Source organism: Oncorhynchus clarkii, chromosome 18, assembly GCF_045791955.1.
Source record: "Oncorhynchus clarkii lewisi isolate Uvic-CL-2024 chromosome 18, UVic_Ocla_1.0, whole genome shotgun sequence".
In the NCBI taxonomy this organism is placed as follows: Eukaryota; Metazoa; Chordata; class Actinopteri; order Salmoniformes; family Salmonidae; genus Oncorhynchus; species Oncorhynchus clarkii.
Genome location: NC_092164.1, coordinates 43721550 through 43793638, shown reverse-complemented (window position 1 = coordinate 43793638; position 72089 = coordinate 43721550). Strand labels below are relative to the sequence as shown.

Below are 72089 nucleotides of genomic sequence, written 5' to 3'. Positions count from 1 at the left end.
TTCATTAATTATGGGAAATAGTGTTTAAACCCTTTACAATGAAGATCTGGGTAGTTATTTAGATTAACAAATTATGTTTCAAAGACAGGGTCCTGAAAAAAAGGACATTTATTTTTTTGCTGAGTCTATATATAAAACTTCCGAACTTTGAAACACATCTCTTTGGATGAGGTCACCATCTTATTGCCCTTCTTAATTGTTGGGATTAGTAGACTGTCTTCCAAGTAGCCTGCCTGTCTTTTCACCTCTCTTATTAAAAGCCTAAACAGTGCATATTCTGCCTTTTTGTTATACATTTCATGCAACTGAAATTTCAGTTTGCAGGCAGTTTGAAATGTGCTGTCTTTGAAATGTCTTGTCAAATCACTTTCCAAGACACATCTTGGTTTCTAATCTTTTTTGCTACTTCAACCCCCTCCCTCTTTTTGGATGCATGTGCTATAATTTTCCCTCTAAGTCTAATATATGCTTTAGAGTTTTCCCATGCTGTGGAAATCTTTTCAGTTGAGCCTGTTGATCTAAAAAAAAAGATCTAAGTATCATGACACAAGGCGAAACCCAGATGCAGACACAGGAGGCAGATGGTTGGAGTTCAAGATGTTTAATCAATCCAAAGGGAGTAGGCAAGAGAACGGTTGTGGACAGGCAAAAGGTCAAAACCAGTTCAGAGTTCAGGAGGTACCGAAGGGCAGGCAGGCGGAATGGTCAGGTAGGTGGGCTTGGAGTCCAGAAAACAAGCAAGATTCAGAACCGGGAGGACTAGCAAAAGCAGGAAACCGGGGAAACCGCTGGTAGGCTTGGACACCTAAGACAAACTGGCACAGAGAGACAGGAAACACAGGGATAAATACACTGGGGAAAACAAGCGACACCTGGAGGGGGTGGAGACAATAACCAGGACAGGTGTAACAGATCAGGGTGTGACACTAAGATCATCTGCTAGTGATTAGCTATATATCTCATGTATATCAAGAATACATATTTTATGGAGTGTGTCTTATGACAGTGAGAGAATATAATTTTTTCTCCATCATTAGGATGGACTAATCTCCATATGTCTGAACGGCCCATATCTTCTGCTAGCATATGTATTGCAAGTCTGTCCTTTGGCATGGAGTTACCTGTAAATGTACTTCTATCAATCATATTGTCCATCACTTGGTTAAAGTCTCCAGCAAGGACGATCTGCCCCTCCATATTTCCCAGTATAACGTTGACCTCTTGAAATGTTGCATAACACTACCTTAATCCCATTTATAAGAGAATGTAGATAATCCTGCCAAACTCATCAGTGTTGCTTCAACATTACAGAATTAAGCATTTTGCTTATCAGAATATTCACCCTATTTTGTTTGGAATTAAATGAAGTACGATAAACTTCTGCAACCCAGCCTTCTCTAAATTTCAGTGCCCTCGGTATCTGTTAAATGTGATTCCTGTATGAACACAATATATTTTTTAAATTAAACCTTTATTTAACAATATCCTCCTGCTTTGATTTTAAATATGCCAAAATCTTTTTCCTCTTCACTTGGTTACCACATGTTCCAAGAGATTGTGTTTACATAACCATTAGCCATATTTGCTCTGAGTAGTTATAGCCTGTGAACGTTAAGTGTCATTTTTAACACGTGACAACTCCAATGAACATCATTATATAAAATGTCACAATATATGCTCCTGCTGTACAATAAAACAGTGTAAATAAATGTAGAAAACCAATCCCAAAACAAAACAAAGCAACTAGGAACGTAACGTTGCTTCGCGATGAATCAATCATCAAGGAACTGTCTTTGATGCTGCAGAAGATGACCTGCCGTCTCAATTTAACATTTGTTATGGTACGTGAGCGCTTGAAAGGCTAAATTAGCAGCAGTCCCCAGAGTCCTGCAAACACATTAGCTACCGTAATTTCTATTGTAAACGGCATACAATTCAACTTGTATTTTACCTTGTCCCGTCTTCTTTAGATAGGCTAAATACCTTGCTCTCGCAAGAATCTCTCTGCCTCCAAGTTGTCCTTGAAAATAAATGTCTTTCCCTTCCAAGTAAAGAAGAGGGATGCTGGGAATGCCAGTCTGTGCCTGACGTTCTTCTCGTGTAGTCGTTTCTTCACCTTTGCAAACTTCTTCCTCTTCATTCCTTGGACAGGTCCAGGAAAAACAACAGCCGGCGGTCTTTTGCCACTTTACATACCTTGTACCAGGCTGTAGATCGTAGGAAGCGGATGAGAACCGTTCTCGGGGTCCATTCTTGTCAGGTATGTCTAAGCTGCGATGGTTTCATGTGCTTGTCGTCAAATCCGAATCCTTCTGCGATGATTTTCTGCAGACAAGAGATTAGTCTACCGCCAGCACTCCGCTCTTTCAGATGAACCAATCTAACCGTATTTATCCTACGTCTGTTCCCAAGTTCTTCGACACGATTCCACAATATGTCCAGATTTTTCTTGTGATTCTCATCACCCTTTTCCAGATGGGAGACTGTATTCTCCACTGTCGAAATCCATCGCTCAGCTCCTTCCATATCTTCTTGTTTCGCATCAGCTTTTTCCTTTAGCTTGGTAGTCGTTGTTGATTTCATCATGGAGACATCGGATGCAACACCCAATAAAGTTGTATCCATCTTTCCCATTGGCTCCAATAGATCCTTCAGATTTACAGATTTCTATGGGCTAATGTGTTTATCCATGTCTTGGTGGAGGGATTCAGGAGGACTTGCTGTTTGTTTGGTAGTTGATGTGGCCTTCTGTGAATACCATGTGTTAGATTTGAAGATGTTTTTAGTGTGTGTCGACATTCCAATAACGCACTTTAGAGAGATGTTTCAAATTGTAAATGATCTTTATATTAAACTGTACTTCAAGTCAATATATTAAGACAAAAATGAAAGTGCATGCTGTTGAATTTCAATATTTACATAACATTTTTTTACCCCTTTTTCTCCCCAATTGGTAGTTACAGTCTTCTCCTATTGCTGCACCTCCTGAGAGGCAAAGGTTGAGAGCCATGTGTCCTCCGAAACACAACCCTGCCAAGCCACCCTGCTTGCTTAACCCAGAAGTCTACCACACTAAAGTATCGGAGGAAACACTGTACAACTGGCGACCCCCACAGCGCGATGGGACAGGGATATCCCTGGGCCAATATGCTGGGCCAATTGTGCGTCACCTCCCAGTTGTGGCTGGCTGTGACACAGCCCGGGATCGAACCTGGATCTAATGTGAATCCTCAAGCACTGCAGTGCCTTATACCGCTGCACCACTCAGGAGGCCCCACTTAACCCTAACCCTAACCATTAGTCTAGCTAACGTTAGCCGGCTAAATAATGTTAGCCATCTAGCTAACATTAGAATTAACCACCTAGCTAACGTTAGCAACAACAAAATGGAATTCGTAACATATAATACGTTTGCAAATTCGGAACATATTGTACATTTTTCAAATTCCTAACATATTGTACAATTTGAAAATTCGTAACATATCATACAAATTGTAATTCGTACAAAATGGATGATGGATATCCACAAATGAATACATACCATACGAATTGTGACGTATCATACTAAACGGGGTGTTTCTGATTACGTACAGAATAATATGAAATGTTCTGAGACCAGGTTGGAACAATTGACATTGTGTTATACAGAAGATAAAATGTTTGCAAAGATAATTTCCAGGCATCATGAAAACCAATGACAGATTATATATGCTTGTACATTCTACCTATTGATTACATACATTACTTACATACAGAAACTCGGCAAAAAAATAAACTTCCCTTTTTCAGGACCCTGTCTTTCAAATATAATTTGTAAAAATCCAAAAAACTTCACAGATCTTCATTATAAAGGGTTTAAACACTGTTTCCCAGGCTTGTTCAATGAACCATAAACAATTCATGAACATGCACCTGTGGAACGGTCGTTAAGACACTAACAGCTTACAGACGATAGGCAATTAAGGTCACAGTCATGAAAACTTAGGACACTAAAGAGGCCTTTCTACTGACTCTGAAAAACCCAGGGTCCCTGCTCATCTGCGTGAACATGCCTTATGCATACTGCAAGGAGGCATGAGGACTACAGATGTAGCCAGGGCAATAAATTGCAATGTCCGTACTGTGAGACGCCCAAGACAGCGCTACAGGGAGACAGGAAGGACAGCTGATCGTCTTCGCAGTGGCACCTGCACAGGATCGGTATATCCGAACATTACACCTGCGGGACAGGTACAGGATGGCAACAACAACTTCTTGAGTTACACCAGGAACGAACAATCCCTCCATCAGTGCTCAGACTGTCCACAATAGGTTGAAAGAGGCTGGACTGAGTGCTTGTAGGCCTGTTGTAAGGCAGGTCCTCACCAGACATCACCAGCAACAGCGTTGCCTATAGGCACAAACCCACTGTTGCGGGACCAGACAGGACTGGCAAAAAGTGCTCTTCACTGACAAGTCGCGGTTTTGTCTCACCACAGGTGAAGGTCGGATTCGCGTTTATCATCGAAGCAGCAGGATCGATTTACAGGTGGAGTGTCCGTCATGGTCTGGGGCGGTGTGTCACAGCATCATCGGACTGAGCTTGTTGTCAATGCAGGTAATCTTAACACTGTGCGTTACAGGGAAGACATCCTCCTCTCTCATGTGTACCCTTCCTGCAGGCTCATCCTGACATGACCCACCAGCATGACAATGCCACCAGCCATACTGATCGTTATGTGCGTGATTTCCTGCAAGACAGGAATGTCAGTGTTCTGCCATGGCCAGTGAAGAGCCCAGATCTCAATCCCATTGAGCACATCTGGTACCTGCTGGATCGGAGGGTGAGGACTAGGGCCATTTCTCCCAGAATGTCCGGGAACTTGCAGATGCCTTGGTAGAAGAGCGGGGTAACATCTCACAGAAAGAACTGGAAAATCTGGTGTAGTCCATGAGGAGGAGATGCACTACAGTACTTAATGCAGCTGGTGGCCCCACCAGATACTAACTGTTACTTTTGATTTTGACCCCCCGTTTGTTCATGGACACATTATTCAATTTCTGTTAGTCACATGTCTGTGGAACTTGTTCAGTTTATGTCTCAGTTGTTGAATCTTGTTATGTTCACATACATATTTACACATGTTAAGTTTGCTGAAAATAAACGCAGTTGACAGTGAGAGGACGTTTCTTTTTGTTCTGAGTTTATATATTTTATATCATCCATTGTGGGTGTGTGAATTTGTGTGATATCCCACGTGTCTGTTTGAGAACTTATGTACGGCAACTTCTTTCCATTGTTGGTGTAAATTACATTTTTTCTAAATCAGCTTTATAGTTCAAATACAATTTGACAAATCATTCACATTTGCACTGTTATATCTATCCTATATAAAGCACGTGGAGGATACACAGATCATTTTCTGTGAGTATGAGGGGTTCAAATCCACTGTTACATTGTTGCTTGCCTGTAAGCGTTTATTGTCAGTAAACATTGAAGCTTATGTCTGACAGGAACAGGTCCGGCAGGACCTTGATAAGAATTATGAAGAAACACATTGAAACTGTCATAAATCCAGATTGATGAGGAGTTCATTTGACAAGGGCAAGGAGATATGGCAACCTGTTTGTGTCAATTACTAGAACAGACAAGGGACTTTTTCTTGCAACCTAGCAACCAGATTCTTGTCAATGTCACATAAATCTCCTTCAGCAAAAGAGGTTCTTCAAAAAATGGCTTCTACATAGCACCTTAATGTTGCTACTTAGAAACCTCTTATAAAGGTAGAATAATTTGTGGATGATTCTATATTGAACCATTAAAATAAATCCTCCAAAGGGTCCTCTACAGGGACAAACAAATACCCCTTCTTAGCACTACATTGTGTTGGTTTTGTAAGTATGGTCCCTTCTCCTGCACAGGATCGAATCCCACCCTCACTGGTCATTTCAACTCTGTATTCTCTCTTTTTATTATGGCCAAACACAACCAGATACATAACATAAGTGAAGTGCACCTGTACTGCCAGTTTATTTCAAGCATTTCACTTGTCCTTCTGAAGCCTTCTAATTGAGTGTCATATGCTGTTGATTGCTGCTTCAGTTGACTGCTTCTAGTGTAGCGTGCTGAAAGCAATGCAGTGTAGTTTAACAGTAAAGAAAAAAGAAAATGACCGCATTGAGAAATTGGCAAAATTGTCCACATAGACACTTTTTTCAGGGATGCTAGTGGTTCTCTGTGGGAACCACGAGCCCCCGAAAAGTATAAAATGGCCTTATCTCATAGTATGTGCTCAAAGCAGAGCTCTAATTACCATTTTATGCCACTGAGTTTCACCCTTCTCCCTTCCAGGTCTCGTGTTGGCAGGAAATTGACAAATAAATTAGATTAAGGGTTGGGTTGATTAACCCTAGCGTCTAAGGGCCCGTGGCTGGGTTCCTACTAAGCTAAAATATGGAATTGTTTTAGGATGATCATATTTGAGCTATTTGAGTTAGAATTTTAAGATCCCTGTAGGTATTAAACAAATAAAATAAACAAACATTTAATTTGGCCTTAATGCTATCAGCCCATAGATAAAGCATTGAATAACATATTCCTACATGGTAAAACAGATAGTTAAAAAAAATACATGTTTTGGAGTGTCTGTCCTATATCTGAGAGATACTGTATAAGAAATCTCCGGAAGTTATATAATTATTTTGTTACCCATATTTTACCATTTTTATAGGCACTAAAGTACTTCTATACCTCCTTTCCTTTTTGAAACTGGTACTGGTTTACCTTCAGATGAGTCTTGTGAGGCTTGTTGGCGTTGTAGAGCAAAAAATCAAGCATGTACCGTATGTATCGCAATTCAACGGCTCAGACACAAGACGTATGTGGCAGGGTCTACAGGCAATTACGGACTACAAAAAGAAAACCAGCCACGTCACGGACACCGACGTCTTTCTTCCAGACAAACTAAAACAACTTTGTTGACCCCTTTGAGGATAATACAGTGCCACTGACTCGGCCCGCTACCAAGGACTGTGCCCCCCCCCTTTCTCCTTGGCCAACGTGAGTAAGACATTTAAACGTGTTAACCTTCGCAAGGCTGCCGGCCCAGAAGGCATCCCTAGCCGGGACCTCAGACCATGCGCAGACCATCTGGCTGGTGTGTTTACGGACATATTCAATCTCTCCCTATCCCAGTATGCTGTCCCCACATGCTTCAAGATGACCACCATTGTTCCTGTACCCAAGAAGGCAAAGTGCTTTGAGAGGCTAGTTAAGGATCATATCAACTCTACGGTTACTTGACAACTGAGACCCACTTCAATTTACATTCCGCCCCAATAGATCCACAGACGATGCAATCGCCATCGCACTGCACAATCCCATCTGGACAAGAGGAATACCTATGTAAGAATGCTGTTCATTGACTATAGCTCAGCCTTCAACACCACGGTGCCCTCCAAGCTCATCATTAAGCTTGGGGACCCTGGGTCTGAACACCACTCTGTGCAACTGGGTCCTAGACTTCCTGACGGGCCGACCCCCAGGTGGTGAAGGTAGGAAACAACACCTCCACTTTGCTGATCCTCAAAGCAGGGGCCCCAAAAGGGTGCGTGCTCAGCCCCCTCCTGTACACCCTGTTCACCCATGACTGCATGGCCAAGCAAGCCTCCAACTCAATCATCAAGTTTGCAGACGACACAACAGTAGTAGGCCTGACTACCAGCAATAATGAGACAGCTTTCTGGGAGGAGGTGAGGGCCCTGGTGGAGTGGTGCCAGGAAAATACGTCAACAAAACAAAGGAGCTAATCATGGACTTCAGGAAACAGCAGAAGAAGCACAACCCTATCCACATCGACAGGACCGCAGTAGAGAAGGTGAAATGCTTCAAGATCCTCACAGTAAACAACACTGACAATCTGAAATGATCCACCCACACAGACAGTGTGGTGAAGAAGGCGCAACATTTCATATTTTTTATTTAACCTTTATTTAACTAGGCAAGCCAGTTTAAGAACAAATTATTATTTAAAATGACAGCCTACCCGAAGGCAGAAAGCCTCCTGTGGGGACGGGGGCTGGGATTAAAATTTTTAAATTAAATAAAAATATAGGGCAAAACACACTTCACAACAAGAGAGACACCATTACACAACATAACGAGAGACCTAAAACAACAACATAGTATGGCAGCAACACATGACAATACAGCATGGTAGCATTACAACATGACAACAACATGGTATCAACACGACTTGGCATCAGTACAACATGGTAGCAGCACAAAACATGGTACAAACATTACTGGGCACAGACAACAGCACAAAGGGCAAGAAGGTAGAGACATCACGTGAAGCAGCCACAACTGTCAGTAAGAGTGTCCATGATTGAGTCTTAGAATGAAAAGATGGAGATAAAACTGTCCAGTTTCAGTGTTTTTTGCAACTAGTTCCATTCGCTAGCTGCAGCGAACTGAAAAGAGGAGCGACCCAGGTATATGTGTGCTTTGGAGACCTTTATCAGAATGTGACTGGCAGAACAGTGTTGTATGTGGAGGATGAGGGCTGCAGTAGGTATCTCAGATAGGGGGGAGTGAGGCCTAAGATCGTTTCATAAATAAGCATCAACCAGTGGTTCTTGCGATGTGTAAACAGAGATAACCAATTCGCAGAGGAGTATATAGTGCAGTGATGTGTCCGATAAGGAGCATTGGTGGCAAATCTGATGGTCGAATGGTAAAGTACATCTAGCCACTCGAGAGCACCCTTACCTGCCAATCTATAAATTACGTCTCGGTAATCTAGCATGGGTAGGATGGTCATCTGAATCAGGGTTAGTTTGGCAGCTGTGGTGAAAGAGGAGTGATTACGGTAGAGGAAACCAAGTCTACGTTTAACCTTAGCCTGAAGCTTTGATTTGTGCTGACAGAAGGACAGGGTACCATCTAGCCATACTCCCAAGTACTTGTATGAGGTGACTACCTCAAGCTCTAAACCCTCAGAGGTAGTAATCACACCGGTGGGGAGAGGGGCATTCTTCTTACCAAACCACATGACCTTTGTTTTGGAGGTGTTCAAAACAAGGATAAGGGCAGAGAGAACTTATTGGACACTAAGAAAGCTTTGTTGTAGAGTGTTTAACTCAAAATCCTGGGAGGGGCCAGCTGACTATAAGACGGTATAATCTGCAATTTGAGGAGGGCATATGAGGTATGCGGTCAGCTGTAGGGCTGGCCCAGGGAAGAGGACGCCCCTGCCTTGCATAGTCCCGTAGGAAATCTTAATTGGGCATGGGACACAAGCTAAGGCTTGATCACCCTTTAGCTTGCCACCTTTGATGAGGGTGTTTAGTGATTAAAGGCCGAAACACCCACTGATTCGAAGGCACACTACTGAGGATGTGTCCCAAAATTGACATCTTAACCCAGTCTAAGAAATAAACCTCCCATGCCACTCTGTCAACATCACGGCAAATCTCATGTGAGTGCATACCATCTATTGGCACAATTGACCGTTTTTAACATATCGTCCCGTGTTTTATGATTCTGCATATAAATGGATGAGAGAGCTTCCTACTGCTTGAGCTATGTTGTTGATGTAAATTGAGAAGAGTGTGGGGCCTAGGATCGAGCCTTGAGGTACTCCCTTGGTGACAGGCAGTGGCTGAGACAGCATATTTTCTGACTTTATACACTGCACTCTTTGAGAAAGGTAGTTAGCAAACCAGGCCAAAGACCCCTCAGAGACACTAATACTCCTTAGCCGGCCCACAATAATGGAATGGTCTACCGTATCAAAAGCTTTGGCCAAGACAATAACAATAGCTGCACAACATAGATTAAAATCAAGGGCAATGGTGGCATCATTTATTGTGGGTTGGCGGCCCCCCTTGTGTTGGCGCCCCACCTTGGGTTGTGCCGTGGCGGAGATCTTTGTGGGCTATACTCGGCCTTGTCTCAGGATGGTAAGTTGGTGGTTGAAGATATCCCTCTAGTGGTGTGGGGGCTGTGCTTTGGCAAAGTGGGTGGGGTTATATCCTTCCTGTTTGGCCCTGTCCGGGGGTGTCATCGGATGGGGCCACAGTGTCTCCTGACACCTCATGTCTCAGCCTCCAGTATTTATGCTGCAGTAGTTTATGTGTCGGGGTCTAGGGTCAGTTGTTATATCTGGAGTACTTCTTCTGTCCTATCCGGTGTCCTGTGTGAATTTAAGTATGCTCTCTCTAATTCTCTCTTTCTCTCTTTCTTTCTCTCTCTCGGAGGACCTGAGCCCTAGGACCATGCCTCAGGACTACCTGACATGATGACTCCTTGCTGTCCCCAGTCCACCTGGCCGTGCTGCTGCTCCAGTTTCAACTGTTCTGCCTGTGAATATTATTATTTGACCATGCTGGTCATTTATGAACATTTGAACATCTTGGCCATGTTCTGTTATAATCTCCACCCGGCACAGCCAGAAGAGGACTGGCCACCCCACATAGCCTGGTTCCTCTCTAGGTTTCTTCCTAGGTTTTGGCCTTTCTAGGGAGTTTTTCCAGCCACCGTGCTTCTACACCTGCATTGCTTGCTGTTTGAGATATCAGCTGATGTACGAAGGGCTATATAAATAAATTTGATTTGGTCAAGTTTTTCCAACACTTTTGATAAACAGGGCAAAATAGAAATGGGCCTTTAACAGTTAGGATCAGCTTTATCTCTCCCTTTTTTTTTTTTTTTTTTTTTTATTTTACCTTTATTTAGCCAGGCAAGTCAGTTAAGAACAAATTCTTATTTTCAATGACGGCCTGGGAACAGTGGGTTAACTGCCTGTTCAGGGGCAGAACGACAGATTTGTACCTTGCCAGCTCGGGGGTTTGAACTCGCAACCTTCCGGTTACTAGTCCAACGCTCTAACCACTAGGCTACCCTGCCGCCCCTCCCTTTAAATAAAGAATGCACCATGGCTGCCTTAAAAGCAATGGAAACCTCCCAAGAGAAGAGAGACAGGTTAAAAAAGTCAGAGATAGGCTTGGCGATGGTAGGGACAGCAATCTTAAAGAAGAAAGGGTCTAATTTATAAAACAGACTTACGATCAATTTTGAACTTAAGTATGACTTCCGCAGAAAACCTCATATAAGTAGTTATTCATAAAACCTTACTTTGACTTGGAAATGAGCTTATCTCTACGCAAAGTCTAGACTTGACGTAAGTGATTTTCCTGCTGGTTATGTAGGGGTTTTGCCGTTTGGGACCCATACGCGTCCACCCTGTGGTGAACATTACATTATCTTTATGAACAAGTTGTTAGTAATTATCCATTAAAGGTGTGAGGAATTAATTGCCACACGCAAGGTGTTTTGAATTAAAAACAGGATGCAATGTTCTATAAATAGAAAAGGTAGCCATGTGTCAAATTAGAAAAGGTAGCCATGGCTGTTCTTGAGTTATTGGAAGACATTGAAAACCGTGCTTTTTGAAGGGAGAGAGTTTTCAGAGACCGGAATTACTTTTTTTTGCGCATGATGATCCATGGCTTTTAAGTCGCTATGGTCTCACAAGAAGTGGTCTGTCAGATATTTACACGGATTTAGCCCCTAATCTGAAAAGGAAGACATGCTGTATTCATGCCATACCTGTATCTGTCCAAGTGCTGTCCACTCTGGGATTCCTCACTACTGGTACATTCCAGAGGGAAATTTACAGAGGCCAGATCATGAAGGAAGGCTTGCTCATGAAAGTTTTTTAGCAAGCGTCTATGGCAAGTCAGGAAAGTTTTTTTCACTGAGCAGCCATTTCGAACACAGGCTGTAAAACAGTGATTACAATTTTTTCATCTTCATTTAACTAGGCAAGTCAGTTAAGAACAAATTCTTATTTTCAATGACGGCCTAGGAACAGTGGGTTAACTGCCTTGTTCAGGGGCAGAACGACTGATTTTTACCTTGTCAGCTCGGTGATTCAAAACAGTGATCACTAAGGTCATTACAGAAAACACCAGACTGATTGCCACTCCCCCACCTTTGGAAGATCTGTCTTGCCGAAAAAGGTTATAACCAGAAAGGTAAACATCAGTGTTCCAAACACTCTTTCTTAACCACATCTCAGTAATGACCAACACATCTGGATTGGAATTGTTAACCCACACTTTCAATTTATACATTTTAGGTAATAAGCTCTAGTGTTAATGTACAGAAAACCTAGGTTTTTACCAGAGCAGAAATCAGTGAAGCAGATAACAGAGCACAAATCAGAATTGGGGCTAGCAACAGTAGATATGCCATGATGTACATGCACATCTCCAGATATAATCAGCAGTAATAACATCAGGGCATGGCAGAGGACAGGGAGAGCGCTGCAGTGTTAATTTATAACAGTTGCATGTGCATTAGATGGCAACAAGATCATATTGTACATCAATTTCTGTATGTATTGTTGTGAATTGTTATATACTAATGCACTGTTGGGGCTAGGAACCCAAGCATTTCACTACACCCACAAATAAATATGTGTATGTGACCAATACAATTTGATTGATTTGAATGAAGGGGGTTATTGAGGAGAGAAGCATACTCCTCTGTTTGCCTATTAACAAATTGATACTCTCCTACGTATCAAATCAAATTGTATTTGTCACATGCGCCAAATACAACAGGTGTGGACCTGAAATGATTACTTACAAGTCCTTAACCAACAAAGTTCAAGAATGTCACTTATCGGTTTCCGGGTCACGGAGGACAGAGGAGTCAAGGAGAGGACAGACTTTATTCCCAATTGAGTATCTCCCTTAGGATTAAGTCACTTGTGCTGCTCGCACATTGAAATCCACAGGTTTTAAAGCTTTGTTAACATTGGCAGTTTGAAGTGACTCAAATCACCTTCATAGGTGTTTTAAAGTCAGATACAAATCTAATTCCTGGCCATGCGGCACAATCAAATCTGATATATTTGCTATATCTGATATATTTGGAATATATTGTTGCTTGCTAGCTACTCTGTTGACAGTTTTACAAGAACATGTGGTAGCTTGTTAATTATTTACAAGCACATGAGTGAATGTGCTAGAAAGCTAATCAGCTACCTAGCTTGCTAGGTGACTGATGTGGCTAGACAAAAATTAGTCATTTTTAAAGATCATCTTATGCTTTCAGGCTTTAAAAGTGTTCTTACACTATGATTTTGAACATTCAAAGCAACTGGGAAACATCAATGACAGTCATTGTTTCTACCTTAGCTTGCTTCATAACTTCTGAGTGATAGGAAGCATGAGCACCACCACCAATAAACCTACCCCACAGCACACACACACCCGTAGTTCCTATGACAACTAGCATAGCCATGTCAGCAAATGACGGCTGTCTGACCACACACAAATCCAATTTGGTCACTTGTAACTTGCTGTTTGGACAGTCAGTATTCCAAAACGGATTGATTTGAGCTTTAAGGTCTGCGGTATGAACAATGCTTAAGTGTTATGCTAGAAATGGTGATGGACTGAGCAATCAGCCAACGAAAATCAAGTGGGGGTCTTCCCGTGCCTGCCATACTGGGCATGTTATCTTATGTCTTGGGAATGTCCTTGGTTTGTTGGGAAGACACTTGTCTTCAACTGTAGGCATGATGTGAATATCGACAAGATGTCATTTTTGGGCTGCCTAAATCTTTTTTTTGCAGAAACCTTAAGTTTCACATCAGTAAAATCAGTGCCAACTTTAAATAAAAGTTCCAATCCAAAGAATAGAATATCATGTTTAATGACAGAAAAAATCTTTACAGATGAAAGACTACCTTGAGAAAGCACACACAGTACGTTCAATTAACAAATATGCAAAATGTAACAATCTTTATCAGATGTAACAATAGCGTTTCACCCAAAAACTGACAACCATCATCAATTATGCTTTATTTAAGTTATAATGCTCGAGAAGCCGGAATTTGGAGGATATATTCGCCTGGGTGTTCTTCGAGGGCATGCAAACCGTGCCAATATATCCTCCAAACATCGACTTCGAGGGCATTATTGCTTTTATTCAACGGGATACCATCATATTCAAATAATGATTAACATATTTGATGAATTTATTCATACTATTTCATCCTTCCGCAAGATGTAGTCCCGACAGATATATAGGGTTGCTAGCCAAGCTGGCTGGTCGTCTATTCTATGGGTTTGGTTGCCAGAAACGCGACACATTCGTTCAGTCTTTTTGTTCTGTATATACGGACGCGACCCAGTCGTTCGTTCTAAATGTACCATTGCCATACTGTCTGGCAATGTTCTTATACCTTGCTTGCTAGCTAGCCAACTGCGGCTAATTTACAGTCACAGTCAACAGTGCAGCCAGAATAACAACAGAGTAGCTGTATTTGCATTTGTTTAAGCTGTTTTCTAGTGACATTTATTTGGTGCGTCCATAACAATGAACTAATCATGTGCAATTCCACCTGGCTTGAAATATGTGCTCTCTCATCAAGACACTGTTGTTCGACAGCTAGCCAACAACACAGCTAACACTAACACAATTTAAAACTGAAGCTGGAAAGACTGCAAAATAGCTACAGTTCATTTTGTTTTACCTGTTTTCTATTGATAGTTCTTTGTATATATCCATAAAAATTATGCATATTCATGATTTCAACTGGCTGAGAAAAGTTGCCTGCCTGTCTGTCTCATCCCGACACATTCATTACTATGGGACAGCTGGAGATATTGAATATTGAAACAATTTTGCAAATGACGGAACAGACAGACAGCAAGGTTATTACAATTTAGTTTAAAACTAAATGTTAGTTTAAAAGAAATGTGAGATAATGTCTAAATGCTATCCCCACTATGCTTTGTTTAGTGGGGATAAAGTTTATACATTGGCTGGCTGGGCTGATGAGACAGTGGATTGTGCAGTCAGGTGGAAAAGAGTAAATAGGCATTTTAACGTCATAGATTTAGCGTGGTAACTTGTGGAATAGACACCAGCTGGAATGCAGTTTTAACCAATAAGCATTCAGGATAAGACCCACCCGTTGTATAATTATTAACAACTACTTGAAATGTGAGAAGATATCCGAATACAATGACATTAAACTTGCTAAAGCAAAACAATCATTTGAAGCTCACTGGTCACACACTGGTTGAATCAATGTTGTTTCCACGTAATTTCAATGATATTACATTGAACCAACGTGGAATAGACGTTGAATTGACGTCTGCACCCGGTGGGTTGCATAGCTTTCACAACCAAAACATAAGTTACATTTCTTCTATTAGGAATAGCAAACTGACAACACAGGCATTTGTACAACATAATGATATATTGCATCTGTAACTTGGAGACATGCCACTGGTTAATTCAGCTCATCTGAAGTGGTTCATTGAGTACATTCTGTTGTACAACTGGTTCCCAACAGTTTAATCTGTAAATTGTATCTCAATCATCTTTGAGTATATTTGAAATATGTCACTAAAACAGTTTCTTGCCAACAATGTTTGTCCCCGTTATTTAGTTTTACCTCTTGTGGAGACCACCAGATGCAGGATAATTTTAATACACTTGTCCATGATGAGGACATACACATTAGGATGATTAGAAATAATGCTAGAGGGCAATGCCACGGTAACGGAATTACGCTTAAAAATATACGCCAAACAAAAACCATTGATTTTAAAGTTGAACAAACCATAAAACTCTATGCAGAAGGTCTCCTTTGAACAATTTACACAGAACATTTCACGAAAACACATTTACATGTACTTATGCGACCACGTTTTCCAGAAACTTTGTTAAATATCTGCACCAAATTAAGATTCAAAGATGCGGATTAGGCCCTAATCTATCTCTTATTTCAACTCATGAAACATGGGACCAACACATGCATCTCCACATGTTGCATTTATATTTTTGTTCAGTATATAAATGCATAATTATGGAGATGAATATCATTCTTTTCATGATGATGTATCCTGAATAGGTACACGAAGGTAGAAATATGCATATTCTTATTTTGCATATATGGGTATTGTTCTACACACTGGCTATTATTGTAATGAGCTCTGCCCCCAAACAAGACCACATTTGGTTTGTCCGGACCAGACCAAATCGGAAGCAATCAAAGAAGTCTGTTTCACAAATTTGGGCATCACAGTACAGCACAGTAGAGCATAGTAGAGTACAATACAGTACATTATACTGTACTCTACTCTGGTGTGCTGTACTGTACTGCAGTAAACTCTACTCTATTCTACTCTAATTTTATTTACTGTACTGGGCTCTACTATGTTCTACTGTACTGCACTGTGATGTCCAAACTTGTGAAACATAGATGCCTATGATTGGTTAAGATTTGGTCCGACTGATCAAATTTCAACTTGCTTTCAACTTCCATGGACATCCGGTGTCGGTCGGTGCTCATTGGGTGAGGATGCTTCTTACAGTAAGTGGAAAGAGGATAGGTGGTAGGTGTCATGGTAGGTGTCAATAAGAGCTGAGAGTATCAAGGCACAAGGCGAGACCCAGATGCAGACACAGGAGGCAGATGGTTGGAGTCTTACAATGTTTATTAATCCAAAGGGGTAGGCAAGAGAATGGTCGTGGACAGGCAAAAAGGTCAAAACCAGATCAGAGTGCAATAGGTACCGAAGGGCAGGCAGAATCAAGGTCAGGGCAGGCAGGATGAACAGGCAGGCAGGAAAGTAGTCCAGACTCAAGCAGGGGTCAGAACCGGGAGGACTATAAAAAGAGAATAGAAAAGGAGTACGGGAAAAACACACTGGTTGACTTGACTAAACATACCAGGCGATCTGGCACAGAGACAGGAACCACAGGGATAAATACACTGGGGAAAATAAGCGACACCTGGAGGGGGTGGAGACAATCACAGGAACAGTTGAAACAGATCAGGGCGTGACAGGGAGAGTTGACATTAAGTGTAGAAAGAGATAGAAGAGAAAGAGAGAGTGGAAGAGAGATAGAGAGGGAGAGGGAGGGGTTGCCCAGACTGTTTTCACAGTCTTGCATTGACCATCAGACAACAGAAAGAGAAAAAACAGTTATGAGCTGAACATAAAATTATGCCAGTGGAAGGGTGGACAGTAGCAGGTGACCCAACTGTGGTTTGTGAGTACTATACTATGCCCATTGTAGGCAATTCAATTGCAGTAATTCCATTACTGATTTTTCTGTAATTCTGTTATTGATTTGGTGACTGAACTACGAATTTGAATCACTTAATAATTCATAAACAAACTTGATATCAGTAAAAACAGTATAACAAATTGGTAGGTCTACCTTTACTTGTTACCTCAGTGAACTTTCATTATCCTCCCTCCTCATGAGGGAGATAAATTAGAAAATATCTTAAAGAGATGTGGGATTTTGGTAAAGGAATTACAAGGCAATGTTTCTTAAACTTACAGAAGGTAAATCATTTCTCCAAAACAAAATATAAGTGTTAATACTAGTTGGCAGGGGTTTTGACTTCAACATTGTGTTTCTTGTCCCACTTTTCTTGTAAATGTAGTCTATGGCCTTTTTCCCATCTTTTTAAACCCCAAAAAGTATTTGCTTATTCCTAAAGAGCAATCGACTGTTGACTCAAAATGCCAGTCATATAGATCTAGCAAAGAAGTCTTAAAAATGCAATAAAAAATGGTGCCCCAACAATATCAATATACAGCATTAAAGGAAGTGGCCCACACTGGGGTTTAACTGCCAACCCCTCGAGTGCCTGACCATACTCCTCTAACAGGACAAATAGCTTGCACCTCTTGGGCTGAGAGACATGGGTCATTTGCAATAAATATCATACAAAAAATTGTATGAGGACACCTGCTCATTGAACATCTCATTCCAAAATCATGGGAATTAATATGAAGTTGGTGCCCACTTTGCTGCTATAAAAGCCTCCACTCTTCTAGGAAGGCTTTCCACAAGATGTTGAAACATTGCTGAGGGGACTTGTTTCCATTCAGTCACAAGAGTATTAGTGAGGTCGAGCACTGATGTTGGGCGATTAGGCCCGGCTCATAGTCAGTGTTCCAATTCATCCCAAAGATCCTCAATGGGTTTGAGGTCAGGGCAAGCCAGTCAAGTTCTTCCACATCAATTTCAACAAACCACTTCTGTATGGACCTCGCTTTGTGCACAGGGGCTTTTTCATAATGGAACAGGAAAGTGCCTTCCCCCGAACTGGTGCCACAAAGTTATCAGTGTATGCTGTAGTGTTAAGATTTCCCTTCACTGGAAGTAAGGGGCCTAGCCCGAACCATGAAAAACAGCCAGAGACTATTATTCCTCCTCCACCAAACTTTACAGTGGGCACTAAGCATTCGGTCAGGTAGCGTTCTCCTGGCATCCACCAAACCCAGATTTGTCGGTCGGATTGCCAGATGGTCAAGGTTGATCCATAGCTAGTGAACGCATTTCCACTGCTCCAGAGTCGAATGGTGCGGACGCTTGGCATTGCGCATGGTGATCTTAGGCTTTGGTGCGGCTGCTCGGCCATGGAAACCCATTTCATGAAGCTCATGGCGAACAGTTATTGTACTGATGTTGCTTCCAGAGGCAGTTTGGAACTCTGTAGTGAGTGTTGCAACCGAGGTTAGACAATTTGTACACGCTAGGCACCTCAGCACTCGGCTGTCCCATTCTGTGAGCTTGTGTGGCCAAGCACTTTGCGGCTGAGCCGATGTTGCTCCTAGACGTTTGCACGTCACAATAATATCACTTACAGTTGACCGGGGCAGCTCTAGCAGGGCAGAAATTTGACGAACTGACTTGTTGGAAAGGTGGCATCCTATGACAGTGCCACGTTAAAAGTCACTGAGCTCTTCAGTAAGGCCATCCCACAGCCAATGTTTGTCTATGGAGATTGCATGGCTGGGTGCTCGATTTTTATCGAAATAAATAGCCGAATCCACTAATTTGAAGGGGTGTCCACATACTTTTATATATATAGTGTTGTTTCAGTTTATTGGGGGCTGAATACCTAAAGATTTTGTCTCAATAATTAATTTTACACTCCATCTCAAAATAAGATGCAATAACATGTTGTTAACTTGTTTCCTAATTTGATTTGAAATTTGATTTGCTTTCCCTTGCAATAATTAAGTTTAATTTAAGAAATGATCCCACAAACTATAGAAAACAACACAATGCATAATTTGAATGCCAATAAGAAGGAATGTCCTGATGATGTTCACAAAAATTCACACCCTTGTCGTGTTCATGCAAAAGGCAACAAGGCATTTGTCTCATAATATAGATACAACTTTGTTTTTGGTAAAGGAAAAAAAGCTTTGTCATACCCATGCGAAAACACCAACACAATTTAATTGAAGCTTTAATTAATCTATGTCTGAGGTTCAGCGATATCCTCCTCAGGTGAGGTCATTGAGCGGACAGAGGCCCTTGGGACTGGGACCCAGCGATAGAGTGGTAGAGGGAAGTGCTGACCTCTTGGTGTAAGACTGGGCCGTGTGGCTTTCAATATTGTTGAGCGGGATGCCCAGCTGTCCATCGCGGTTCTGGCCCTCATTGGAGTTGACTGCCGAGAGGCAGGCTTTGGAAGCGATTGCGAGACTTGACTTCAAGACCAGGGTGCGCAGGGCCTTGCGGTACTCCCTGCGAATGAGGCAGTAGATGACAGGGTTGAGGCAGCAACTGGTGAAGGCCAGACAGTTGGCCAAGGGGAAGAGGTAGGTCTGGACAAAGTAGTAGGAGGGACTGATTTCTGTTAGATCCAGTTGGATCAGCGCACTCCAGAGAGTTAGCACGTTATACGGGAACCAGCAGGTGCAGAAGGAGAGCACCACAACTGCCACGGACTTGGAGACATGAGCCTGTCGCTGTGGGTTGACACCGTTCAGCTTGTGCCGGCAGAGGAAGCGCAGCAGGAGCAGGTAGGAGAGGATCATGATGAAGTAGGGCAACAGGAAGCCAAACAGAAGCCTCAGGAGTTGGTTGACAGCCAGCCAATTCGTACCTTTAGGGAAGCGGAGCAGACATGCAGTGTCATTGGCCATGCCTACTCTGTTGAGATCGGCGAACACGGCACGCGGTGCAGCAGCCACCAGTGCCCCGGCCCATATAAGTGCGGTAGTTACCCGGGAATCACAAAGCTTGTGACCGAGTGGTGCAGCGGGCTTGAGTGCAGTAGCCACTGAACAGTAGCGGGTCAAGCTCATGGCCATCAGGAAGAAGCAACTGGCGTAGACGTTGAGGCCCGTCAGGAGGGACACGGCCTTGCACATGGCCAAACCAAAAGGCCAGTTGTAGTCCAGGGTGATGTCTACTGCCCAGAACGGCAGCGCCAGGGAGAGTAACAAGTCAGCCAGGGCCAGGTTGAACACAAAGAAGTTGATGGCACTCTTGACGATGGTCCGGGTCGAGCAGAGAAGGTACAGCACGAGAAGATTGCCCAGCAGTCCGCCGGTGGCCACGGCACAGTACACCACGGAGATGATGGCGCGCAGCCAGTGGGAGCCATCGCCAGGGAAGTCCAGATTGTATACCATGCTGGTGTTATGGAAGGTCAGGTGGGAATGGTTGCAGGAGGGGTCCTTGTGCAGGATCTGGAAAAACATCTCAAGTCTCTGGAAGTCAGCCTCAGACATTTTGGATGTGGCCTGGAGAAAACCCACCCAAAAGAACAGTTGAGAGAATTCTGAATTATGGCTGTGTAGAAGAAGCTGTCAAGAAGAAGCTTTTACAATGGTAAAAGACAGGTCATTCCTGGTTGGTCCGATGACAAGTTAATGTACATTTATTGATTGTCCTCCATTTCCTGCAAGAAAAGGAGATATGCATATTATTTGTCATGCTTAAAGGGACATTGCTCATCTGATTAAATGAAAGGGTGTCACATATCAAAGCCAGACTTGTTTGATCATTTCGAGGGATGTATTGTTATGAAAATATCCATCATAAGATTAATTTCAAAATGTATTTGAAAAACAACAAAATGGCAGCCTCACCACTGGGGTTGCCATAAAGCTGAGGGATGGGGCTTGAGAAATATAACCACTCTCATATTTATAGATGGCGCAACAGTATTATCTGCGTGTGGCAAGAAGGAAGGGCAATATTTAAGCTATACATGGTTATTAACAAATTATGAATTAAAACAACCTTATATTTTAGGTTATGATGGGTTATAGTTGAACTAAGCTCTTAAGGTATTTACAATTGGTATTCTTCAAAATTCTAAAAGTATTCAGACCCCTTGACTTTTCCCACATTTTACTACATTAGACTTATTGTAAAATGGATTAAATACATGTTTATCCTCATTAATGTACACACAGTCCCCCATAATGACAAAGCAAAAACAGGTTTTTAAAAATGGTTTTCAAATTCAGAAATATCTCATTTCCATAAGTATTCACACCCGAGTCAATACTTTGTTGAAGCACCTTTGACAGTGATTACAGCTGTGAGGTCCCATGTAGGTCAGTTGGTAGAGCATGGTGCTTGCAACACCAGGGTTGTGTGTTTGATTCACATGTGGGACCAGTCTGAAAACGTATGCACTCACTAGTGTAAGTCACTCTGGATAAGAGTGTCTGCTAAAATGTAAATTAATATTTTTGGGTAAGTCTCTAAGAGCTTTCCACACCGAGATTGTGCAACATTTTCCCATAACTCCACAAGCTCTGTCAAATTGGTTGTTGATCATTGCTAAACAACCATTTTCAGGTCTTGCCATAGATTTCAAGTATATTTAAATCAAAACTGTAACTCGGCCACTCAGGTACATTCATTGTCTTCTTGGTAAGCAACTCCAATGTAGATGTTTGCACTCACTGTATATAGACTTTTTGTTTTCTTTTGTTCTACTGTATTATTGACTGTATGTTTTGTTTATTCCATGTGTAACTCTGTGTTGTTGTATGTGTTGAATTGCTATGCTTTATCTTGGCTAGGTCGCAGTTGCAAATGAGAACTTGTTCTCAACTAGCCTACCTGGTTAAATAAAGGTGAAATAAAAATAAAATAAAATCTGGCCTTGTGATTTAGGTTATTGCCATGCTGAAAGGTGAATTCATCTCCCAGTCCTTAATGATTACAAGCATACCGATAACATGATGCAGCCACCCCTATGCTTGCAAATATGGAAACTGGTACTCGGTAATGTGTTGTATTGGATTCCCCCCAAACATAACACTTTGTATTCAGTACAAAAAGTGAATTGCTTTGCAGTAATAATTTAGTGCCTTGTCGCAAACAGGATGCTTGTTTTGGAATATTTATATTCTGTAAAGGCTTACTACTTTTCACTCTGTCAATTAGGTCAGTATTGTGGAGTAACTACAGTGTTGTTGATCCGTCCTCAGTTTTCTCCTATCACAGCAATTAAACTCTGTTACTGTTTTAAAGTCACCATTGGCCTCATGGTGAAATCCCTGAGCAGTTTCCTTTCTCTGAAAACTGAGTTAGGAACGACGCCTATATCTTTGTAGTGACTGAGTGTATTGATACACCATACAAAGTGTAATGAATAATTTCATAATGCTCATAATCACTCCTGAACATATTTAGGCTTGCCATAACAAAGGGGTTGAATACATTGACTCAATATATGTATAATTTTTTTAAAAAGACCATTCCACTTTGACATTATGGGATATTGTAGGCCAGTGATAAAAATATCTACATTTAATACATTTTTAATTCAGGCTGTAACACAACAAAATGTGGAAAAAGTCAAGAGGTGTGAATACTTTCTGAAGGCACTGTACTGATTTTGGAGGTTTACTACCATTATCACACAGCGTTGCCATATGGTCTCATTATAATTTTTTTCTCACTTTATTATGAAATTGATTTATGAAAACTTGCTTAAAATGAAGACTAACCATTCTTAACTAACCCTTGTAACGATTGCCAATCTTTCATTTAAGGAGAAATGTACACGTTTTTATCATAATCATGTATGGTGTAGGAAGGAGTAGCAACGAAGTGATAGTATGGGCCATATGGAAACATCATGCAGTAAGGGAATGTATTAACTAATTACACAATGTACGTTGTAGATACAAATTCATGTTTTTAAACAACATCCATTATAACACAATGACAAGGACAATTGGGTAACGTTATAATTTAATAATTGAGAATGATGCGCAATCATTCAAAATTAACTATGCTTATCTAGACTATAATATTCCATTTTTATAGTTTGTATCAATGGACAGAAATAAGTACCATGAGGCTGAAACATTGCAAACTTAGTATAGCCTACTTGCTCTGTAGGTGAAATACAATTAATTACATTTCAGCAAACAGAAAAGATCTAAGAAGATTAGGCTATGCATGTTTTAGATGGATAAAATACATCTTATTTATTCAGATATTCTTTCAAATCATATCATATTCTCTGAAGTGTTATCAACAAAATATAATTGGGAAAACATATGTTTTATTGTCACATAGGTGCAGTGAAATGTGTTGTTTGACTGGTTCAGCCATAGTAGCACAGCGCCCATTGAGCAAATGAGTGTTAAGTGCCTTGCTTAAGCGCACATCGCCTCGGGAATAACGAACCAGCCACCTTTCTATTCCTGGGCCAACCGCATAACCGCTAGGCTACCTGCCGCCTGCTTTAGTTATTCAAACGAGACAGCTAATATTAGACAAGATGGTTTATGGTCAAGCGAGCAATTTAACAAAATCAAGTAGCCTAGGTGATTCGGGAGACACGTATCCCTTTTCAGAATTGAAACAGACAAGTGCGCTTGTCATACAAATGAATTTGATCTATGTGCAATGGAAAGTTATCCAACTAACAATGACAGTAAATACATATCGGACGTGAATGTAAAAGTCTGCCTAACATTACAGATGAGCTCTCACCTGACTTGAATGGACGGTAATCAGTTCAGTGGGCTTCAGTTGCTCCGATGCTAATGTTCCACAGGTCCGCTTGTGGAGACCACGCACGGCACTATCCGAAAAGACCACCTGCCTCAGCAGCGTATGAATGTAGCAGTGGAACAGTTATGAACAGATGAACATAATGCAGACTGGACTGCAACCTTGCATCTGTCCCTCCCCGTTGCAGTTCCTAAGTTCACACTGTCCCGCTGGTACGAAACACTTCACAGTTCACTGGCGGGGACGCTCGTTTTGTAAACTACAAATAACCTACGTGAATGACGTTTGAGAAGTGAATGCATTACTCATCGAAAGGGTTATATAACCCGATGCAATTTGCCTGGAATCCACTAACGTTGCACGTTTAATATAGCAACTACACGTATTAATAAATGGACTGGAATTAAGGCGACAAATTGTCGTTCTTAAATTTAACCAAGAGCCAAATAAAATGAAAACATACCCTTATCAAAAGTTCCACGATATAAACGAAGTCATAGCTTTACACAGTTCAAATGAACGGGATATGTTTGGGGAAATGAAAGGTGTGATGGCATAGTGGCCTAGAGAATCTTAAACGAAAAAAAGGTTCTGCCAGAACATGTAGCCAGAATTGCCTCCAACAATATCGGATTTACACTAAATAAGTGGTCTACCTTTTAATAAATGCATGTTGCCCAGTTGCAGTGAAAAGCAATTTTTCAAATCAAGGCGAGGTCTACAGTGAGCTACAAAAGTATTTGGACAGTGACATTTGTTTTGTTTTTTTTCTCTGTACTCTACCATTTAAAAAAAAAATCTCTTCTAGACATAGGATCATCATTATTCACGATTCATTCAGGATGATCCTTAATCATGGTAGCATCCACATTCATTTAGAAGTGTTTAGAAACATATTCTATTCTTATTTACAATAAAAGTGACTAAAATGACACAATACATTATTTACCATTAATTTCTAATGGACACAAAATAATCTGAAATGCAAGCAAAACAAACACAAATGCATCTAACAAATTGTGCTGTAATTTCTCAATTTCTCTTATCATTTAAAATCCAAAGTATTGGACTACAGAGCCAAAATGACAAGAAAAATGTATCTGTTCCAATACTTTTTGAGCTATGTCTGGAGGAGATTAGCATATTAATTGCTTTAAATATTATACATATAGCCTACAAACTAACTGCCAGTTTTCTTCTATATTTCATATAGGCCTACAGATTTGAGAAATAATCAAGCCATAGCCCACTGGGTAGGGAAGTCAATTCAACTTATTTTCCAAGTTGATTCAACATCATTGATGTGACATGGAAACAACGTTGATTCAACCATTCGTTGTATGCCCAGTGGGGAGGTTAAATTAGGCTATGTAGGCTACTCATAAAGCTATGTGTACTTAGATATCGATATTGATCAAGGTATATGACACGTTATAAATAGGCACTAGGTTATCTGTTTTCATCAATTTTTTTCAAATTGGTAATGATGTTCTCTAAATTAGATTTTTCAAGAATGGGCTCTTTATTGCAGAGTCCACTGTTGATATTGGAAAGGTCATCAGCAATGAATGAGTTGATTAGATTAGCTGTGGAAAAGGCAGGGTGATACAGAGGGACTAAACACTGATTATCTCTCTGCATTAAAGGCCCAGTGCCCAGTTCCTATGTTTTATACATATTTCCACACATTGAGTTTGTAATAATATTGTGAAAATGATTATAATGCCCTCCTAGTGTAAGAGCTGTTTGAAAAGACCAACTGAAATCATTTCAGACTCTTTGTTGGGAGGGAGTTTTGGCCTTCTGTGGTGACATCAACATGCGGTAAATTTGTTAATAGACCAATGAGAAAAAGAGTTTCAAATCTCTTTGCCAATAAAATAAAATCTTTATTTTCCCCCTCCCCACCCAAACCACTCCCAGACAGTCCTACAGTAGCAAAATTATTGTTTGAGAAATTGCTCTTTGCTAAGCAGCTATTTCAGTTTATTTTGTAATGTTTTAATTTAAAACAATACAATTTGGGAAATGAAATGTTATCCAGAAATGATTTGATAATGAGATAAAAACAGCTGCATTGGACCTTTAAGCCATCTCTCCCTGTCTTTAAGTAGCAGAACAAAACAAACATTTTCTCTGCATGTTTACCAGTCGATTAGGCCTACCTTATGAACACGTTACGTGTGTTGACCCTACAGACTTGACCAGATATCAGATTCCTGTCATGTAGAAGAAACAGTCACAATCTTCCTTTGAATGTAGGCATAGCCTTCATGTCCCTACGATAAAGTATTTAAAATACAGTAGCTGTGCGTGTGTAAAATCAACGGGGAAGCCAATACAGAACAAATGCCATATTACATCCTATGTGTTGTGATAATTGTGTTGCTTGCTCTTTAACCTGTTAGTTCATATGCCTTGACACCGTGAATATATATATATATATATATATATATGTGTCACGTGTCAAGGCATACAGTGGGGAGAACAAGTATTTAATACACTGCCGATTTTCCAGGTTTTCCTACTTACAAAGCATGTAGAGGTCTGTAATTTTTATCATAGGCACACTTCAACTGTGAGAGACGGAATCTAAAACAAAAATCTAGAAAATCACATTGTATGATTTTTAAGTAATTCATTTGCATTTTATTGCATGACATAAGTATTTGATCACCTACCAACCAGTAAGAACTCCTTTTACTGAGGAGTGGTTTCCATCTGGCCACTCTACCATAAAGGCCTGATTGGCGGAGTGGGCAGAGATTGTGGTCCTTCTGGAAGTTTCTCCCATCTCCACATAGAAACTCTTGAGCTCTGTCAAATTGAACATTGGGTTCTTGGTCACCTCCCTGACCAAGGCCGTTCTCCCCCAATTGCTCAGTTTGGCTGGGCGGCCAGCTTGATGGAGGCCACTGTGTTCTTGGGGACTTTCAATGCTGCATACATGTTTTGGTACCCTTCCAGATGTCTGTGCCTCTACACAAACCTGTCACAGACTTCTAAGGACAATTCCTTTGACCTCATGGCTTGGTTTTTGCTCTGACATGCACTAACCGTGGGACCTTATATAGACAGATGTGTGCCTTTCCAAATCATGTCCAATCAATTGAATTTACCACAGGTGGACTCCATTCAAGTTCTAGAAACATCTTAAGGATAATCAATGGAAACAGGATACACCTGAACTCAATTTCAAGTCTCATAGCAAAGGGTCTGAATACATATGTAAATAAGGTTATTTCTGTTTTTATTCGTAATACATTTTCAAAAATGTCTAAAAACTTGTTTTCACTTTGTCATTATGGGGTATTGTGTGTAGAGTGATGAGGAAAAAATGTATTTTATCAAATTAGGAAAAAGACCAGATGTCTGAATACTTTCCGAATGCACCATCCTCTCAGGCTAGGGGGCACAATGTATGAATTTATGACTGGGTCAGAATTGCAGTTATAATCATTGGCCAATACTGAGAATTAGGTAAAACTACAATTCCAAATCCCTATTTCCATGCATGGCTAATTTAGGAAAGGGACGCTATTAGCTAGCTACCCACCTGATAACAACAACACAACGATATTCCCTTTACACTTTTTTTTTGTTGGTATGCCAGGACTATTCACAGCTGAGCTGACTCAGTTTAGCGCCTTTTATTTATTTTTTATCAAGGGAGGCCAATTGCTCGCTGGCTTTCCTTGCACTCAATGCTATGTGCGGCAACAATGTCATACTCTTTCTGACCAGACTGCATCAGATAGATTCGCTTCACATGCTGAGACAGAGGGCCACTGTTTAGGTCGCTCAGATGCTTTCTCCAGTGAGATACAGTCAGCCTCTTGCGAATTGTAGGACATTTATGAAATACAGATGTATGTTTTTTTAGGGGTGGTGGGGGTAAAGTTTTGGCAGGAAGTTTGGCTTCCCTTAGCATCAATGAGATTATTGTGGACTACAGAAAAAGGAGGACTGAGCACCCCCTCATTTTCATCAAATGGGCTGTAGTGGAGCAGGTTGAGAGCTTCAAGTTCGTTGGTGTCCACATCACCAACAAACTATCATGGTCCAAACACACCAAGACAGTCGTGAAGAGGGCACGACAAAGCCTATTCCCCCTCAGATCCTCAAAAAATGTATACAGCTGCACCATCGAGAGCAACCTGACTGTTTGCATCACTGCCTGGTATGGGAACTGCTCGGCCTACGACCTCAAGCCACTACAGAGGGTAGTACATCACTGGGGCCAAGTTCCTGCCATCCAGGATCTCTATAGCAGGCAGTGTCAGAGGAAGGCCCTAAACATTGTCAAAGACTCCAGCCACCCTAGTCATAGACTGTTCTCTCGTCTACAGCACGGCAAGTGGTACCGGAGCGCCAAGTCTATGTTCAAAAGGCTTCTTCTTTATTAGCCTACAATAGCCTACAATCTCTGTGGGATGAAGACGCACTATAGGCTTCCCTACACTAGCGCGCCCTCCTAGCCTGGAGAGACTGCTAGAGGACGTTGTCTTTCAGATGGGACGTTAAACAGGTGTCGTACCTCTCTGTGGTCACTAAAGATCCCATGGCACTTATCATGAGAGTAGGGGTGTCCTGGTGTCCTGGCAAAATTTCCAATCTGGCCTTCATACTATCATGGCCACCTAATCATCCCCAGCTTCCAAATGGCTCATTCCTGTCAAGGCTGTGGGTAACTGGTGAATGGAGTCAGGCGCAGGAGAGCTGAGATGCGTGGACAAAGTATTTAATTCAATAAAAACACCAGTATAAACACATTACTATGGTGATGGGAAAATACCGGTACCATGAAATAAACGGGCGTAATAACAAAACCCGGTAACAATAAACCAGCCGTCATATACAGCCTTACAATAACACACAAACATGGGGGAAACCGAAGGGTTAAATAATGAACATGTAATGGGGGAATTGAAACCAGGTGTGTAAAAAACGAATGGAAAATTTAAAGTGGATCGGTAATCATTTTCCGGTGACGCCGAAAGCCGCTCGAACAAGGAGAAGGACCGACTCCGGCAGAAATCGTGACAGTAACGCCCCCCCCCCCCCCCCCTTGGCGCGCAGCTCCAGCAGTGCGGTGGCGGTCTGCGCTGGCTTTCTGACGCCTCACGGCCCGCTGAAGGTGCACATGAGCGGCGTCCCACATCTCCTCCGAGCGCCTAAACCAGTCGTCCACCGCAGGAGCCTCGATCTGGCTCTGATGCCACGGCGCCAGAACCGGCTGGAACCCCAGCACGCACTGGAAAGGGAGAGGTTGATAGAGGAGTGGAGGAGCGAGTTCTGGGCCCAGTGTATGAACGCCGCCCACTCCCCCAGCCGGTCCTGGCAATAAGACTGCAGAAACCTACCCACATCCTGGTTTACTGCCCGTTACTCTCGGGGTGACGTGAACTGAGGACCTTGATCAGATAGTATGTCCTCAGGCACCCCCAAAACCGATCCACAACGACCAGGATCGTGGTGTTACCCTGTGAGGGAGGCAGATCCATCAGGAAGTCCACCAACAGGTGCGACCACGGCCGTTGTGGAACAGGTAAGGGTTGTAACTTTCCTCTGGGCAGGTGCCTAGGGGCCTTGCACTGGGCGCACACCGAGCAGGAGGAAACAGAAACCCTCACGTTCTTATCCAAGGTGGACCACCAGTACTTCCCACTAAGACAGCGCACTGTCCAACCGATGCTCGGTTGACCAGAGGAGGGTGACGTGTGGGCCCAATAGATCAAATGGTCGCGGACAGCCAACGTAACATATAGACACCCAGCTGGACACTGGGGGGAGTGGGCTTTGTATGTAACGCCCTCTCGATGTCCGCTTTCAGCTCCCACACTACCGGTGCCACCAGGCAAGAGGCCGGGAGTATGGGAGTGGGATCAATGGACTAGTCCTCTGTGTCATACATCCGGACAGTGCGGCTGCCTTCGCGTTCTGGGAACCTGGTCTGTAGGACAGGGTGAAAACAAAACGGGTAAAGAACATGGCCCACCTTGCCTGGCGAGGGTTCAGTCTCCTCGCCACCTGGATGTACTCCAGATTGCGGTGGTTCTTCCAGATGAGGAAAGGGTGTTTAGCCCCCATCAAGCCAATGTCTCCACGCCTTCAAAGCCTTGACGACAGCCAACAACTCCCGGTCCCCCATGTCATAGTTTCGCTCCGCCGGGCTGAGCTTCTTCGAAAAGAAGGCACAGGGGCGGTGTTTTGGTGGCGTACCTGAGCATTGAGAGAGCACGGCTCCTATTCCAGCCTCGGACGCGTCTACCTCCACTATGAACGCCAAAGAGGGATCCGGATGAGCCAGCACGGGTGCCGAGGTAAATAGAGCCCTCAGCTGACCAAAAGCCCTGTCCGCCTCAGCTGACCACTGCAAACGTACCGTACACCCCTTCAGCAGTGAGGTAATGGGAGCCGCTACCTGACCAAAGCCCCAGATAAACCCCCGTAGTAGTTGGCCAACCCTAGAAACCACTGCACCTCCTTTACCGTGGTGGGAGTCGGCCAATTACGTAGGAGATGGACTGTTGGAAGAACAGGCATTTCTCAGCCTTGACTTATAGGTCATGCTCCAACAGTCGACCAAGCACCCTGCGCACCAGGGACACATGCTCGGCGCGTGTAGCGGAGTATATCAGAATGTTGTCGATAAAAACCACTACACCCTGCCAGTGCAGATCCCGGAAAATCTCGTCTACAAAGGCCTGGAAGACTGATGGAGCATTCATCAACCCGTACGGCATGACGAGGTACTCATAGTGCCCTGAGGTGGTACTAAATGCCGTCTTCCACTCGTCCCCCTCCCGGATATACACCAGGTTGTAAGCGCTCCTGAGTTCCAATTTTTTGAATAAGCGCGCCCCGTGCATTGACTCAACCGTATTTAGAGGTAGCGGGTAACTATATTTCACTGTGATTGTATTTATTTTTATTTATTTAGCCAGCATGTTGTCTAGCCTGATGGACATGTCCAGGCCAGCTCCCGATGGACGTCCTCGCGTAGACTACAACGGTAATGGTCGATCAGGGCCCTGTCGCTCCATCCAGCGCTGGCAGCCAGGGTCCTAAACTCCAGAGCAAACTCCTGTGCACTCCTCGTCTCCTGCCTCAGATGATAGAGGCGCTCACCCGCCGCTCTGCCTTCGGGTGGATGGTCGAATACTGTCCTGAAATGGCGGGTGAACTCCTCAAAATGGTCCAACGCCGTATCCTCCTCTCTACACACAGTGCTGGCCCACTCCAGGGCTTTCCCGGTGAGGCATGAGACGAGGGCGCAACTCTTCTCACGGTCCGATGGCACTGGGGAGACCGTGGCCAGATACAAGTTCAGTTTAAGAAGAAAACCCTGGCAGCCGGCAGTATCTCCGTTGTATCCCGTGGGTAGGGATAAATGGATCTTATTAGGTTCAGGAGGGGGAAAAACGTTAAAGGGAAATCCCAGTTGTGGTGGTGGAGACGCTGGAGAAACTCCCTGTCTCTCCCAGCGGTCCATATTCTGGACAATGCGATCCATGGCGGTGCTCAGACAGTCAAACTCTTCTGCTTGTTCCTGGACGCATTCCTCCATCTCCATGAGCGAAGTGTCTTCTCCTGCTGACTTCATATTTTTGGTCAGAGATTCTGTCAGAGGCGTGTGTATAGGTGGCAGGGAAGTCAGGCGCAGGAGAGTCAAACGGAGTGAAAATGGAGTCTTTTAATATAAGTCCACTTAACATTCTCCAAACACTAAACACATAAATGAACATGGGTATGACGACCCGCCGCGCACCTATACAACAAAAACAACACTTGACATAAAACAATCTCTGACAAAGACATGAGAGGAAACAGAGGGTTAAATACACAACAGGTAATGAATGGGATTGAAAACAGGTGTGTGGGAAGACAAGACAAAACCAATGGAAAATGAAAACTGCATCAATGATGGCTAGAAGGCCGGTGACATCGACCGCTGAGCACAGCCCGAACAAGGAGAGGCAACGACTTCGGTAGAAGTTGTGACAACAATAGCTGAAATATCAGTTAAACAATTTTCATTGCTTACAATGTGAAAAAAAAGGTAGTTAGTGTGCTTGTGTCAGCAACAATTATTCCCCATTAATTTATTATACCCAGGATTCTCTTCCAGACCTTTTTTAAAGGGATAGTTCACGCTAATTATAAATGTACATATGTTTCCCATAGAGATAGAAGACTCATCTTTGTATCTGTGCCATTATGGTATCTCTGACAGGCAGTGCCATTGAGGCTATCTCCATTTTAAAGTAGTGAATTTTCTTATTTGGTGTTTGAATAAAACGTAAAGCTAATATTGGTGATTTACGAACAGTCCAGAACAAATCTTCTCATTCATTTGTTATGGTCACTAGATGGCGGTAATATAGCTTAAAGCCATTTCCAAATTATAATCAACCCAATTTGAAGACAATTCCCTGATTGTTGGCTGATCACTCCCAACCAATAGGAATCCCCACCCTGTTGAATAATTTGAAATAGTGGAAGCCCTCAATGGCAAAAGCAAAAGACTATAGTTAGATTAGATACAGCAACGTAATTGACAGAACACACAATGCATGTGGGAGGATAGGGATATATCTATTTATTCATTTGTTTGCTTATTTAAATCTCCAGAAATATAAACTTCACCCTTATTCACATAAAAGCAATTTCTGTTGAATAATTAAGTAAATATCAATAAAATCATTGTAATAGCAATAATAATTACAATAATCATCATACTAATTACAGTAACCATTACCATCATGAGACTAACATTCATATGAAATCTCCATAACATTTCGTTAAATATGTTTTTCATTGATCTACAGTATACACACAAAATAATGTCTGCATACAAATGTCTGTGACATTCCCTAATGTCCATTAAAAGTTTGACAATAGGAGGGGGTGGGGTGTTCAGAGGTTATGGCTTGTCAAGGGGATTGGCTAACTTTAAGGGAAGGCCCCATCATAAGGGTAGCATCAAAGGGAAGGCTAAGAGAAAAGGCATTATATCACGTCACTCAATGTTATGAATAAATAGGTAGTTTCAATATGATCGATTAAGGGTTCAGTTGATTTGTATGACAATCTACTCGTGTCTAGGAGTAATATGCATGAAATGTTATAGCAAAGCAGCTGAGAATGATTTACATTTGAAACTTGATAAAATGCCTATATTGGCTAAATCAATATATGGCAATTCATTCCTTGAGGCTACAGCAAACATTTCTATGCTATTCACTTGTATTTTGGCCACTCGGTTATTGACGTGAGAAGATGTTGATCTGAGGCTTTTGTAGATGAAAAGAGAAATGGGGTTGTGGCATTGTTTTTTTTTTTTTTATCTGATATTTGAACAGAGGCACAGTATATCATTTAAATATAGTGCACCTGTATCTATGAAAAGCATGATCTTAAGTCTATCTAAATCCTTAACTATCTCAAACACTACAAAATCAACGTACCATAAGGTCTACTCATAAAACCAACAAAGGTCTGTATGTAAATATATGTACCTTAATAGAACTATGAGAAAATCAAATATAAAAAAGAAAAGTGTTAAAATGAATTAAATAGTTTCAAGCAGGAATTTGTAATATCCACTGCCCCAATTTATATACAGAAATTACCAACACATAAAATAATGTCAAAGTTCCATAGTTTGACTAGAAGGGAAGGATAAAACATTTACAGAAATCTCTGTGGGATTCATTTTGTTAGAGTTGGTATGTGAGTCTGTGTGAAAGTGTGTTCTTTTGTGTGTGTGAGGATTGAAATGGTTCTTTTTGCGTATGCGTGTGCAGAACAGGGTGGTGTGTATATGCATGGGTGGAAAAGAAAATGTTTATGTTTTGTTTTTCTTCGAGTGGGGGGAACCAAGAGAGGACAATACACAACTCTAATGAGAAGACATGGGATCTGCTCCTGTGTGTAGCCATGCTTGTGTACCCCCTCTCGTCCCTGCCGTTGTGAGGTGTATTTTTATAGATTTTTTGTCTTAGGGAACAATTCTTCACACACGCACTGCATATTCACACATACTGTACAATCCAACCATATACACTGAGTGTACAAAACATTAAGGACACCTGGTCTTTCCATGACATAGACTGACCAGGTAAATCCAGGTAAAAGCTCTGATCCCGTATTGATGTCACTTGTTAAATCCACTTCAATCAGTATAGATGATGGGGAGGAGACAGGTTAAATAAGGACTTTTAAGCCTTGAGACAATTGAGACATGGATTGTGTATGTGTGCCATTCAGAGGGTGACCAAATATTTGAACACCTTTGAATGGGAAATGGTATTAGATGCCAGGTACACACACTGGTTTGTGTCAAAAACTGCAACGCTGCTGGGGTTTTCATGCTCAACAGTTTCCTGTGTGTATCAAGAATGGTCCACCACCCAAAGGACATCCAGCCAATTTGACACAACTGTGGGAAGCATTTGAGTCAACATGGGGCAGCATCACTGTGCCCCGATGTATTGATGCTGTTCTGAAGGCAAAAAGCAGAGGGGCAACTCAATATCAGGAAGGTGTTCCTAATTTTTGATATACTCAGTGTACATGGAACCTTTTTCTTGTATATTCAACTATATATATATACACACAGTACCAGTCAAAGTTTGGACACACCTACTCATTCTTTATTTTTACTATTTTATACATTGTAGAATAATAGGGAAAACATCAAAACTATGAAATAACAAATATGGAATCATGTTGTAACCAAAAAAGTCAAGCAAATCAAAATATATGTTATAATTGAGATTCTTCAAAGTAGCCACCCTTTGCCTTGTGACAAGGTAGGGTGGTATACAGAAGATAGCCCTATTTGGTATAAGACCAAGTCCATATTATGGCAAGAACAGCTCAAATAAGCAAAGATAAGTGACAGTCCATCATTACTTTAAGACATGTTCTACCAAGTGCAGTCACAAAAACCATCAAGCGCTATGATGAAACTGGCTCTCATGAGGACCGCCACAGGAAAGGAAGACCCAGAGATACCTCTGCTGCAGAGGATAAGCTCATTAGACTTACCATAAATTGCAGCCCAAAAAAATGCTTCAGAGTTCAAGTAACAGACACATCAACATCAACTGTTCAGAGGAGACTGCGTGAATCTGGCCTCCATTGTCGAATTGCTGCAAAGAAACCACTACAAAAGGACACCAATAAGATGAAGAGACTTGCTTGGGCCAAGAAACACGAGCAATGGACATTAGACCGGTGGAAATCTGTCCTTTGGTCTGATTAGTTCAAATTTGAGATCTTAGGTTCCAAATGCTGTGTCTTTGGATGGAGGAGGAGGGGTAATGGTGTGGGGCTGCTTTGCTGGTGACACTGTCAGTGATTTATTTACAATTCAAGGCACACTTAACTACCATCCCACACGGTTTGCGCTTAGTGGAACTATCACTTGTTTTTCAACAGGACAATGACCCAACACACCTCCAGGCTGTGTAAGGGTTATTTGACCAAGAAGGAGAGTGATGGAGTGCTGCATCAGATGACCTGGCCTCCACAATCCCCTGACCTCAACCCAATTAAGATGGTTTGGGATTAGTTGGACCGCAGAGGGAATAAAAAGCAATCAACAAGTGCTCAGCATATGTGGGAACTCCTTCAAGACTGTTGGAAAAGCATTGCGGGTGAAGCTGGTTGAGAGAATGCCAAGAGTGCTCAAAGCTGTCATCAAGGAAAATGGTGTCTACTTTGAAGAATCTCAAATATACAATATATTTTGATTTGTTTAACACATTTTTGGTTATTACATGATCCCATATGTGTTATTTCATAGTTCTGTTGTCTTCACTATTATTCTACAATGTATACATTTGTAAAAAAATAAAGAAAAAGACTTGAATGAGTAGGTGTGTCCGAACTTTTGACTGGTACTACATATATATATGCAAGGAACAGATACACCCATTCAATAATTGAGACATTAAGTAATTCCATCTGATGATCGTTCTGCCACACCCCTATGTGATGATAAGGGGAGGTGAGTACGACCTGAAGGTTGGAGTCCAGACATCTGCACGAGTCCAAGGTGAAAGAGTGGCGTCAATTCAACTGGAACAGGTCACTCATGACAATTGCAGCATCCCTGATCCCCAGCCAAACACGAGCTCTGTAGCTGAGCACGACTTGAGGAAGCGTCCTTCCTCTGCTATCGAGTGCAGATTGATACTATGGTCACAAGAGGGCAGTGTGTCCCAGACTTTGATGGAGGCAGAGCAGGTCAAATCCATCTCTTTTCCATCTCAAAGAGAACCCATACATACAAAAGCGAAGTGGTCCAGAGGAATTGTCCACAATGTAAAGAAACCTTACTGGGATATCAATTTAAAGAAACAAACACCACACATGTCCAGGTGAGTAATTCATATAATTAAAACACATATGTAGGAAATGTAAAACAATGTCCATATGTCCCAGCTCCTTAGGTTTAAAATGTATCCAGATGACATAGAAATCGAAACCTTTTGTCCTTCTGTTGTGAAACATAGGGCTGTGCATATTTAGTTTGTTTACTCTCGGGTGGAGATAGAGAAGAGCAGTACAAGGGAAAAGGAGGAAACAATTTGGCCAGAGAGATAGATATGTTCACGGCATTACAGAGATATATAGTCTGAGAACAGGGGCAGTATTGGCATTAGGCTTTCATTTCATTCACCGTCTGTAATACGTAAGTATTAATCTACTCAGTTTAACACTAAGAACATAAAAAAAACATACATTGAAGCCATAGTGTTTGACAGCATAACTGGACGCGTTACCCAGTAAAAGTATCCGATGCTGCCATTGTTTTCAATAAAACATGGGCGCAAGTAGCGTGTTTCTCCGACAGGCCCCCGGGTGCTGGTTCTGTTTTCAAGAATTCTACCCTCTGGCCGCGGGTTACGCGTTCAGCATAACAGTTAAAAAACCTACTGCTTTCGTGAAGGCCTCGGTGTAGTAGGTTTGTCACAGGGGAATTAATAAAGTGAAGTGAATATTTGAGGTAGGGGGAGGAATCTTGGGATACCCCAAAGTCTCTTTCTCTCTCTTTCTCAGTATTGTGCTTTGTCATACCTATTTAAACAGAAACAACAGGTTCAATATTGCCATGTTTCATCACTCGTGAATGGGTCACTGCAACACGCAGACAATGTAAACATCACCACTCATATTGAGCTGATTGTCACCAGGGTCAAAACTTACAGTGGTATTGCAGAGAGAGGGAGAGAAAGAGCAAATGCATGAAGGAGTGTGTGTTTGTGTGTGTGTGTTAGCATGTGAAGACCCCCCCCCCCCCCCCCCCCTTGAATCATCCAAAAGTTCAGCTTGTTGTGGGAAGTCAACAGATCTGGAGCAGCCATGTACTGCAGACCTCTTCTATGTTTTGCCAGCCAATAGAATTATGCCGGGACCCATATCAGCTCTGCCAGTCAGGTTCCAGGGTGTCCTCCGTAAAACGGTTGGATTGGCTGCAGGAAGGGAGGGAGGGAAAGAAGAAGATGGTGAAAGGGCAATGGATGAAATAACAATACGAATCTTTGAGTTATTCTAGACTGCAATACAGTTAAACATTTAGCAACCACTGCAATAGTTATATGATAAAACAAAATACCCTCTCCATTTGTCTCTCTCCACACACACACACACACACACACACACACACACACACACACACACACACACACACACACACACACACACACACACACACACACACACACACACACACACACACACACACACACACACACACAGCATGAAACCCCTAGCAGGGAAATAAAAAAAGAGGCAAATAAAGAGGTACAAAAAGCCTTCCCAATTCACACGTTATTAACTATGATTTACTAATTGTCAACCTCAAAACTGATAGAAGCCCATTTGACCATTAAAAACGACACAACCACCATCATTGGATCAGCCGTCAAACATCAGAGCATGGCTCCTTTAGTCTTTAAAACTAATAAGTCATTTTATTATTATTCCTTTATTCAACAAGGTTTGTTAACTGAGAACCAATTCTCATTATTTCAAAGCCCATGTAGTGACTGATGCTGGAAATTAGCGCAAGCTAAAGCAAGACGGTGCAATGCATCTGCCATCTGGTAAATCAATGTGTCAATGTCATTAAATCTGTCCCTATCAAGTAAATCTACTATTATTTGGGAAAAAAAGGCCAAAAGGAGAAACATAGCCAAGAGGATGTTCTGGGAGTGAAAACTCGTCTCTCCACTTTCAGTAATCACATTTCGTTATTAGACTGCTCTCCCCCCGGTTAAACTCGGATTTGATGCTGCTGTTGCCGAGGTCCATGATGCCGTGCTCCTGGCTGGCGTAACCATGGTAGTAGTCGAGGGGTAGGCTCGGTTGCCATGGAGTTCCCCATTGTGGCTGACGTGTAGGCGGGGAGGTGGGAGGGGAGGGAGGGCTCCTTTCCAAGGGGAGTTGGCACAGGAGACACCTGAAAAGGAGACCCCGGGCCTGGCAGTGGCGGTGGCTGTCCCCCCCCCACCTCCGGGGAGACCATGGGGGTCTGCCGAACCCAGAGAGGAAGAGTCCTCTTCCTATCGATAGCAAGATAGAGGGAGGGAGGGAGAAAAGGCGGAATGGTGGGTGGGAAGGAGTCAGAAGAGAACGCATGGGGAGAGAACGTCACACAGGAGGGGATAGAGGAGGGGGATGGGGGGAGTTTTGCAAAGAGGGAGAGAAGAAAAATGGGTTATAAAGTAGAGGAATGATAAATTCCAACAGAGATGAAAGAAAAGAAAGAAAGAAAAGAAAGAAAGGGGGGGGGGGGGGGCACGGGGTCGGTTTAGGGTTCATTAGGAACCCAACTGAAGAAGACAGACTGATATACCTAAGAAAAGCTATTTTTCATTTTGCGTTGCAAAACATTTTTTGTTGTTGTATGCCTTAAAAAACACAAACCAGGTGTAGTCCAACCATTTGTCTGAGGCAATACAGCCTCAGCTGGCAGTAGAAACCTTTCCCTTCATGTAATGGGATTGATAAAAAAAAGTCAGTGTTTGTCATTAAAATTTGAGAAAATGTAGTTGTCAATGGGCTTCATATCAGTGACACCCTAACAGTGTTGGCTGCCATAATTCACTGCAGACTGTGGCCTTATACACTCAATGAACCAGTAAAGCTAGATATGGCCAAGTTAGGAAAAATGTCACGTGGAGTCTGGTTGAGTGGGTAATGCTCTCGCCTTTGGATCCTGGTTCGATCATGAGCCCTACACATTTGTACTCCATTCATGCTGTCTATCTGCTTCTGCTCCTGTCCTTTCTCAAATAATAAAAGAAAAGTCTCATGTTTAACCTCTGTTCGGATTATCAAAAACTCATGCTCCTGATCAATCAAAACCACTGTTTCAGGCATCTGGCAGATGCCACAAACTCATCCTCAACACAGAGATGCATGGAAAACTAGCATTAGACATGCACTCTGTAAGACTTACAAAAATAAATAGCCCTTAACGTTTGTTTTATTAATAATTTCATGTAAAGATTTATCAGTACACAAACATAATTTCCTGTAAAGACGTATCAGTACACAAAGAATTTCCCGTACAGATGTATCAGTAAACAAAGATGCTAATGTAGCCACCCCACCACCCCAAAAGAACTGATGAACATAAACACAGAGGCAACACAGTTTGAATAAAACAACAACCAAAATCACAGGTACCACGGTATGTGAAATCATGCTACATGAAAACAGAAATTCACATTACCCACAACCCTCTAGCAAGAAGAAAACCCTCTTTGCAATCATTAAGAAAGCAAATAATCTAGTGAAGTACCCTCTTAAAGAAAAGGGTTGTTTGAGTACAAAAAGTGCTACATAGAACCATTGCTGTTTGAAGCTTTAATATAGCAGATATTGTGAGTTTTATCAATGTCATTGTATGATTCATTTCTAAATCCCCTTATTTAAATGTATTTAAATGTATTTTACCGAACTCTACTTTTTTCCTGTTTACTATCAGTGCAATCCCCAGCTTCTTTCTGATTCACACATTGAGCCTCTTGCTTTTGAAAAATTAAAACAATGTACGAATATTTCAAATGACTAAATATAAGTTAATACTGTTGTACCATGATGGTAAGCTACTTAAGGCATTTTGTTTTCAGAAATATAGGGGGTAAACTGTTTGTGCCTACATCTGTAATGAGGGAATTTTGCAAAACAAATTGGTCAGTGATTGGATCGCCTTCAACCAATCAAATGTTGTCCAGTTGATAAAACTCCATTCTCTAGGACTCAGTAGAATATACTGCTATGCATAGCAACACCCCAAATATTTACTACACCATTCAACCTTCTACCAAGATGGCTAGGCAAGTCAGACGTCTTTGTCCTGTCTTGTCCCGTCCCGTGTATATATTGTTTTCTTCGTATATATTTTTAATCTCAATTTCAACATACTCTCCTACTATCCGCCTCACCCAATGTGGTATGGATCTACTATTTTTTATACTTTAGAACCGGAACCCCCATGAGGAGCTATCCAGCTAACTAGCTACTAGCTAGTAGTCAGTTAGCCAATGCTAGCGGTCATCACCGTTAACTAGGACATCAGCCAGCCTCAGCCCGGTCAATTCCTGCCTGTCTGCGCAGCGTGATATTTATTTTTTTTTATTTTACCTTTATTTAACCAGGCAAGTCAGTTAAGAACAAATTCTTATTTTCAATGACGGCCTGGGAACAGTGGGTTAACTGCCTGTTCAGGGGCAGAACGACAGATTTGTACCTTGTCAGCTCGGGGGTTTGAACTCGCAACCTTCCGGTTACTAGTCCAACGCTCTAACCACTAGGCTACGCTGCCGCCCCGGTGCTCAACCAAGAGCATATCGGACTGCTTTTTCTCTACCACATCTCCGGATTCCTACCGCAAGCTCTGAACCTTTTCCTAACGCAAGCTCTGCACACCGGATCATCGCAGCTAGTTAGCAGCTATCCGAGTGGCTACTCCTGGCTAACGTCTCTGTCCCGAAACAAGCACCAGTTAGCCTGGAGTTAGCCTCAAGCTAGGCCCATTTCCCGGCTAGCCAAAGAGATCCATCAGACAATTCCTGGGCTTCAATACATATTTTCCCAATTGGCCTGGACCATTTGCTGCCGACACGGAGCCCCGCCAATCCATCACGACTGGTCTGCCAACATAGCCGTTCGAGGGGGTTTCAACAGGCTCTTCAGTTGCGACGTCCCCCTGAGGCCCATCTGCTAGCCCCTGCCTGCTAGCTGTCTGAATCGGCGTGTCTCTAGCTCGCCCAGCTACTCACTGGACCCTATGATCACTCGGCTGCACATGCCTTGTCTATTGCTGTTTTGGTTAGTGATTATTGTCTTATTTTACTGTAGAGCCTCCAGCCCTGCTCAATATAACTTAGCTAGCCCTTTTCTTCCACCCCCCACTCAAGCTGTGACTTCACCAGGCTTAAATGGTGCCTCTAGAGACAAAACCTCTCTCATCGTCACTCAATGCCTAGGTTTACCTCCACTGTACTCACATCCTACCAAACCATTGTCTGTACATTATGCCTTGAATCTATTATCTCGCGCCCAGAAATCTGCTCCTTTTACTCTGTTCCGAACACACTAGACGACCAGTTCTTATAGCCTTTAGCAATTCTTTTATCCTGTTCCTCCCTAACCATAACATTTTACGAAAAGATAGAACTGCCAAAAGGGGCGGAGTTGCAGAGTTCTGTCTTACTATCCAGGTCGGTGCCCAAACAATTCGAGCTTCTACTTTTAAAAATCCACCTTTCCAGAAACAACCGTTGCCACTTGCTATAGACTACCCTCAGCCCCCAGCTGTGCCCTGGAAACCATATGTGAATTGATCGCCCCCCATCCATCTTCAGAGTTCGTACTGTTAGGTGACCTGCACTGGGACATGCTTAACACCCCGGCCTTCCAGCAATAGAAGCTAAATGCCCTCAATCTCACACAAATTATAAAGGAACCTACAGATACAACCCTAAATCCGCACCCTCTTAGATATCCTCCTGACCAACTTTCCCTCTAAATACACCTCTGCTGTCTTCAACCAGGATCTCAGCGATTACTGACTAGCATCACTACTCTGGACGGTTCTGACTTAGAATATGTGGACAACAACAAATACCTAGGTGTCTGGTTAGACTGTAAACTCTCCTTCCAGACTCACATCAAGCATCTCCAATCCTAAATTAAATCTAAAATCGGCTTCCTATTTCGCAACAAAGCCTCCTTCACTCATGCTGCCAAACATACCCTCGTAAAACTGACTATCCTACCCATCCTTGACTTTGGCTTTGTCATTTACAAAATAGACTCCAACACTCTACTCAGAAAACTGGATGTAGTCCATCACAGTGCCATCCATTTTGTCACCAAATCCCCATATACTACCCACCACTGAGACCTGTAGGCTCTCGTTGGCTGGTGCTCACTACATATTCGTTGCCAAACCCACTGGCTCCAGGTCAAGTCTTTGCTAGGTAAAGCCCAGCCTTATCTCAGCTCACTGGTCATCATAGCAACACCCCACCCATAGCACGCGCTCCAGCAGGTATATTTCACTGGTCATCCCCAAAGCCAACACTTCCTTTGGCCGCCTTTTCTTCCAGTTCTCTGCTTCTAATGACTGGAACAAATTGCAAAAATCACTGAAGCTGGAGTCTTATATCTCCCTCTCTAACTTTAAGCATCAGCTGTCAGAGCAGCTTACTGATCACTGTACCCGTACATAGAAAATCTGTAAATAGCACACCCAACTACCTCATCCCCATATCATTACTTACCCTCTTGCTCTTTTGCACCCCAGTATTTCTACTTGCACATCATCATCTGCACATCTATCACTCCAGTGTTAATGCTAAATTCTAATTATTTCACCTCAATGGCCTATTTTTTTGCCTACCTCCCTATTCTTCTACATTTGCACACACTGTACATAGATTTTACTATTGTGTTATTGACTGTACGTTTGTTTATGTGTTACTCTGTGTTGTTGTTTTTGTCGCACTGCTTTGCTTTATCTTGGCCAGGTCGCAGTTGTAAATGACAACTTGTTCTCAACTGGCCTACCTGGTTAAATAAAGGTGAAATACAAAATAAATACATCCGGTCTACTCCATCATACAGTAGATGCCATTCACACCAACTTTGAGTTAGACATGACTCAATATGAAACTTTTGTCTTTTGTCAGTTGTGGTAAAAATGTAAGAATGTAGGGACATTGTGCCTAGACAAACATTCAACAGCTTACATACAACGGAACAGACATGGTGCACATATACAGTGCCTTGCGAAAGTATTCGGCCCCCTTGAACTTTGCGACCTTTTGCCACATTTCAGGCTTCAAAAATAAAGATATAAAACTGTATTTTTTTGTGAAGAATCAACAACAAGTGGGACACAATCATGAAGTGGAACGACATTTATTGGATATTTCAAACTTTTTTAACAAATCAAAAACTGAAAAATTATTCAGCCCCCTTAAGTTAATACTTTGTAGCGCCACCTTTTGCTGCGATTACAGCTGTAAGTCGCTTGGGGTATGTCTCTATCAGTTTTGCACATCGAGAGACTGATTTCCCATTCCTCCTTGCAAAACAGCTCGAGCTCAGTGAGGTTGGATGGAGAGCATTTGTGAACAGCAGTTTTCAGTTCTTTCCACAGATTCTCGATTGGATTCAGGTCTGGACTTTGACTTGGCCATTCTAACACCTGGATATGTTTATTTTTGAACCATTCCATTGTAGATTTTGCTTTATGTTTTGGATCATTGTCTTGTTGGAAGACAAATCTCCGTCCCAGTCTCAGGTCTTTTGCAGACTCCATCAGGTTTTCTTCCAGAATGGTCCTGTATTTGGCTCCATCCATCTTCCCATCAATTTTAACCATCTTCCCTGTCCCTGCTGAAGAAAAGCAGGCCCAAACCATGATGCTGCCACCACAATGTTTGACAGTGGGGATGGTGTGTTCAGCTGTGTTGCTTTTACGCCAAACATAACGTTTTGCATTGTTGCCAAAAAGTTCAATTTTGGTTTCATCTGACCAGAGCACCTTCTTCCACATGTTTGGTGTGTCTCCCAGGTGGCTTGTGGCAAACTTTAAACGACACTTTTTATGGATATCTTTAAGAAATGGCTTTCTTCTTGCCACTCTTCCATGAAGGCCAGATTTGTGCAATACACGACTGATTGTTGTCCTATGGACAGAGTCTCCCACCTCAGCTGTAGATCTCTGCAGTTCATCCAGAGTGATCATGGGCCTCTTGGCTGCATCTCTGATCAGTCTTCTCCTTGTATGAAGCTGAAAGTTTAGAGGGACGGCCAGGTCTTGGTAGATTTGCAGTGGTCTGATACTCCTTCCATTTCAATATTATCGCTTGCACAGTGCTCCTTGGGATGTTTAAAGCTTGGGAAATCTTTTTGTATCCAAATCTGGCTATAAACTTCTTCACAACAGTATCTCGGACCTGCCTGGTGTGTTCCTTGTTCTTCATGATGCTCTCTGCGTTTTTAACGGACCTCTGAGACTATCACAGTGCAGGTGCATTTATACGGAGACTTGATTACACACAGGTGGATTGTATTTATCATCATTAGTCATTTAGGTCAACATTGGATCATTCAGAGATCCTTACTGACCTTCTGGAGAGAGTTTGCTGCACTGAAAGTAAAGGGGCTGAATAATTTTGCACGCCCAATTTTTCAGTTTTTGATTTGTTAAAAAAGTTTGAAATATCCAATAAATGTCGTTCCACTTCATGATTGTGTCCCACTTGTTGTTGATTCTTCACAAAAAAATACAGTTTTATATCTTTATGTTTGAAGCCTGAAATGTGGAAAAAGGTCGCAAAGTTCAAGGGGGCCGAATACTTTTGCAAGGCACTGTATATATATATTTATATATAGTATGTTGTCAAGTAAACTAATTCATCAATGTAAAGTGAACACCATTGTAGATGTTTCAGCATGGGTTTTTCCAAGGGAAACTGATGTTGAGAAACTGGATTGGGTCCATGAGTTATCAAGGCCCTTTATGGGGTTAAGGACACGACCATTCAAAAGTTTGGGTTTACTTAGAAAGGCAGAGTTGCAAAGAAAAATGCATATCTCAGACTGGCCAATAAAAATAAAAGATTAAGATGGGCAAAATAACACAGAGAAAGACATTGGAACCCTGCCTAGAAGGCCAGCATCCCGGAGCTGCCTCTTCACGACGACTGGTGTTTTTGTGGGTACTATTTAATGAAGCTGCCAGTTGAGGACTTGTGAGGCATCTGTTTCTCAAACTAGACACTCTAATGTACTTGTCCTCTTGCTCAGTTGCACACCGGTGCCTCCCACTCCTCTTTCTATTCTGGTTAGAGCCAGTTTGCTCTGTTCTGTGAAGGGAGTAGTACACAGCATTGTACAAGATCTTCAGTTTCTTTCCAATTTCTCGCATGGAATAGCCTTCATTTCCCAGAACAAGAATAGACTGATGAGTTTCAGAAGAAAGTCCTTTGTTTCTGGCCATTTTGAGCCTGTAATCAAACCCACAAATGCTGATGCTCCAGATACTCAAAAAGTCTAAAGAAGGACAGTTTTATTGCTTCTTTAATAAGCACAACAGTTTTCAGCTGTGCTAACATAATTGCAAAATAGTTTTCTAACGATCAATTAGCCTTTTTAAAATGATACGTGGATTAGCCAACACAAAGTGCCATTGGAACACAGAAGTGATGGTTGCTGATAATGGGCCTCTGTACACCTATGAAGATAATCCATTAAAAAAATCAGCCGTTTCCAGCTACAATAGTCATTTACAACACTAACAATGTCTACACTGTATTTCTGATCAATTTGATGATATTTTAATAGACAAAAAAGTTGCCTTTCTTTCAAAAACAAGAACATTAACTTTTGAATGGTAGTGTATGTTACAGTCTTTTTTGCCACAGTTACGGCATATCTGTTACGGCATATCTGGGTAAGCATGTTGCAGAGTGGCAGGTTTCCAAATGCATTCCACTAGCTACATGCTGCCACTACTCATGTAAAAATCGCACGTATGACAGACCAGTGAATCCATAATAAACCATGTCGACGTACACGCCATAGACTCAGAGACTAGAAGACACTCTCAGCCACACAGACAAACGGACAGACCAGCTCTCTGAACATTCTGGGCTTGATTTCAGGAATGGCACTCACTCTCAACTCATCCTCCACAGCCATGAGCCTGGAAAAGAAGGAGACAATGTTTATTTTAGAGAAAGCTACAGAGCCATGATTCCGTTTATTTCTACTATTTTAGCTCCCAACATTAGCCTTTCCGTTTTTTGAAACAGATATGATGTTCAGGGAATTGAAATTCTCTCTAAAGTAAATGCATTCAAAGTAAATGCTATCTAGGCAAGTGAGTAAGCAGACATGAACCTTCTTTCTTGTTTTGTTTTGGTCGAGCTCACCTGTTGATAATGCCTTTGATTTGACTGTCCTTCTCCAGCTGCTGCTGCCTCAGCATGCGCTCGCTGTCGTCCAACCGGCTCTGGTACTGTGATAGGATCTTGCTGGTCTGCTGCTCCTGTGAAAGCATCCTGCGCTCATACTCCTCCAGCTTCCGATGGGACATTATCAGACGCTCCTTCAGGGAATGGATCTCCTCCTCGTATTCCTTTACCTGGCAGAGAGACGACAGGAGAGGGAGATCAATGCTCTGGAATTTGGAATGCATTAGCATATGCAGTTGATGTCGATAGTTTACATACACTTAGGTTGGAGTCATTAAAACTCATTTTTCAACCACTCCACAAATGTCTTGTTAACAAACTATAGTTTTGGCAAGTCGGTTACGACAACTACTTTGTGCAAGTAATTTTTCCAACAATTGTTAACAGACAGAATATTTCAGTTATAATTCACTGTTCCAGTGGGTCAGAAGTTTACATATACTAAGTTGACTGTGCCTTTAAACAGCTGGGAAAATTCCAGAAAATTATGTCATGGCTTTAGAAGCGTCTGATCGGATAATTTACATAATTTGAGTCAATTGGAGGTGTACCTGTGGATGTATTTCAAGGCCTACCTTCAAACTCAGTGCCTCGTTACTTAACATCATCGGAAAATCAAAAGAAATCAGCCAAGATCTGTAGACCTCCACAAGTCTGGTTCATCCTTGGGAGCAATTTTTAAACTCCTGAAGGTACCACGTTCATCTCTACAAACAATAGTGCGCAAGTATAAACACCATTGGACCACGCAGCTGTCATACTGCTCAGGAAGGAGACCCATTCTGTCTCCTAGAGATGAACGTACTTTGGTGAGAAAAGTGCAAATCAATCCCAGAACAACAGCAAAGGACCTTGTGAAGATGCTGGAGGAAACAGGTACAAAAGTATCTATATCCACAGTAAAACAAGTCCTATATCGACATAACCTGAAAGGCCACTCAGCAAGGAAGAAGCCACTGCTCCAAAAGAGCCATAAAAAAGCCAGACTATGGTTTGCAACTGCACATGGGGACAAAGATCATACTTTTTGGAGAAATGTCTTCTGGTCTTATGAAACAAAAATAGAACTGTTTGGCCATAATGACCATCGTTATGTTTTGAGGAAAAAGGGGGAGGCTTGCACGCCAAAGAACACCATCCCAACCATGAAACACGGGGGTGGTAGCATCATGTTGTGGGGGTGCTTTGCTGCAGGAGGGACTGGTACACTTCACAAAATAGATGGCATTTTGAGGAAAGGAAATTATATGGTTATATTGAAGCAACATCTCCAGACATCAGTCAGGTAAATCTTGGTCGCAAATGGATCTTCCAAATGGACAATGACCCCAAGCATACTTCCAAAGTTGTGGCAAAAAGGACAACAAAGTCAAAGTATTGGAGTGGCCATCACAAAGCCCTGACCTCAATCCTATAGAGAATGTGTGGGTAGAAGGGGGCCTACAAACCTCACTCAGTTACACCAGCTCTGTCAGAAGCAATGGGCTAAAATTCACCCAACCTACTGTGAGAAGCTTGTGGAAGGCTACCCGAAACATTTGACCAAAGTTAAACAATTTAAAGGCAATGTTACCAAATACTAATTGAGTGTATGTAAACTTCTGACCCACTGGGAATGTGATGAAAGAAATAAAAGCTGAAATAAATAATTCTTTCTACTATTATTCTGACATTTCACATTCTTAAAATAAAGTGGTGATCCTAACTGACCTAAGACAGGGAATTTTTACTAGGATTAAATGTCAGGAATTGTGAAACTGAGTTTAAATGTGTTTGGCTAAGGTGTATGTAAACTTCTGACTTCAACTGTATTAGGCATACCCGGCCCCAGGATAAAGTGACTAAGGGTGTAGTTGAAATCGGGGGGGGGAATTATATTGAATTCTGCTTATATCACGCTGTACCACAATAACCATTAAGCGCTGGTGTTTCAACAATGATGGTGATATTTGCAAATTCACTGAGTTAACAAAACATTAAGAACACCTTCCTGATATTGAGTTGAACCCCCCTTTTGCCCTCAGAAAATCGTCAATTTGTCACCCCAACCCACCACTCAATCATTTGAACTTTTTAAAATAATTTTATTTAAGGTCATAAAACTAAAGCTGGCCCCGTCGTGGAGACGGGTATGGTATTAGGGCTGACCCCAATGTTTCAGAGCATCTACACTACACATTATTCCACACCTGTAGCACTTTATTCCCGACTTTTTCACAGTGTGAAAAATATGTATGAAAAAATGTATGTACCATCTGGTAGGTGAGGAATTAAATTAATTAAAGCATTCCTTTCTTCAAGGAACAGTTGTTAATTCAAGGAACAGTCTAGCAATATTCTCAGGTCCCAATCCTGGTACATCAAATTGTGACATAGAGTGAAGGTTTTCTTTTGACCCTGCCACAACATTCTTGGAACATCATGCTGGAGGTCAAATGTTACCATACAACAAAATGGAAATCAGATAAAGACATCACCACCAAAATAGACTCACCCTATCCATGCGTGACTCGTCCATGCTCTTGGAGTACTCCTTCAGCTTGAGGTCCTCAAGGTTCGATGAGCTACGCAATATTTCGATGTCGGCAGAGAGGTGTGGCATGTTGGACACCCAAGCCACAGTGCGCTCGTTGGGGGTCAGGGTGGAGGGGGACTGAGAACCCTGAAAGAAAAGATCAAGATGATACAGGAAGAGGCTCAGAAATCGCATGATCATGCTATCAAGATTATTAAGACTAAAAGGTACTCCTATCTCAGAAAGTATTTAGGAAAGCTTGTGATGTTGTCTAAACTGTTAAGACAGATTACTTAAATTACTAGCTAAACCAGCAACACCTTTCTGTGCTTTTTGGTTGGCTATCCATCTTCTACATGTATCTCTTTGGACTTACAAGTACTTGGATTTTTACAATATGCCCGTAATCTTCAAACAATAGCCTTCAATACATAAGCGATTTTCTTCGATCTTACATTTACATTACATAATTTTTACATTATGGGAAACAAATATAGATTTGTTTAAAATCTAACAGAAATTACATGTTCATAACACTGAAGTTGTGACACAGGCTAAGCTATCTCAGTAATCCATCCCTCCTAAATCAGCTGAGACTCTGAGAATCACAGAAGTGTGATTAATATTGGCACCGGTTATTAACAGGTTTGATTGTACATGTAGCCGAGGTGGTTTGTGACAAGTAACCTTGCCTGAGAACTCTAGACTCGTTTTAGCTCCCAGAGCTAATGCCAAGGCTTTAGCTCAGTGGACTAACACGATCTCAAGTCTCCTGGATTTCTCCAGCTGGATACCCAGGCATTCCAACACAGAGCCCATGGCGTTCCATTAATAGACCTGTTTATTGACTGTCGGCTTGAGCAGGTGCTGCTGTGGAGGCTGCTGCTGCTGCTGGGACTGCGGCTGTGGCTGCTTGGTGTTCTTAGTTGGGGTGTCTGTGGTCTGAGGCTGCTTTGTGCTCTTAGTCGGGGTGTCTGTGGTCTCTCCGTTCCCCCCTTGTGGCGCCCCCTGGCCGTCCCTGGCAGAGCTCGACTGGTGCGGGAGCCCAGGGGCTGGGCTGTCAGACTGTTTGACGGACAACTGCTGCTGTTGTTGCTGTTGCGAGGGCTGCCTACCGCCAAAGCTGGAGTCGGGCGACTGGAGAAGGAGGTTCCTGCTCTGGGGGCGGGCCTTGGGAGGGGTGGAGGTGGCCCCGGGGCTGATGGACAGCTGGGATTTGAGGCGCTGTGGGGGAGGCGGTGCTACGGAGCCATGACGGACAGGGTACACGGTGGAGGGGGGAGTGGCCAAGGAGGTGGGAGTGCCCGTGCCTGTGGCCGTCTGAGGGGTCATGCCCATAAGAATCTGCTGCTGAAGATTCTCCTGAGAGAGAGAGGGTGGGCGGGAAAAGGAAGAGAGGGAGAAAGAGGGAGGGGGGGCAGGAAATATTTAGAAAAAGAAGATACAGTATTTGAGATCAAATACTATAGGAGAGGGAGAGAGAGGGAGAGAGTGTAAGAGGAGAGACAAGGAAGGAGATGAAGAATTGTTGTGAAGTCAATTTAATTGGACAACTCCTTTTAATTGGACAATCCCTTTTAATTGGACAATCCCTGTCTAACTTGTTTTCAAGCATCTACAGTAGTCATACAAACAATAGGCAGATACAGTACATTTCACTATCAATGCTTCTAAAAAGTGACTGCTGGGTGAATTCATATTGTCAATTTATTTTGAAATTATATGAAATATCTATTTAAATCTATGATGGGGTTTATCAATGCAACAGACCGCAACAACAGTCTGCAACAGCCTGATTGCTAAATGTAACGTCTACGAGTGTTACATGCACTGTGTGGTGTATGTTTAGTATGAAGGGATGTATTCTTGCTAACATGCACTTAGGCTCTGCCAATGTCATCTTAAATGCTGCTACCGGAATGAATAAAGTTGAATTTAATTGAAATTGATTTTGTGATATTTTCCTGGAATACCGACCTGTACTTGCAGCGAAAGCTGGCGCCGGGTGTATTCAGCGTTCTGGTTTTGCCGCGTGTAGTCGTCACTGTAGCTGTGTGAGTGGACAACACTGGGCTGCACCAGACTGCTCTGTGGCCGCAGGGCTGAAAGGTCCTCGCTACGCGAGAAGCCGCCGTGGCCAAATGCCCGCACGTAGCCCTGTTGGTGGTGGGCATTGTCAAGTTCTGGGGCCAACAAGAGTGGAGGGGGAGGTGGCTGGGCCTGAGGACGACTGTGGGGCTGACCCCGAGGGCTGCCGGCAGCCAGATGGAAGAGGGGATTCTGGAAGGAGAGGGGGAAGTGCATGGCGGCTGCCGCATGTTGCTGCTGCTGGGAGAGAGAGTCAGTGGGACCCCCCATGTGGTGAAGGGGTCCCCCCATCTGGCTTAGCCTCAAGCCGGAGCTCCCAGAGCCACCGGCGGACATATGGCCTCCCATGCGAAGCGGGCCGCCCAGGTTCCCAAAACTGTGGCCCAAGCCTGCTATGGAGGCCTGGGAGGAGTTGAGCATATCGCCCACTGAATGGAGGTTGGAGATGCTATTCATGCGTGAGTCCTGCAGGTCCATCATGGACACGCTTTTGTTCACACTGAGGACCTAGGAGAGAGACAGAACATAACCTGTCAACTGGAATAACCTATTACAATGTCACTTATAACAATGTTCACTACCTAGTTATTCGGGAAATTCATAACTACATTTTGAGGTATACTACAAGTTGTAATATACACTGAGTATACCAAACATTAGGAACATCTTCCTAATTTTGAGTTGCACCCTCCCCTCCCCCCTTTTGCCTTCAGAAGAGCTTCAATCCGTCGGGGTATGGACTTCCACAGGGTAAGCCTTCCACAGGGATGTCGGCCCATGTTGACTCCAATGCTTCCCACAGTTGTGTCAAGTTGGCTGGATGTCTTTTGGGTGGTCGACCATTCTTGATACACACGGAAAACTGTTCAGCATAAAAAGTGATGCACCTGGCACCTATTACTATACCCTGTTAAAAGGCACTTACATTTTTTGCCTTGCCCCATTCACCCTCTGAATGGCAGATATACACAATCCACACCTGAATTGTCTCAAGGCTTAAAGATCCTTCTTTAACCTGTCGCCTCCCCTTCATCTACACTGATTAAAGTCGATTTAACAAGTGACATCAATAAGGGATTATAGCTTTCACCTGGATTCACCTGGTCAGTTTATGTCATGGAAAAAGCAGGTGTTCTTAATGTTTTGTATACTCAGTGTATGTGTCCAACTCAAAGTTTTTGTTGGTCAATTCACTGATGTCTGCTAGTGGCGATAAATCGATGCATCAAAGTTTACCTTTGGGTCTGGGTCAGTGATATCAGAACTGCTGGTGCAGTATGCAGGGCTGGACCGAGCCAAGGGGGGACGGGTCACGTAGAAAACATCCTTTGAGCCGTGGGGGTCTCGTTCTGCAAAGCTTCCCATGCTTACATGAGACGAGAGGACACCACCCCCAGATAATCCCGCGGTTGGGGAGGGGAGACGGGAGATGTCTATTGAGCTGGAGATGATCATCATCATTATCTATCATCACTGCCACTGTCAGGGGCTGTATTTTAAAGCTATACTACAGTATATATTGTAGGGGACCCTCAAGGCTCACACCTTACCCCTCTTTGCATCAACATTATTTGTTTACAAAGACTACAAACGACAACCAAAAGCATCAACAATGAAATTGTACCACCCTAGCTGTTGGATTATATTAAAGGTGAAACAAGGCATTTATAACTTATGCTCTTCAATAATCAATGCATATTAATTGAAATGACTATTGAACCTGAAGAAATCTTACACAGATGGTGCGTTTAAGCCCGGAGCAGTTACCTGTTCAGGTCCCGCATCATGAGGCTCTGGAAATCGGATGATACCAGGCGATTGAAGGAGGGCCGTGTGATGAGCCTGTCCTGCTGCCTGTCTGGCTGGTGGCTGGCCTGCCGGTGGAGCTGGGGGTTCCTCAAAGCTACACTGATGTCATTCAGCAGACGTGGCAAGGGACCAAGCTTCAGAATAGCGTCCTGGGAGACAAGGCGTAAATGAAAAGATGTGACTGTTTATCCCAAATTCTGTCCTTTCTCCCAAAGAGTGCACTCATTCACTTCCATTAATGGATTCAAAAGGAAAATACTGTTTTAAGAAATTTGTTGGAACCTCTATTTAGCGCAGGGCTGTTCATTTCCGGTCCTGGAGTGCCAAAACACTTCTGGTTTTCATTCTTTCCTTCTAAACAGGGACTGGTTCAGACCTGGGATACGAGATGAGTGAAATTAACTACCAGTTAAAAACAGAAACGAGAAGTGTTTTGGCCCTTCAAAACCGGACTTGAACAGCTTTGATCACACCCATGCCTCAGTGCTTATAAATGAGTGGGGAGGAGGGCATAAGTGTACATTTCTGGAGAAAGGACAAGGAATTGGGATACAGGGATCATGGAGAGAATTTGGCTACATCTCAATAGTCTAAAGTGGCTTCTTTTCCTCTCATTCATCTACACTGAGGTGAAGGAGCTGAGCAGGTGAAAGCAGATGTCAACCATGTCAACCATATTGTTATCACCTGAACAGTGCACATGGAGGAAGGGAGACGAAGAGAGGAAGCCACTGTAGACTATTGAGATGCAGCCACGGGCTCAATTAAAACAAACGTGTTCAGTCGCTCACTCCACTCATTGATTACATGGGGAAACCCTAGAGTTGGAGGTGTCCAATATTTCAGTTGAGGTGTAGATTTTGCAGAAGTTGTGTCATTTTACCCTATTGTTATGAATTGTGATCTCAGACAATAAAAAGTGATTTTCCCTTCCCCCTCGTTCACTCCCCTTTCAGTTTCACTTAAGTGATATTTTGCCAGTCCTTTTAAAGTGAACAGAGTGGAGGGAGCCAAAATAGAAATGGAATTCAGCCAAGTGAACAGCGGGAGTGGAGGGAGTGAAAATACAAATGGATTTTAGCCAAGAGGTGGTGAGAGAAGAGGTGTAAAGGGGTGGGGGAGAATAGCTAGTAGCAGGCGGTATATCAGCAGAATAAAAGTGTATTACAGCTGTATTACAGTCACTTTAGGTTTATTGTTACACTTCAAAGACACAAATGCAAACGTAGCAAATAGAAAAAGTGACTTTTGTACGATAAAAGGCATGTCTAATGCCTTGCTGCCTCACTAACACGCTCCGCCTCATGCGGACAGTGTTGCGGGCAGCATTGACAACAGCAGGAGTGTGATCAGTCGTGGCTCAAGCCGTGAAGAAAAATGTGGCAGGTGTAGCATTGCTGTTACCTTGCTCAGCTGGAGATGGCAAAATATTCAGCAACTCTTGGAGGACAATGGAATTTGTCCTCAAAAACACGTATTATCCAAACGAATGCATTTAGGATGGGATATCTCAAGGAAGGGTACAGTATACGCAAAAACATGTTGGTTTTAATAAGAAATAAGTATTTTTAACTTCCTTTGTCCTCCAAGATTTGCTTTTCGGTTAATGAAAAGTGAGGGAGCGACAGACAGTATGTTCTTCATGGGTGATGACTAACCTTACCTGAGACCTAAAGACTATGACCAGGCTTTAGATTCTGCGGGTTTACGCATGTGTGTGGTGTTCCGAAGACCAGGGTTTGAACCTAGACGGTCACAGACAATTCCGCCCAAATGCTTGAAGAGTCTGGTGGACCAACATCAAACTTGGCCTTCGTTAGGCAATTATACAGAAAGATTGGGAGAAACTTAGGCATGGGCTTAATAGGCTTAATCTACCAGCCAATCATCTCCCACAACACCTTCCCCCTAACACTACACCGTAGGTGTCTTGTGCCTGGTCCTGCCTCCATTTGGAGCCACGCCTCATCGTCGTGTGATTTGCTCAAATTAAATGACAAATACTTTACTCAGTAAGGTCACTCCCATAGAATTCTATGGTCACTCCCAAAAAGGCCAACTTTGAATCGTTGATGTCCCAGGCTTATATGCACAACAGCCTGGAGAGGTTACATTCCCCATTACCTTGCTCAGTTGGGCCATGACTTCCCACAGCAGGCTGTGGAGCACTGACAGCTCCCTGCCCAGGTCGATGTAGCCCTCGAAGCCCCCGGCATTGCTCCCCGTGTCCATGTTGGAGATCTCGTACAGGAACTGCTGCATGGAGCCCCACTCCATCTCCAAAAACTCATTCATGAAACACATGTGGTCCTCTTTGCCACTAAACCTGAGGGCAGAAGAGACAGCAGCGTGGGGGGAGCATAGAGAGAGTGGGGGGGAAAGAGAGAAAGAAGTTCCCACAGACAGTGAAAGATTGAGGGAGAAAGGGACAAGATACATAGTATGGTGAAGTACAGAGGAATAGTGATAAGGGCGTACGGAGAGAAAACAAGAGAGGGGAGACAGACAGTGTGAGAATGCAAAGAATGAAAGAGCAGGTGAGGAAGATGGAAGGATACAGTATAAAAAACAGGTGATGGTGAGGGGGAGAATTGAATTATTCGTACTGTAACCTTGTCTGCAATGTGCCAAGAACATCGCTAAAAGAAATAGTTTCTGTGCACACAGACTTCTCCACCCTCTGAACATTTGTGCCATTGAAACCTTTTACGGTCACTTTTGTGCACAATCATCTTGTTTGTGGACAATCATGTTGGATGAATTCTTCATTCACTGTCACCAAAGGAAAAGCTTATTTCAGAATAGTTTACTTCATGCTGACTGATATAATGTATTATGATACAGTTATAACGCATAGTAAGACTTAAGCAAGTCTTAAGCATGTATGACCCAATAATTAATGGATTGGTTCCTGGAAGAGGAACTGGCTGAGGACATAGATAATGACTTAACAAGGCTTGGTTGGTAGTGGACATACTGGATAATTTTGGGAAAGGCAGGTTAATTGTTAGAGGACAGGTGAGGGGAGGCTAAATGTGAGGGAAGGCTAAAAGAAAGGTCATGCACAAAAAAAAGGGAAGGCTACATAGGAGGGAAGGTGGTGACTGACTTGGAGAAGCTGGCCAGGTTCTGCACCACCTTGGCGATGAGGGTGAGTGTGCGGGAGGTCCGCTCTCCGGGGTACTCCTGGGTGAGGTTGAAGAGAGAGGGCGACATGATGGCGGGACACAGGAAGCGTAGGAAGAGGGAGGAGCTGATGAGGCGGTCTGCGATGTCCTCCCTTCCCCGCTCGGCACACCGGACCCTCCAGGAGGCAAATACGTCCTTCAGCTCCCGCGGAAACACACTAGAATAGAAGGGCAGGACAGAAGGAGAATAGAATAGTACTCCATTTTTCGTTGCAAACTTTTTTTTTTGGGGGGGGGGGAACAAACAGCCCATCATACTAGAAAGGACACTGTGTTACTGACACATTTGTACAATGGCGTAGTCATGTGGAAGAAATTCTGACCAATGAGAGTTGACAATCTTGCAGAGTGCCAGCTCGCAGCACATGCGAAGATTGGCTTGGTGGTCGGCCAGGACAGACGGTGGAGTACGCATGGGATCCACTTCACAATTCTCCTCTGACTCGTACAAAGCTCGAATGAACTCCCCTGTCAACGAGACAACCGTTCATTAATCCTCATCAGTATCTTCTTCTTCATCATCATCACCATCATAGTCTTCTCATCAACATCATTGTCACTCATCATTTCAAATATTTTAGCAAAGCTCGCTCAGCGGGCACTCCAGGCAGGCTAAAGCAAACGCTAAAAGTATTTGAATGATTTCAAATAGTATTTGAACCCAGGTCTGGATTTGGTCATTTTACACGGGTATTGGTATAAAATAAAATCATTTGCAGTTTTACCTATGGCATCCTTGAGGTACCGGTGCCCTATCAATTTGAGGTACTCCTCTATGGCTTTAGTAGCAAGGGTGTTCTCTCGAAAGATCAGATGCTCTCGTTCCATGAATCTATCCACCTCGCACATCGCCATGTCTGACAGGAAGTCCTGAAAAAGAACATGCTCCTCAAACAAACAACACAAACACATTGTACAACAGACACAGGGGCCAGGAAAGATGCTACAGGCCTCATTTACAATAACCTCAGAAAGAGGTTACTCTCCAACAGGAGTGCTTGGCCACCCCTGCTTTAGTGCCTTCCTTCCTACCTTCGCCTTGCCCGTGCTCTGGAGAATGTGCACCAGCGCGAACGCCACCTCCTCTTTGCTTTTGACACTGAGCAGAGGCTCCAGCACGGCACACAGCGTACGGTAGTTATTGGTGATGTACTCAGCGAACTCCTTGTACAACTCCATGGGCAGGATACTCATGGTCTGGTAGCGGGACTTGAGGCGGATTGAGGCATTGATGACCTTGCCACCGCCTACACCGCCACCCTTAGCCAAAGCACTGGGCTGGATCACCGGATACCACTGCTCCACAAACTGCCTGCCTGTGATGCTCGATATGGGGATAGTGACCAGGCCGAGGTACGTGCTCTTCTCCTAGGTTAGAGAACAGAACGGAGAATAGAATAGAAGTAACTATTTGAGTAATTCTGCAAACACAAAAGATACACAAGGAAAAATACAACCGCCATAGACAGACACACACCTTGCGTCGCTTTTTGTCTGTCTCCTTGTAAAGGTGCAGGCGTAGGCTACGAATGGCAGGCAAGTTGTTGAACTCAAAGTGCTCGCCCCAGAAGACAGTGTCCGTGCGGGGCTTGCTGGTGGTGCGAGCATACAGCATGTCATCCAGACACAGCTCACAATAGTACCGCTTCTTAGGAGGAAGGTCCCTGGCCTCAATGATCCACAGCTTAAGCACATTGTCCACCCTTCGACTATTGTCCTAAAATGGGAGCATTGGAGAGAGAGGTGAAGACTGCTGAAACTAATGGAGATGAAAGGCATTTTGAGCGTGGACTGCAAGCAGGCTCCTTGTTCCTCTCTATTTTTTTCACCTTGTTGGGCTTGACAGCTCTCTGTAGATTCTCAATCCATTTGTCTCTCTCTGCAGCCGAGCGGCAGGCAAAGCATTTTGTCCCTGAAATGGTGGTCACCTACAGTCAAACAGACACAGAAGTGAATTCATCAATGATATAGTTTGTTGCTTGTTAGTGTGTAACAGTTGATCAATTACTATCACCATGACACATCAACTTGGAAGACTGAGCTGTAATAACTGTTTTAGATGTAATATTAGGAGAGATACTATACACTATTCTTCTCCCAGAAGGGCACTCACCTCAAAGCAGTACTCCTGGCCCAATATGCTGGAGTGGACAGGTTTGATGACAGCATCTTCATCCAGCGTGAGGTCCAGAGCCTCCGCTGCACTGCTAGGGGAAAGCAGGGACTCATGAGAGTGGGACTCCTTGAAGCTCTGCATTAGACGTGTCCTTGAGAGAGAAAGACAGAGAGAGAGAGAGAGAGAGAGAGAGAGTGTGTGTGTGAGAGAGAGAGAGAGAGAGAGAGAGAGAGTGGTTAAAACACACTGTGGTCCCATTACAATGTTAAGGGAAACAGTGCATTAAAACAAGCACTACTAAACATAAAATCTGGTACCAGGTAGGGTTCAAAATGGAGTTAAATTCTTGCAATAAGTACCCAAAAGTAACCACTGTTAACATAAACTGTACATATTGGAAAACACCAGGTGAATACACAAAAAAAGGAGTGTAAAATAAATATTTATAGAGTGTATAACAGGAAACACAAGTGTACGTCACACATCCAAATCGTTTGGGAAAGCGTTTACCTACCTCTCCTGATCAGCACTACGGAAACGGGGTAGAATCATGTGGCGGAAGCTGCTGGTTCGATCCAGCTTGGGCTGGCTCTTTGCCCTTTTGATGGAGCCCTTCAACTTTCGACTGAGGAAGCTCTGTTGGGGACAAGAGTGGAGACCATTACACAGGTGGCGATGTCCATTTCATAAAAATGTAAAATGTAATTTAGCAGAAGCTCTTGTAATTCGCTCCAGACCGACTTACAATCAGTGCATTAAACCCTTCTTTCAAAATAGGCGCTATCTGCAAAATCAGTGTTAGCATGAATCCATGTTATTGGTGGTGGTGATGGTTGTGGTACAGATGGAGGTTGAGGAGAGGAACCCACTTTTCAAGTGTTTGTGTTTTGCTTCCTTCAGATGACCACTGGAGGAGCCTATTGGGCTACAGATGAAGCAACAATGGCTAATTCAATAATGTTCTTTCAGTGGGCTATGAGAATTCAGCCACTAAGATGGATGGTGTAAGCCTATTTGAAGACTTGAAAACTCAACTGGCATGAGGTTGAACTGGTGAAACGTACAGGTGTATTCCATACTGCTATAATGTACTTTTAATTTGGAATCGGTAAATTAGTAGCATTACAGTTAGCCTACCATCTATTACTAGCCTCCTGAGTGGCGCAGCAGTCTAAGGCACTGCATTGCAAGGCTAGAGGCGTCACTACAGACCCTGGTTTGTTCCCAGGCTGTGTCACAACCGGCAGTGATCGGGAGTCCCATAGGGCGGTGCACAATTGGCACAGCATGGTCCTGGTTAGGGGTGTGTTTAGCCTGGGGGGGTAGACCGTCATTGTAAATAAGAATTTGTTCTTAAACTGACTTGCCTAGTTAAATAAAGGTTAAATAAAAAATGAAAGAATGACTATTATCAATTCTGCTCTGAACAAAAGAGAACAGGGTAATGAGGGAGAATAATGATAGAGAGCAGGAAGTGAAGCTAATAGTGGGTAGCACTTTACTGTATGGCCCAGAATAAGTGGAAATGACACGATAATAATGGAAAGAGGTAATATAGCATTTTCGAGTACTTACTTGTTGTCTGAACGGTTGTTGGGGGGCAGTGGGAGGGATTTCCATGCTTGGCTGTCTCGCAGTGGCAATGCTCTTCCTGCGAGCGCGAGCGTGCTCTGTGAGAGAGAGAGAGTAAATCTCAGTAAGACAAAAATAATGGTGTTCCAAAAAAGGTCCAGTTGCCAGGACCACGAATACAAATTCCATCTAGACACCGTTGCCCTAGAGCACACAAAAAACGATACATACCTCGGCCTAAACATCAGCGCCACAGGTAACTTCCACAAAGATGTGAACGATCTGAGAGACAAGGCAAGAAGGGCCTTCTATGCCATCAAAAGGAACATACAGCTTAAGTGAGAAGTTTACATACATTTAAATACATTTCAACTCAGTTTTTCACAATTCCTGATATTTAATCATAGTAAAAATTATAGTCTGAGGTCAGTTAGGATCACCATTTTATTTGAAGAATGTAAAATACCAGAATAATAGCAGAGAATAATTTATTTCAGCTTTATTTCTTTCATCACATGCCCAGTGGGTCAGAAGTTTACATACACTCAATTAGTATTTGGTAGCATTGCCTTTACATTATTTAACTTGGGTCAAACGTTTCCGGTAGCCTTTCACAACCTTCCCACAATAAGTTGGATGAATTCTGGCCCATTTCTCCTGACAGAGCTGGTGTAACTGAGTCAGGTTTGTAGTCCTCCTTGCTCGCATACACTTGTTCAGTTCTGCCCACTAATTTTCAAGTGGATTGCGGTCAGGGCTTTGTGATGGCCACTCACTTTATTATGGCCATTTTGCCACAACTTTGGAAGTATGCTTGGGGGTCATCGTCCATTTGGAAGACCCATTTGCGACCAAGCTTTGACGTCCTGACTGATGTCTTGAGATGCTGCTTCAATATATCCACATCATTTTACTTCCTCAAAATGCCAGCTATTTTGTGAAGTGCACCAGTCCCTCCTGCAGCAAAGCACCCCCACAACATGATGCTGCCACCATGGTTGGGATAGTGTTCTTCAGCTTGCAAGCCTCCCACTTTTTCCTCAAAACATAACGATGCTCATTATGGCCAAACAGTTCTATTTTTGTTTCATAAGACCAGAGGACATTTCTCCAAAAAGTACGATCTTTGTCCCCATGTGCAGTTGCAAACTGTAGTCTGGCTTTTTTATGGCTGTTTTGGAGCAGTGGCTTCCTCCTTGCTGAGCGGCCTTTCAGGTTATGTCGATATAGGACTCGTTTTACTGTGGATATAAATACTTTTGTACCCGTTTCCTCCAGCATCTCTACAAGGTCCTTTGCTGTTGTTCTGGGATTGATTTGCACTTTTCGCACCAAAGTACGTTCATCTCTAGGAGACAGAATGCATCTTCTTCCTGAGCGGTATGATGGCTGCGTGGTCCCATGGTGTTTATACTTGCGTACTATTGTTTGTACAGATAAACGTGGTACCTTCAAGTGTGTGGAAATTACTCCCAAGGATGAACCAGACTTGAACCAGACTGCTTGATGTCAAGCAAAGAGGAGTTTGAAGGTAGGCCTTGAAATACATCCACAGGTATACCTTCACTTGACTCAAATAATGTAAATTAGCCTACCAGAAGCTTCTAAAGCCCTGACATCATTTTCTGGAATTTTCCCAGCTGTTTAAAGGCACAGTCAACTAAGTGTATGTAAACTTCTGACCCATTGGAATTGTGATACAGTGAGTTATAAGTGAAATAATTAGTCTGTAAACAATTTTTGAAAAAATGACTTGTGTCATGCACAAAGTTGATGTCCGAACTGACTTGCCAAAACTATAGTTTGTTAACAAGAAATTTGTGGAGTGGCTGAAAAACAAGTTTTAATGACTCCAACCTAAGTGTATGTAAACTTCCCACTTCAACTGTATGTAAAATTCGACATACCAATTAGGATCTGGCTTAAAATACTTGAGTCAGTTATAGAACCCATTGCCCTTTATGGTTGTGAGTTCTGAGGTCCGCTCACCATCCAAAGAATTCACAAAATGGGACAAAGCCCAAATTGAGACTGCATGCAGAATTCTGCAAAAATATCCTCCATGTATAACGTAAAACACAAAATAATGCATGCAGAGCAGAATTAGGCTGATACCACTAATGATCAACATCCAGAAAAGAGACGTTAAGTTCTACAACCACCTAAAAGGAAGCGATTCCTAAAGCCATCAACAGAGAAATTAACCTGGAGAAGGGCCCCCTAAGCAAGCTGGTACTGGGGCTCTGTTCACAAACACAAACAGACCCTACAGAGCCACAGGACAGCAACACAGTTATACCCAACCAAATCATGAGAAAACAAAAAGAGAATTACTTGAGACGTTGGAAAGAATTTACAAAAAAAACAGAGCAAACTAGAATGCTATTTGGCCCTAACAGAGAGTACACAGCGGCAGAATACCTGACCACTGTGACTGACCCAAAATTAAGGAAATCTTTGACCATGTACAGACTCAGCAAGCAAAGCCTTGCTATTGAGAAAGGCCGCCGAAGGCAGACCTGGCTCTCAAGAGAAGACAGGTTATGTGCACACTGCCCACAAAATGAGGTGGAAACTGAGCTGCACTTCCTAACCTCCTGACAAATGTATGAACATGGAAAAGGGGCAACCAGTGAAGAACAAACACCATTGTAAATACAACCTATATTTATGTTTATTTATTTCCCCTTTTGTACTTTAACTATTTGCACACAATTACAACACTGTATATAGATGTAATATGACATTTGAAATATCGTTATTCTTTTGGAATGTGTAACGAGTGTAATGTTTACTGTTAATTTGTTATTGTTTATTTCACTTTTGTTTATTATCTATTTCACTTGCTTTGGCAATGTGAAGATATGTTTCCCAAGCCGATAAAGCCCATTAAATTGAAAATTAGAGAAGGAGAGGGGGGGGGGGGGGGGGGGCAGAGAGAGGGTCAAAGAGAGAAAAGAGATAAGGAACACCAGAACCTTAAAAAGTGCAACCTGAAACTGTAACCATGGGAAAAAGTACAAGATTAGTCCAAATTTGAACAAAAAAAATACAAACACAAGAAAAACTTTTGTTCTGAGAAGTTCTAAATGTTAGAGAGGCGTGTTTGTTCTATTTAAGTGATAATGCCAGAGAAGCCGCTGTTTGGAGCAAGTTTTGGCACGGGTGTTGTTAGGCCCGAGACGAAGTCGAGATAAAGGATGAAGAAATCACAAGTACAGTTTGTCAGCTACACAATAAATAAATGTTAGCCATATGTCCAGGTCATGTGTGTCTACATTCAGAAGCAGATCAAGAAGTAGGCCACCAGCAAAATTACGTGAACATGGAAAATAACCACCAACTGGCGAGCAGACTACATTAAAATACTCCTTAGAATAAGGGCAGATGAGAATTAGAATCTGCGTCAACACTTCTGTTCCCCCGACATCATTTCGCCAAGTGGCTGAGGGAGCTTCAGTTGGCTAGCCAACAGGGGAAGTCAATTATATAAGAATAGGACTGCCTCTACTCTACTATTACACAACCTATAACACAAGGTCATCGACTTTGTTTGTTAAAGCAATGGTAACTTGAATATCTTAAAACCACAACACCAAGATGGTTGCCAGACTGTAAACAAGAGCTGCTCTTATGTTCAGCTATTTTCTACCAATTCTATTTCTATGGTTACACCCATGTTCACTCTAAGCTGCATGCACAGCTCCCCCCGGACTGCCGCCCAGAAGCCAACAGAGAGAACGAGACTGAATTTGACAAAACTTTCTAGAATGGTGGTCACCAAACAGTCGATCGCGATCCACTGGTCGATCTCCAAGGAATTCATTTCTGTAAAAACCCCAAATATATTGTTTTTATTAGTCTCAGGCTGTTGCCGGTAGATGCACGCGATTCAGCTGTCCTGTGCTCCGGGTAGGTTAACTTTTGCCATTTTGTTCCAGTTCATGTGCCTGAAGGTACAAACTCTTCCTTCCCGAGAGCAAATCATGTGCACTATAAACTTACCGGATGGCTCAGATGACCGTGTCTGCAGCAATGTAGCCGCAATAAGATAAGGCACAGCACAGTTGATACTGTGAAATTTCAAAACGTTTAAAACCATGACTGGAGAGAGACTGTCAACGAATGCAGCAAATATATGCTGTTTTTAGGAGTGAGTTCATGTTTAAGTTCTTACTCAGCACTGTCAACACTTTGTGTTCAACACTTATATAAACTATAAAATGCACGTTCTTCCTATTTCCACCCAGCGCTACAACAAGCACTGTGTAACGGTTTTCTTGATGAGAAGGAGAGTCGGACCAAAATGCGGCGTGTAGATTACGATCCATGTTTATTGTGACTATAGCAACACGAATCTAAATACAAACAGTACAAAATAATAAACGTAATGAAAACCGAAACAGCCTAAACTGGTGCAAACTAACACTAAGGACAGGAACAATCACCCACAAACACACAGTGAAACCCAGGCTACCTAAATATGGTTCCCAATCAGAGACAATGACGAACACCTGCCTCTGATTGAGAACCATATCAGGCCGAACATAGAACTGGACAAACTAGACATGTAACATAGAATGCCCACTCAGATCACACCCTGACCAACCAAAACATAGAAATATACAAAGTAAACTATGGTCAGGGTGTGACAGTACCCACCCCCCAAGGTGCGGACTCCGGCCGCAAAACCTGAACCTATAGGGGAGGGTCTGGGTGGGCATCTGTCCGCGGTGGCGGCTCTGGCGCTGGACGTGGACCCCACTCCATAATAGTCTTGGTCCACCTCCTTAGCGTCCCTAGATAGGTGACCCTCCTTAATGACAGCTCGGGACAGAGGGTCAGCTCGAGACAGAAGGACAGCTCGGGACAGAGGTAGCTCGGGACTGATGGGTAGCTCAGCACTGAGAGGAAGCTCAGCACTGAGAGGAAGCTCAGCACTGAGAGGAAGCTCAGGCAGGTAGTTGGATCCGGCAGATCCTGGCTGGCTGGCGGATCCGGCAGATCCTGGCTGGCTGGCGGTTCTGGAAGATCCTGGCTGACTGGCGGATCTGGAAGAGTCTGGTCGACTGGCGGATCTGGAAGAGTCTGGTCGACTGGAGGATCTGGAAGAGTCTGGTCGACTGGCGGATCTGGAAGAGTCTGGTCGACTGGCGGATCTGGAAGAGTCTGGTCGACTGGCGGATCTGGAAGAGTCTGGTCGACTGGCGGATCTGGAAGAGTCTGGTAGACTGGCAGATCTGAAAGAGTCTGGTAGACTGGCAGATCTGGAAGAGTCTGGTAGACTGGCAGATCTGGAAGAGTCTGGTAGACTGGCAGATCTGGAAGAGTCTGGTAGACTGGCAGATCTGGAAGAGTCTGGTAGACTGGCAGATCTGGAAGAGTCTGATTGTCTGGCAGATCTGGAAGAGTCTGGTTGACTGGTAGATCTGGAAGAGTCTGGTTGATTGGCAGCTCTGGCTGCTCCATGCTGACTGGCTGCTCCATGCTGACTGGCAGCTCTGGCTGCTCCATGCTGACTGGCTGCTCCATGCTGCTCCATGCTGACTGGCTGCTCTGGCTGCTCCATGCTGACTGGCTGCTCCATGCTGACTGGCAGCTCTGGATGCTCCATGCTGACTGGCTGCTCCATGCTGACTGGCAGCTCTGGCTGCTCCATGCTGACTGGCTGCTCCATGCTGACTGGCAGCTCTGGCTGCTCCATGCTGACTGGCTGCTCTGGCTGCTCCATGCTGACTGGCGGCCCTGGCTGCTCCATGCTGACTGGCGGCCCTGGCTGCTCCATGCTGACTGGCGGCCCTGGCGGCTCCATGCTGACTGGCAGCTCTGGCGGCTCCTTGCAGACTGGCAGCTCTGGCGGCTCCTTGCAGACTGGCAGCTCTGGCGGCTCCTTGCAGACTGGCAGCTTTGGCGGCATCCTGCAGACAGGCAGCTCTGGCGGCTCCTTGCAGACTGGCAGCTCCTTGCAGACTGGCAGCTCCTTGCAGACTGGCAGCTCCTTGCAGACTGGCAGCTCCTTGCAGACTGGCAGCTCCATGCAGACTGGCAGCTCCATGCAGACTGGCAGCTCCATGCAGACTGGCAGCTCCATGCAGACTGGCAGCTCTATGCAGACTGGCAGTTCTGAACAGGCGGGAGACTCCGGCAGCGCTGTAGAGAAGGAAGGCTCTAACAGCGCTAAACAGGCGGGAGACTCCGACAGCGCTGAAGAGGAGGAAGGCTCTGGCAGCGCTGGACAGGAGAGGCGCACTGTAGGCCTGATGCGTGGTGCTGGCACTGGTGGTACTGGGCCGAGGACACGCACAGGAAGCCTGGTGCGGGGAGCTGCTACCGGAGGGCTGGGGTGTGGAGGTGGTACTGGAAAAACCGGACCGTGCAGGCGCACTGGAGCTCTTGAGCACCGAGCCTGCCCAACCTTACCTGGTTGAATGCTCACGGTCGCCCTGCCAGTGCGGCGAGGTGGAATAGCCCGCACTGGGCTATGCAGGCGAACCGGAGACACCGAGCGCAAGGCTGGTGCCATGTAAGCCGGCCCAAGGAGACGCACTGGGGACCAGCTGCGTAGAGCCGGCTTCATGGCATTAGGCTCGACGCTCAATCTAGCCCGGCCGACACGCGGAGCTGGAATATACCGCACCGGGCTATGCACGAACACGAATCTAAATACAAACAGTACAAAATAATAAACGTAATGAAAACCGAAACAGCCTAAACTGGTGCAAACTAACACTAAGGACAGGAACAATCACCCACAAACACACAGTGAAACCCAGGCTACCTAAATATGGTTCCCAATCAGAGACAATGACGAACACCTGCCTCTGATTGAGAACCATATCAGGCCGAACATAGAACTGGACAAACTAGACATGTAACATAGAATGCCCACTCAGATCACACCCTGACCAACCAAAACATAGAAATATACAAAGTAAACTATGGTCAGGGTGTGACACACTGCAGTAGTAATGAATGAGTAGGAAAGTGTATCTATAGGCTTGCGTTGTTGTTATTAGCGGCTTGGATCTTTTTTAATAGCGAGGAATATTTAACTTTCTCTGTTCATAGCAGTAACATAAATGTGTGCATGAGGCAGAAATAATGCGGTGCGACTCGAGTTTCACCATCAGTCAGTGTCAGCGGAGGAAAGGGAGAGCAGAGGGTTGAGAGGCGGACCCTCAGTCCCTCCACCGAGACTGACCATCAGATGCTGTCACCATCAGCAAAATAAAATACAAATAAAAAGCAAATGATTTAAATGCATGCTCACTCAGCTGTGCTTCACAAGTAATACAACAACGGATCTATCAGCGGTGTGATCATATAGCCTACCTTAAACGTAGAAATATAATGTAAAAAATGGCCCAAACAACAATACATTGGCTGGGCAATTCAAGAAAGTCAACATGCGGTGATAATGTACTGGGCCTATATTGTAGCTTACAGCATAAACCTCACTGATACAGTACTGTTATTAATGAATTAATGTTACATAGGCTTACATTTTTAAAAAGTCATATTTAAAAAAATTGGACCGGTAGATCTCGGCTTGCATTTTGACTCAAAGTGATCTTGACTCAGAAAAGGTTGGTGACCCACTGTTCTAGGGTTTTCCCTGTTAACACTATCAACGTTTACCCTTTACTGTGGCATTTGTGATTGAATCAACGCAATATTATCCACTTTCAATGCAACATACAGTATGCAAGATATTTTGTTGCAGGCAGAACACATTGGAGTAGGATTCTATTGCATTGACACGCACTACTCAGCCCGTAATCTACCAAGACCTGTGCGGCATAAACAATCAGAGCTGCAGTAGGCCTATATGCAAATATACCATTGCCATATATGGATCTGTGTCATTTACATTCAACTGGACTGTGTTTACAGCATGAGTGGCCATGAGTAGATGCACTTGTTTTGAGATCAAAGCGAGAGCTGCATGTAGCCACGTGTGCACATTTTGTTCATATCCTTTGCTAGTTAGTGAGTTATTAGCCCAGTTATAGATCATTTGTTGTCAGCATTAGGGGAGTGATTGCTTCCTACAAGAGCATAAAACATGTACTTTTCATGTACATCTTAGAAAATCAAGTCAGGTAATGAGCTTTTTTTGTATCAAAGGAGCAGTGAGCAGTGTTGTATATTGAGACAGGCTTGAATAAGCTAAGTAGCCAGTAGGCAGAGGGTAGCATAATTTGTCTGATTCTCTGTATTAATGGTATGGGAATAATAATGCATTTTATTTTGTAAAGTGGTTTCTTGCATCAAACAACACAACAACATTTTCAGTCATCTCCTTGTCTGAGGTGGATAAACAGGTTAATGTCAAGCCCGGCCTACATTGAGCACCACACATTGGCTGCTATTGTGGGTTAATGATAGAAGAGCTATTTCCATGTTAAAATGTTATGGGCTGCAATTTCTCCATTGTCTTGGACGGTAGGCCACTCTGGTAGACCTACATTATTATCAAATAGCCACAGTAGCCTGCAAGGCCAATGTTTAAACTGCAACTTAAAGTGGGTACAGCCTCAGTGTTCACAGTAAACGCATACTGGAAGTTGCACAGAATTTTCACAACGTTCAAGTTTGCGCTCAGCAGTGCCGAAACAAATTTGAGGGAACATTTACCCACACCCTCTTTATTTTTCCCTCAATATCTGACACTTCTGGCTACATTCTCCTCAGTTTCCCAGTAGAGCAATAATAACCTTTTAATACATATTAAGGCACCATAAATACTCACTCTCCTTCTATCTGTTCTTCTCTCCCACGCACTTTTTTACATAATTCCAGCTGTGTACTCCCCCTCCTCTCGTCTCTATCTATCTGTCATCCATCATGTAGGTCTACATTCAGAAGCAGATCAAAAAGTAGGCCACCAGCAAAATTATGTGAACATGGAAAATAACCACCAACTGGCGAGCAGACTACATTAAAATACTCCTTGGAATATGGGCAGAATAGAATTATCATCTACGTCAATACGTTTGTTCCCCCGACTCCATCGAGTCAAGTGGCTGAGGGAGCTTCAGTTGGCTAGCCAACAGGGGAAGTCAATTATATAAGAATAGGACTGCTTCTGCTCTACTATTACACAACCTATAACACAAGGTCATCGACTTTGTTCCTTAAAGTAATGGTAACTTGAATATCTTAAACCATGCCACCAAGATGGTTGCCAGACTGTAAACAAGAGCTGCTCTTATGTTCAGCTATTTTCTATCAATTCTATTTGTATGGTTAAACCCACACCAACGTTCACTCTAAGCTGCACACGTGCGTAGCCCCGAGACTGCCCGTGCAGCTCCCCCAGGACTGCCGCACAGATGCCTACTGAGAGAAGCACGAGATTGAACGTCACTAAGCTTTCTAGAGCAGTGGTCACTAAACGGTCGATATCGACCCACTGGTCGATCTCCAAGGCATTTCTAGTCGAGCACCAAACATTTCTGTAAAAAAAACAACGATAAAGCCTTGTGTTTTTGTATTAGTCTCAGGCTTTTGCCGGTAGGTGCATGCGATTCAGCTGCCCTACACGCCGGGTAGGCGAACTGTTGCCATTTTGTACCATTTCATGTGTCTGAAGGTACAAACTCTTCCTTCCCGGCAGGCCCAGAAATCAAATTAAGTGCAATATAAGCTAACCGCTGGCCAATCGGATGGCTCAGATGACCGTGTCTGCAGTAACGAAGCAGGCATACAAGAAAAGTCCAGCAAAGGTGATACTGTGTGATTTCAAAAAAATGTAAAAAAAAGAATTACTAGAGAGACTGTCAACGAATACAGCAAAGAGCTGCTGTTTTTATGAGTAAGTTCATGTTTAAGTTCTTACTCAGCACTGTCAACACTTTTATAAGCCATAAAATGCACGTTCTTCCTATTTCCACCCAGCGCTACAACAAGCACTGCAGTAGTAATGAATGAGTAGGAAAGTGTATCTATAGGCTTGCGTTGTTATTATTAGTGGCTTTAGTCTTTTTTAATAGCAAGGAATATTTAACTTTCTCCGTTCATAGCAGTAACAACATGCATTTGTGCTTTAGGGTGAAATAATGCGGTACAACTCGAGTTTCACCATCAGCTGGAAGATTGTGCCTTTTTTGGTTCAGTGTCAAATCAAATGTTATTGGTCTCATACAAGTGTTTAGCAGACCGTCACCCTAACGTCCTCGGAATAGGAAGTTACATTTCCGTCAAGGAGCTTAAATAGGATTGGGAGAGAGGGCCGTGTCTCATAGTTTACAACCACTGTCTGTTCACATGGGCGGGGCCACTGAGTTGGCAGAGTTTACTCTATGACAAACTGTTCTCTCATTAAGAAGCTAAATGACATTTAATCTTTTCACAAATAGTTTCATATTTAAACATTTAAATTGACAACAATTCCATGTGAATCTGAAAACTATAATGTGTAGACTTTCCAAGATAGAGTTTATGTCGTCCTTTCATCAGTAATCATGTCTCAGACGCCAACTAAACTGACATCATATTCATTAAGTCCCAACGCATATTTTCAACTGGTTGGATTAGTGAAATATGGTTCCGTTTCCCATCTTTTGATGTCAGCAGAATCTCTATGTTAACAAAGGGCTTTTCAAGAGTAAATTCTATAGGATAGATAGAGAAACGGGGGGGGGGGTATTTATGGGGGTCATAAACCTCCCATCAAGCCAAGTCATGACAATAGGCTTACGTTTTTTAAAGTCATGTTAAAAAAATTGGAGTGGTTGATCTTGGCTTGCCTTTTGACTCAAAGTGATCTTGACTCAGGAAAGGTGTAATGAACATGAGGGGAGACAGAGAGCTGGTCTCAAGCGCAGGGCGCAGCAGGTGTTTATTGCAAAGGACCACAGGAGGAGGCAGGTAGCTGGTTCCAGGGGCAGGCAGAAGGTCATACACAGGGGTCCAAAAGTGCAACAGTATAGGCAGGGAGAAGGCTAGTAACATAGTCCGGGAGATCAGGCAATAGGTAGATAACAGGAAATCTGATAGGCTAAAGTACAGGCAGGGAATAGGCAAAAGGTGTTGTTTGTGAGGCAGTCAAAAACTATTAAACATGGGAGGAGTAAATCACGGGGGAAAAAGAGCTCTGAAAGATATCTGTCACAAAGCAAACAATACCTCACAGTGATGGGGTGCAAAGATCTGAACTAAATAGTGTCTGATAATGACATACAGGTGTGTGAACAGGTGATTAGAATTCAGGTGATTGGGATCTAGAGTGTGAGCTAAGTTCAGTGGATCTAGGTGTTTGAGAGTGTGAGCTGGAAAGTGGGCTAGAAAGTGAGCTGCGTTCAGGGATCTACATGTTTGAGGGTGTGAGTTGGAAGCAGACGTTACAAAAGGTTGGTGACCACTGTTCTTGAGTTTTCCCTGTTAATTCTATCAACCTTTTCCTTTACTGTGGTAACTGTGATCGAATCAACGCAATATTATCCACTTTCAGTGCAACATACCGAAACAAAACAAACTATGCAAGATATTTTGTTGTAGGCACATCGGAGTAGGATTCTATTGCATTGACACACACTACTCAGCCAGTAGTCTACCCAGACCCATGCAGCATAAACAATCAGAGCTGCAGTAGTCCTATATGCAAATAGACCATTGCCATATATGGATCTGTGTCATTTACATTCAAGGGGACTGTGTTAACAGCATGAGCGGTCGTGAGTAGATTCACTTGTTTTGAGATCAATGCGAGAACTGCATGTAGCCATGTGTGCACATTTTGTTCAGATCTTATGCTAGTTGAGTTTTTAGACCAGTTATAGATAATTTGTAGTCAGCAATATGGGAGTGATTGCTTCATACAAGAGCACAAAATGTGTACATTTCTAGACATCTTAGAAGGTAAACAGCTTTTTTTTTTACTTAAAGGAGTAGTATTTTAAGACAGGTATGAATAAGCTACGAAGCCAATAGGCAGAGGGTAGCATAATATGTCTGATTCTCTGTATTAATGGTATGGGAATAATAATTCATTTTATTTTGTAAAGTGGTTTCTTGCATCAAACAACACAACAACGTTTTCAGTCATCTTCTTGTCTGAGGTGGATAAACAGGTTAATGTCAAGCCCTGCATGTTTAGTTTTCTTCTCAAACGTCTCATGGAATGTAGGCCTACATTGAACGACACACATTGGCTGCTACTACAGGCTAATGATATATGAGCTATTTCCATGTTAAAATGTTCTAGGATTTTCTCCATTGTTTTGGATGGTAGGCCACTCTGGTAGACCTACATTATGATCAAATAGCCACAGTAGTCTACATGGCCACTGTGAAAACTGTAACTTAAAGCGGGTACAGCCTCAGTGTTCACAGTAAACACATGCTGGAAGTAGCACAGTTTTCACAGCTTTCAAATTCGCGCTCAGTAGACCTGAAATTTGCTCAGTGCCGAAACAAATTTGAGGGAACATTGACCCACACCCCTTTTATTTCCCCCTAA

General features: G+C 43.1%; 2 protein-coding genes across 2 annotated transcripts; both read right to left on the bottom strand.

Annotated features, from left to right (window-relative positions):
- Positions 1-19326: 19326 nt before the first annotated feature.
- On the bottom strand, positions 19327-20562 carry LOC139372653 (relaxin-3 receptor 1-like). Its single transcript, XM_071112429.1, has one exon. It carries the CDS (start codon positions 20560-20562, stop codon positions 19327-19329), a length of 1236 nt encoding a protein of 411 aa, XP_070968530.1.
- Positions 20563-37170: 16608 nt separating this feature from the next.
- LOC139373550 (ras/Rap GTPase-activating protein SynGAP-like) lies at positions 37171-59868 on the bottom strand. The gene is made up of 20 exons (XM_071114196.1): positions 59858-59868; positions 59630-59724; positions 58569-58690; positions 58052-58205; positions 57768-57866; positions 57416-57655; positions 56971-57306; positions 56664-56808; positions 56262-56406; positions 55860-56096; positions 54875-55076; positions 52709-52899; positions 52178-52382; positions 50831-51448; positions 49691-50215; positions 48833-49000; positions 46297-46508; positions 46040-46067; positions 38083-38400; positions 37171-37308 (listed from the first exon to the last, which is right to left on the bottom strand). Exons 2-19 carry the CDS (start codon positions 59672-59674, stop codon positions 38092-38094), a joined length of 3981 nt encoding a protein of 1326 aa, XP_070970297.1. The 5' UTR covers positions 59675-59724; positions 59858-59868; the 3' UTR covers positions 37171-37308; positions 38083-38091.
- Between the last annotated feature and the right edge of the window lie 12221 nt (positions 59869-72089).

Coding starts and splice junctions, on each gene's coding strand:
- LOC139372653 (XM_071112429.1), bottom strand. CDS start 20,562: ATGTCTGAGGCTGACTTCCAGAGACTTGAGATGTTTTTCCAGATCCTG.
- LOC139373550 (XM_071114196.1), bottom strand. CDS start 59,674: ATGGAAATCCCTCCCACTGCCCCCCAACAACCGTTCAGACAACAA. Junction 57,656..57,767: donor GAGCTGTCAAGCCCAACAAG/GTGAAAAAAATA, acceptor CTCCCATTTTAG/GACAATAGTCGAAGGGTGGA. Junction 57,307..57,415: donor CAGACAAAAAGCGACGCAAG/GTGTGTGTCTGT, acceptor TCTCTAACCTAG/GAGAAGAGCACGTACCTCGG.